Source organism: Amphiprion ocellaris, chromosome 15 (genome assembly GCF_022539595.1).
Source record: "Amphiprion ocellaris isolate individual 3 ecotype Okinawa chromosome 15, ASM2253959v1, whole genome shotgun sequence".
NCBI classification, from domain to species: domain Eukaryota; kingdom Metazoa; phylum Chordata; class Actinopteri; family Pomacentridae; genus Amphiprion; species Amphiprion ocellaris.
Window position 1 is genome coordinate 2,085,712 of NC_072780.1, and position 68,850 is coordinate 2,154,561.

Consider the following 68,850-nt stretch of genomic DNA (forward strand, 5'->3'; position numbering starts at 1 on the left):
TGCTTCTCCTGAAGATGTTGATAGCTTCATTTTCAAAGAAGAGACACTCAAAAAAGTTTCTGAAGCTTTTGGCTGCATCCTGTGAACTTCCTCAGCAGAATCATTTGAACTGTATTAAAGTGAGAGAGTGAATCCAGTGAAGAAGACCAGCGGATGTGGCTGAAAGCTCCATAAACAGAAAGAAACCATTTTTAATGTATCATTTTAAGTCTATTTTGGTGGTTTTGAGGTCATTTGAGTCTATTTTGGTGGTTTTGAGGTCATGTCAAATCTATTTAGGTGGTTTTGTGGTCAATTTGAGTCTATTTAGATGGTTCTGTAGTCATTCTGAGTCTCTTTTGGTGGTTCTGTGGTCAATTGTGTGTGTTTTTGTGATAGGTTTGCATGTTTTATGGTTGTTTTGTGTTGATTTTCAGTGTCACTGTATTTGTCTTGTGTGTTTTTACAGTTGGATCCTTAAACTGTTCTATTGTAACTCTGGACAGATTGTAGTTTAAAAGGTTTTTAAGCACAGTTTGGGATTCAGATGTTGTGAGTCGGTTTCGACCAAGGTGTGAGTTAGTGAAAAGCTAATGCTATTCCATCCAGTAAAAGCTAGCTGTTTACCATACCTGAAGATGTTGATAGCTTCATTTTCAAAGAAGAGACACTCAAAAAAGTTTCTGAAGGTTTCAGCTGCATCCTGTGAACTTCCTCAGCAGAATCTTTTGAACTGTATTAAAGTGAGAGAGTGAATCCAGTGAAGAAGACCAGCGGATGTGGCTGAAAGTTCCATAAACAGAAAGAAACCATTTTTAATGTATCATTTTGGTGATTTTTGGGATCATTTTCAATGTATTTTGAAACCAGTTTTAACTGAGAACTGGTAATTGTGGGTTTCAGTTGCAGCCAGAACTCAGCTGCTCCATGTCATGTTAACATCATTCACATTTATTTTTATTCTAACTCACTGATATGTTAATCAAGTTCATGTGTCTCCAAATTATTCAGGACAGATCCAACTAGAAGGTTCTTCAGGGGAAAGAAAGCGGCTCAAATTTAACTCCACCTGATTCAACACAAAAACAAACCAAACTACCGACCACATCGACACCATCAGAGTCTCATTATATTCTCAGTATTTACACCATAAATCCCAGTTAATATGGATGCAGCCACAGCATCAACACTGAAAACCAGCAGAAAATCAAAACAGTCTAATTTTTTCAGGTTTTGAAGACGATTTGTCAAAAAGTTCATAAAGCAAAATCCTGACCAATAAAAAGGCGTATTTATAGGAATAAGAAAAATTCATTTGACGTCTGATCGAAGCACATCTACTGCAGATGAGTTGATAAAAATACATTAAACACAATAAAACATTTTCACTTTAAACTCATTTTAATATAATTATTTTCTGTCTGATTATTTAATTATAATGTAATCATTTTACAGACTCAAACACAATAAATGTTTTCTTTGACATATTTTCTTACCAAAATGTCAACAAATCTGGAGCAATACATGGATTTATTTGACCTCATGGTTGAATGAGAAATTATATAATTCTGATCATTTTTTGATGTTTTTACTTGCTTTCTTTTCCTTCTTTATATGAAAAACAGCCTTTTTAAGTCATTGTTTCTGATGTAATGTCACGTATAAATGAGAACCCCAGATTCAGCTGAAGTCACAATAACACATGAAAAGAAACGACTTGATGAGTTGGTTTTTATTGAAATAATCAAAATTGCAAAAACAGAAAAACATGATCACTATAAGAAGAGAAAAACAAAGAGAGAGAGAGTTGATGACTGCAGCAGAGAGAAAAATGTTTTCATTTAGAAGCACTGAAATAATGTTGAAACACTGCAACAAGCTGCTAAATATTGTTGCTGAAACACGTCAAATAAAGAAGAAATCAGCAGAGTGGAACCAGTGAGACATTCCCAGTGGGTGAGGTCAGGACTGGGAACACTGGTCTCTCCTCAGTGTCTCTGAGAGTGGAGTCTGGGAGCCCTGGGTGGCCTCACAGCTCACAGAGACCACCTTCCTCCACTGGTCTGCAGGGATCCTCAGGGTGCTGCTCCAGCTGTAGAGGCCGGTCCTCCTGCAGCACCCCGGGGCGGCTGCCGCTGCCGCTGCCGCTGCCGCTGCCGCTGCCGCTGCCGCTGCCGCTGCCGCTGCCGCTGCCGCTGCCGCTGCCGCTGCCGCTGCCGCTGCCGCTGCCGCTGCCGCTGCCGCTGCCGCTGCCGTCCACCTTCCAGGACAGACTCCAGTCTGAGAGGAAGCCTTTGTTGGCCAGGCACATGAGCGTGGCCTTCCCCTGCTGCAGCTCCTCTCTGGAGGGGGGCAGCACCACCAGGGAGGGACAGACATCACCCACTACAGAGAGAGACAACACATTTTAGACCAACTGTTTGGGACTTTGGATCAAACTGCTCTTCAGTCTTTCACTTCCGTCTCTCAGCTCAGTAACCATGGCGACAGACAGGCATCACTGCTCAATATCAAATAACAAATTAAATCACTTCCAACTAAGTTAGCCATTACTAAAACACCTCTCAGGAAGTGCGTTAATTCCAGATCACAATGATCATTCTGCACTGCTGTGTTTATATATTTCTTTCCAGCTTGTAAATATCTGTGTATATTGTTTTATATTTATTTTTACTACTACTATTTTCCCTTGTTCCTCTTTCTATAGTTTCTGTTGGGTTTAAACCTGAAAATACACATGCACAGCACAGGAAGGAAAGGCAGTACTCACGAGCTCAGATCTTTTACTTGCCGCAAGGGGAGACAGAGACTGCACGCACCGCTGCTGCAGCCTTCCTTCTCCGAAGAGTCTGTATCTCCTCTGCGTCTTTTATTTAGTTTCAAACAGTCATGTAACATGGGGCGGCATCATACGTCAGCATAAGATATGTTTAACAGAGAAAGTGTCAGAGAAAGTGTCACTTGCATTATCTTATCATATGGAACACGTTAACCCTGTTCTCTACTGTGAGTACATACAGATTACAGTTAAAATGTACATGTACTTCTCAACAAGAAGTGCTTACATATGCATAGAGATACCTTTACCGTCATTCAATGATAACCACAATGAACCTAAGTATAATTCTTCTAACAATTTCTTTATTTTTTATTATACTCTTTCCTTATTCCTAGGCTGACACCAACAGCCGAAACCAAACCCCTTGTATGTTGTGTGGCCATTAAAGCGGATTCTGATTCTGATTCTACACTTTTATTTTGACTGCTAACCCTGAACTCTTATTTTGAAGGTCATCCCTGGAAGCGGTGTGTTTCAGCTTCTATTGTTTGAATGGGTCGGCGTGTTTTTGCGGTTTCTCTTCCTTAAAGTTCTCCTCTTGTTTAAAACCTGAACGGACCGACAGCAGAATCAGAAACGAGCAGCTCTTTGCGGCTAAACTGCGTCTTTTTCTGCGTGTTTTTCCTCCGTGCGGACGTTTTGAGGACGTTAGCTTAGCCTGCTAGCTTCACCGAGCAACGCTTCCGGATCCACCTGCGGGGAGAAGCTGCTGCTGCTCGGTGGAAAGAGGAAAGATGTCCAAAGTGCAGATGCTGAGGGTTTTAGTGAACCAGAGGCTGATGGCAGCTGCTGAGGAGATTCTGCTGCTGTTTGAGAGGACGATGGAGGAGTACGAGAGAGAAGGGCCGAGGAGAGCAGGTGGATTTACAGCTTTAATTATTATATTCACTGCACTTATAGCTTTTATTATGTTACACTCCCTGCATTTATAGAATTAATTATCTGATTATATTCACTGCATTTATAGCTTTTATTATGTTACTCTCACTCCATTTACAGCTTTAATTATTATATTCACTACATTTATAGCGTTTATTATGTTACACTCTGCATTTATAGCTTTAATTATTATATTCACTACGTGTATTGCTTTTATTATGTTACGCTCACTGCATTTATAGAATTACTTATCTGATTATATTCACTGCATTTATAGCTTTTATGTTGCTCTCACTGCATTTACAGCTTTAATTATTATATTCACTACATTTATAGCGTTTATTATGTTACACTCACTGCATTTATAGCTTTAATTATTATATTCACTACATTTATAGCTTTTATTATGTTACGCTCACTGCATTTATAGAATTAATTATCTGATTATATTCACTGCATTTATAGCTTTTATTATGTTGCTCTCATGGCATTTACAGCTTTATTATATTCACTACATTTATAGCTTTTGTTATGTTACTGTCACTGCATTTACAGCTTTAATTATAATATTCACTACATTTATAGCATTTATTATGTTACACTCACTGCATTTATAGCTTTAATTATTATACTCACTGCATGTATAGCTTTAATTATTATATTCACTGCATTAATAGCTTTAATTATCTGATTACACTCACTGCATTTATAGCTTTAATTATCAGATGAAACTCACTGCATTTATAGCTTTAATTATCTGATTAAACTCACTGCATTTGTAGCTTTAATTATTATATTACAGTGACTTAGATCTGGACCTGGTCTGATGTGGTCCAGATGTGGGAAAGAATAGTCAAATCTCAATTTTCAGCATATTATATCAAGCCTAGATAACAAAAAAAAAAAAACAAAAAAAAAAAATAATTGTGAAATGTCCATTTTTGCATTTTCAGAAACACAATAAAGGTTCCACAAGACATAAACTTCAAGGATTTAGATCTGGACCTGGTTTAATGTGGTCCAGATGTGGGAAAAACAGCCATATCTCAATTTTCAGAAACTTAATAAGGGTTCCATGAGACATAAACTGTTCTTCAGCCTCTGTAGAAGAATCTAGTCCAGATTGGACCAGTCTTTATGGGGTAGTTTTAGATCTAGACCTGGTCTAATGTGGTCTAATTTAATGTGGTAATGGCCCCAAAAATGTGTTTTTGTTTTGTGTTTTGCATTTTCACAAATAAAACTCAGGTTTCTTAAAGGTTTTATAGCTGGACTTAGTGTAATAGGATCCAGATGTAGGAAATAATAATGACATCTTGCTGGTTTGCATTTTCACAAAGAGAATAAATGTTTCACAGACCATAGACTGTGTTTTAAAGACTCTTTAGTCTTTCTGACATAATCTAGTCCAGATATGTGTTTATATATATGTTTAGTGTTTTTTTCCCAGTGTGGTCTAAAGTCTAGACATTTTACAGTTGTTTTTTTCACATCTAAATGGAGACCAAGTCTGTTTGTCCCTTTTCAGCACTTTCACAAATATAGTAAAAGTGTCACCACTTTGAAAGTGAATTTGAGACTCCATCAAGGTTCCACCTAGAATTATCTCCACAGCACTGTGTCAGTGCTGAAGAATGGTTGGACTGAACCTAATTATCATTCTATCAGCTGAAATAACTGCTCTGACTTGTCTGTATTTCTTTAAACCAATCATATTGGGCCCTGCTGAGCCCAGGATGCAGCGATGCACCAGGATTGGTGGACATTCACAATATAGTTCCTCTGACAAGTGCCAAATTGATGCCCAAATTTTGAAACAGGAGTCGCATATTTAATTTATAGATACAAATACAGACTGGGTTTTGCATTTATACAACAGAAAGGTAGAAATATGTCAAAAGATTCCATACAAACAGGTGGAAACTGACATATATTTCCACAGAAAAATGCAAAGTTGACATTGAAATGACGATGTAGAAATTGCAGATTAGACAAATCACTCATTTCTTCATAGACTGTGGTTCCGCAGCAGGCAGCAACTGTGGTAGATTTACTCCATGTTTGTGTTCCAGCGTGTCCTGGGAATGTCGAGAAGTTTGCAGTGATTCATGAGGCTCCTCCTGAACAGCAGAAGTGGAGTCCAGATCTGGAGCAGGAGGACCCAAAGCCGCCACAAATCAAGGAGGAGCAGGAGAAACTGTGCAGCAGTCAGGATGAAGAACAGCTTCATGTGCTGGAGGAGCTCAATCTCAAGTTCCAGTTCCCTGCTCTCCCTGTGAAGACTGAAGAAGTCGCTGAAGCAGAAGCTCAAAGCCAAACTGAGGAGATCAGAGATGGAGAACATTTAAAAGGAGAAGCAGATGGAAGATCAGAAGCAGCCAGGAGCTTCGATCCAGACAGAAATCAGATTTCCTCTGAGACTGAGAGCAGCAGCGACGGCTTGAAGCAGCGCAGGGAACTTCCATCTGGTTTCATTCCTCTGAAAAACCCGTTCAGATGCTCCGAGTGCGGTAAAAGGTTTGGCTGCGAGGACCACCTGCAGGTCCATGCGAAACGTCACGCTGCAGAAAAGACGTTCCCCTGCCCATTCTGCGGTAAAAAATTCACAAAACGGTCAAACATGACCACGCACCTGAGAATCCACACGGGGGAGAAGCCGTTCACCTGCTCCATCTGCAACACGAGCTTCAGTCTGCGCTGCACGCTGGTGAATCACCAGAGAGTCCACACCGGCGAGAGGCCCTTCAGCTGCTCCGTCTGCAGCAAGAGGTTCTCAAAGAAGACCAACCTGACCACACACATGGCACTGCACACCCAGGAGAAGCCCTTCAAGTGCAGTGTGTGCGACAGGAGATTCACGTGGTATTCACAGGTCCGAAACCACAAGTGTGTTGTTGACTGCAGCCGGTGAAGCTGGAGCTGAACTGAGCAGAGAGACGTGGAGGTCATGAACTCAGCAGATGATCCTGAAGCTGAAGGTTGTTGAACGGTGCAGTGAGGGAACGCTGGCTGCAACTTAAACTGGACTAAATCAAACTCTGAATGCTGACTGACTCTGAAAAACTCAACTAGGACTGTTTCAAGGTTTCATTTCAGTTGATATTGGTTGATGATTTTGTATTATTTTTATTAAAAAACAGAAAAGTTTCATTTGGGTGTAACTGCTTTATTAAGGTGCACGTTAAATAATGTAATGCGCACAAATACATACAGTTGCTCTCATAAATCAAAGTAAATCCGGATAAAGGAATGATCTCAGCTTTATACACATTAATTAAAGAAAATCAACCAGCTGTAACAGACCAGATTAACCCGCTGGCTGAAGTATACCCAGAGATAAACTGGCTTGGACCACTTTATACCTGATGACACATAAAGATTAAACATGTTAAACTCTTAAGTTATTTAATTAAGAGGTATGCATAGGAAGCAAATCATTGTGAAAGAACACAACTAGAATGGCCTTTAGCTCATTGAAACTTTAAAAAGTTCAAAGGAAAAACTGAATTACATACTAAGATAAAATTATGCTTTAAGCAAATCATTATCAGAGAAGATCAACATTGGCCGTTTAATTTCACCATATAGCAGATTTCAGCACCTCAGTATTGAGCTTAAATTAAGATTGGCTTGATTTGTGCTTCACAGATAAACCATTAAACCATCATCATAATATCTCAGTATTTTTGCCTAAAATGTCTGATGTAATTTCATTAATTTGTGCTTAATTTAAGACAAACTTTATTATTTGTCCGTTGAAGGGCAATTTGTTATGCAACAGCTCAGAAGCGTTCACAATAAACAAACAAAACAATAAATAACTAATTAAAAGAACACCTGGGGTCCGTTTCACGAAGCAGGTTCAACAAACTCTGAGTTTAACCCTGAACTCTGAGTTGATCTACTCTGAGATAGAAAACTCTGAGTTTTCGGTTTCACAACGGCTGATTTGAGTTTGTTTAATCAACTCTGAGTAGTTTCACCCGGAGTTAAGCGCGTGCACCACAACTCTGAAAAGCCAGTATCAATGGAGCGCCGATTCGACGAGTCACCATGGCAACGGGGAAGCGGAGGACTACACCGTTTGAATTGGAAATCTTAATGCGCTTATATAGCGAGTTTGAACACGTTTTTAGAAAGAAGTGCAACACCTGCAGCTGCAAAAGAGAGGAAGACGGTGTGGGAGAACATTGCTGCCTGGGTCAATGCGTAAGTTTAAATCACAATAATATTACAGGAAAACTGTTTGAATAGTAGCCTATTAAGTTATTTCATTTAGGTGCAATCCTGCAGGGGAGAAGCTTAAGATGAAATATAAAAACATTTTTAAAACAGGTAAAAAGTCGGCATAATCTCATGGAGCTACCTCATTTTGATCATGTTTTACATTGTAAAGTAGCCTAAATATTAAGTGGTTGTTTGACTGTACAGTGGTTTTATTCCACACACAGCCTAAATATCTGCATCCATATCATGTTCTGTTAAATAATTAAGTCTATTTAAACTAACACAGACTTCTACTCAGCCATCTATATATATATATATATATATATATATATATATATATATATATATATATATATATATATATATATATATATATATATATATATACATATACACACACACACAGAGCCTTGATGGCTCTGACAGGTTTATGTCCAGGGAAAACCACAAAGATGGTAAAAGTCATTTCAGGGCCAGACACACTTTTCTGACCGTCCTGCATACAGTTGTCTTAAGTGCTCTGCATCTCTGACATTATATAAAAAACTTCCATTTGCAAAGAACCGCAGTGCAACACACAATATCTGCTGGGATGTGAGAGCATGACTGTGGTTGGTAATGATGTAAATGTAAGGATGGATTAGGTTGTGGATGTAGATTATGGACTGTGACGTGAAACGGTACGGCTCTAAAAGATAACTGTCCAGAAATGCGAGAACATCTATGCGCGGTCTGATAACAATCTCCTGACGAATATTTAATTCTCTGCACAGTAATTCTGCTCCTTCATCCACTGGATCGTTAATAAAAGGACATGACATTTATAGACGGCAGAACTAGACTTCGCCAAAACTCGCCTGATGACTGAATGAATGAGGAAATCTAATAGCGTGTGACTGAAAGAAGGCGGAGACAGAGAGAAACTTGAGGTTTACTGAGATAAACCTGGTCCTGACCAGGTTAGAGTCAGAGAGTCTGTTACTATGGTAACTGACCGAGAGTTTAAGTTACCCCTCTTTGTGAAACAGGCTAGAGTTACCCCTCTGTCTCTGGTTTGAGTTACATCCCTTTGTGAAACGGAAAACTCTGAGTTTCCCTCATTTCAGAGTTAACAAACTCAGAGTTTTCACTAAACCTGCTTCGTGAAACGGACCCCTGGACAAAATTTGCCTGCTGGTATAAAACACTCAAAAAACAAAGTAAGAGACGACGCCAGCGTTCACAACTGCTGCTGGTCGCTGCATGAGCATCATAATAAAAGCCTTTTCATTGATGTAATCTCATGTTACATGGGATGTATTTTAGCCTGGAAGTTTATATCTGGTTATACTTTAGTTGTAGTTTTTTTGTTTTTTTTTATTAGCATTTATTTAACCAGTTTATTTGTATAAATTAACATTAAACTTGCTCACATTAACACACTAATAATGTTATGGTTCCTGCTCCTGTCCCTGTTCTTCTCCGTCCTTCCTTCTTCCTGTCTGTCATCCATCTCTCTATTCTCTCTCCCTCACTCGTCCCATGTCTTCTCTCTCTCCTTGTCTCTCTGCCTCCCTCTGTCTGTCTGTCTGCACCTGTTGGTCTGTCTTTCTGCCTGTCTCACTCTCTCACCTGCCTGCACTCCTGATTACAACTATGTGAATCACCTGCACTGATCAGCTCATTTTGCTCACCTATCTTCTATTACTCCTCCACTATATAAACCCAGCTCAGTCCCTCCCTCCCCACTGGACCGTAGACTTCTGCATCATCTTCCAACCACCACAGCTTCATGGACTTAACTCTACCCCTGTACTCCTGCCCGTTCCTGTTTGGTTCCCCACCTGGACTCACGTTCCCTTTTTTTGGATTTCCACCTGTTTTGTTCCGTCTCAGCCTGTGGTAACTCCGTCTCATGTTCTGCCACCCCGGATTCCCTGAGCCTGCTTTCCTGCCCCTTCTGTCTAGTTTTTCTCTGTTGTGAGTATTACAGTAGTAGTTTCTTTACAGACATGAATTAGTTCCTCAGATTTCCACCAGGTGGCAGCAGCATCTCACTGAACCACATGTCTACTTTCTCATCCCTGTGTCCCTATCAGGATTATATATGTAATATTAGGGAATGGGTTTATTCAAAGGAAGCTTTTGTTCATGCATCATTAATGGTTTATTAATGTGAAAGGATCCACCACCTTCAAAATAAAGTAAATTGATGCATCGTCCTGCACCATCACCAACATCTGGAGGTGTTTACTTGAGTATCTTAATTTTAAGCTACTTTAAATCTCTCTCTTGCTTCATTTCAATAAAGCAGCAATATTGTACTAAAAAAATCTCCATCTCATTTCTTTGACAGCTGGAGATTCTTTCCAGATAAAGATTTTACACATAAAGTATCAGTCTGATGCAGGAATGTATGAAGTCATTAATACAGCCTCACTATCACCTGCTTTAATATCAAAATGCTGCGAAATTAAATGATACGTGAATGTGTGTGTGTGTGTGTGTGTATGTATGTATGTATATGTATATATATATATATATATATATATATATATATATATATATATATATATATATATATATATATATATATATATATATATATATATATATACATTTATTATTTCACCGCTTTGCTGTATTATTCATTTCCTTTACTAACTGTAAGTGGATTTTTTAAGCTTCTTTACTTAACAGCCGCACACAATACGACCAAACGCTCACAAAATGACAAAGACCACAAAGATTTGCAAAAACACATTACAAATAAACACAAATTGACCACAACCAGAAGAGAAACAGCAAAAAAAGAAGCACAACTACACAAAATGGCCCAAAAATTACACAAAAAGAGACAAAAAAAAACATGCTAAAAATAAGCACAAACAGGTGCAAAAAACCCCCAAAACTAGATAAAAACAACACAAAGTGACACAAAATGAATAAAAAGACAAAGTGATGTGACTGCAGGCCTTGGAGTTTGGGGTGTTGCTGCTGTGGGGCCTTTTCCAGATGTCAGATGCAGATGTTTACAGTGTATTTAGGGTTTAATTGTGTCAATGGTGCTGAATAGAAAGAATCGATGAGCTGCAGGAATTCAAATGATTCATTCTGATTCAAAACCTCCAAAATAAAAGATTCGTCACATCATCATCTTAACAATGACGTGTGTGTGTAGTGGGAGTGTGTGTGTAGTGGGAGTGTGTGTGTGTGTGTGTAGTGGGAATGTGTGTGTGTGTGTGTGCGTGTAGTGGGAGAGTGTGTGTAGTGTGTGTGTGTGTGTGTAGTGGGAGTGTGTGTGTGTGTGTGTGTGTGTGTGTAGTGGGAGTGTGTGTGTAGTGTGTGTGTGTGTGTGTAGTGGGAGTGTGTGTGTAGTGTGTGTGTGTGTGTGTGTAGTGGGAGTGTGTGTGTAGTGGGAGTGTGTGTGTGTGTAGTGGGAGTGTGTGTGTGTGTAGTGGGAGTGTGTGTGTAGTAGGAGAGTGTGTGTGTGTGTGTGTGTGTGTGTAGTGGGAGTGTGTGTGTAGTGGGAGTGTGTGTGTAGTGTGTGTGTGTGTGTGTGTAGTGGGAGTGTGTGTGTAGTGGGAGTGTGTGTGTGTGTAGTGGGAGTGTGTGTGTAGTAGGAGAGTGTGTGTGTGTGTGTGTGTAGTGGGAGTGTGTGTGTAGTAGGAGAGTGTGTGTGTGTGTGTGTGTGTAGTGGGAGTGTGTGTGTAGTGGGAGTGTATGTGTAATGGGAGTGTGTGTGTGTGTGTGTGTGTGTGTGTGTGTGTGTGTGTGTGTGTGTGTGTGTGTGTGTGTGTTTTCACCTTGTCTGGGTGTGTCCCTCTAAAAGCAGCAGGTACTGCAGCAGCTCCTCTGTTTGTGCTGAGATACTTGAACCGTCCAGGATGCATCTGTTCGCCTTGAAGTCGTTTCTGCTTTTGCTCCTTTTCACCGGTAAGAAGAAGGAAACTTTCTGGACTCTGATTTATTTTCAAACTGAGCTCTGCTTTGGACTATTTCCAGATTTTTTCGTGCGTTTTTGCTGCGTTTCCATCGTGTTGCGCACGGAGAGTCCTGGTTTCCTGGGTGTAGTCTGTTTGAATTCATGTTTAAATAATGTCAAATGTCCTGTTTATTATCCTCCTTTATCTGTTTGTTTTTTAAACTCTTATGTTACTTTTTCCTCCTCTCCCTGCTCTCTAACGTTACGTTCTGTGACTTTGTCCCCCAGGACGCTGCGCACCGCAGGATATTCTGCCGGTCGGTCCAGTCAACGCAATTTTGGGTACAAATGTGACTCTGACAACGCTGGTTGATAAACCGAGCTACGCCTTCATAACCTGGAATTTCAGCGACGGGAAGGAGCAGGACCATATCGCCACTCTAGGTACAGCAGGGCTGAAGGTGAACGCACCTTATGAGGGAAGAGTGTCCATTAACGCCACCAGCGGCGCCCTGAGCCTGTCCTCCCTGAAGGTATCGGACAGCGGGGATTATAGCATCAGCATCATAGCGCCTGATGCCACGACGAATACTGCAGAAATCAAACTCCAAGTTCTGGGTGAGTCCTCTCTTCTTGGGGTTCTACCTGTGGTGCGACCTGCCAAGGTGCAGCAAAGAGATTTATTCAGTTTCCTGTTTCATGTTGGATTACATCTTCAGTGTCTCATAGTAGTTCAGATAATCGCTTCAGTTGTTTGTCGTGTGGCTGGAACGCCTCTGTGAACCGGTTCAGTTTTAAATTGCAACATTTACACCGTGTGTCACCTTTCCGTATGGATTAGGTTGTGTGTTTTAAGTTGTTACGCTGTGAATCAAAGCTACTTCTTGGACTGTGTTTCTGCCGAATTGATGACAAGCTTCTAAAAATCCAGAAAATGTGTTTTAATGTAAACGTTGGGCTTCACAGCAGCTCCACGACACGGCTGGAAGTAAAATTAGTACATTTTCTGATGCGCTTTGGTGCAGCTGGAAGGCGGCGACCACACCTGTACGGAGGGAGAGCAGATATCAGTGCGCTGCAGGACTCTGCGTCGCTTAGCAACCTAACAGTTCGAGGGCTATATTCCTCGGCGGAAGGAAGGAAATATTATTATTTGCTCTTTTTAGTTTGTTTGTCCACATTTTGTGCAGTTTTAGAACATTTGAGCTACTCTACTTCCATTTGACATGTTGTTGTAAAATCATTGCGCAGGAGAGCCTGAAAGTTGAGCAACTCCTGCAGGGTTTAATTTAAATAAAGTTTTTTTAAAAAGTCCAAAATGAAATGAAAACAGTAGAAGACTCTTCCACTGAACTGCTCCAGGGCGTGGCTCTGCATACTGTATTTTCCTGTTAGTGTGTAGTAGATCTGTGTGTCTGTGTGTGTGTGTGTGTGTGTGTGTGTGTGTGTGTGTGTGTGTGTGTGTCTGTCCATCAGTGGTCCTTTGCGCTAAAATCACGTCTAAAACCTTCCAGTGAAGTTTCTTGCTCTCCTCACTGTTCCGGTATTTTACGGCCCTCAGGCTGCAGTGATGTTGTTCTAAAGCTAAAATATCAGCGCTGGTAAATTAATCACAAAAACACCATTAGACTCATCTGCACTGTGAAAATGTTAACTGCTACTGCTTAGTGTTATTTTGCAGATTTTATCCAGTTTCTAACTTAAAGATAACTAACAAAATCATAGAAAAATAGAATAAATTTAAATGTTAACTATAAAAAAAGTACAAAAACAAACCAAAACTTGACATAATGTCCACATGGTATGTAGGAGCCCATGAGCTTGTTCCACCCAGAAGGAAGAACAGTTTTGACCGCTGAAGAAGCTGCTGAAAAAGCCGGTAACAATGAATAGTTTGTTTTAGATAAAAACTGTTGGACTACAATTGTTTGAAGTAATAAACCACAGATGATTGGAAGCACAAGCATTGGTCTGGGCTCTCTTCATCAGATGCGGTAAAGTTTGTTGGTGCGTCAGTCCTTTAAATCCTGGTGAAGCACCACAGGGCTTCAAGCATTGGCTTAGCCTCTACATGGTAGTTTGTTCTTTTACGATGTCTCGAGTGTGATTCTTCTAAATGCACATAAAAATACATTGTGGGAACATGTGAGACACATTTTTGAACATAGCTTAGCATTTAGCAGCTAAAGAGTCAGATATTTCCCTGAGGAGCTGGTGGAGACCAAACACAGAGTTAAAAGAGAGTGAAATTTGGATTTAGGTTGATCCTATGGGCACCAACATGATGATCACATTGCTCTGTGTTTTCTGGAGTAGGCTGATATGTTTGTTTTCTACATGTTCAGTCTTCTCACTGATATCTTTCATCTCCCATGTTGTCCTCTGTTCACAAAATAAGTCAAAGATGCATCCAGTGAGCATCGTCCTAGCTTCTAGGGGGGCATAGGAAAGTTTGGATTGTACTATGATTTGTTTCTTTTAATCATCAACATTGTTCAAAGTCTGCACAGGTTTTATTGATAGGGTAAAGATGGTAACTCTACATACAATACATATTTTACTACTTGCATTTTAAATTAGTTTCTATACTTTTCACCTCAGTCTGTAAACACAAAGTCACAGTCACTGATGGGTTTTTGGTTTTGCCAAAGGACACAAATCGGATGCAAATGCTTTAGTTTTGTCCAACATTTTAAATAGGCGTGTAGAATATAGTGATTTTGATCCTATAACACAATTGTAAGCTTAGCTTTGGAACATCAGGAAGTACAAACATTAACCCATTTTTTCTCTTTTTGCTTTCTCTTTCTGGCTGATAATTCGTGTCATTTTAGTGTTTTTCTTTTGTTTGTTTTTTACAAAAAATGGTAATTTGGCTTTCAAACCTGCTTGTGGGTTTTGGGGTTCAGAGGCTTAATCTGATTTTTTGTATGACTATTTGGAAAATGTGTAAAGTGTTGAACGTTGTGTGAAAATGGCATCACAATTCAACAGGTGGTTACAGGGACAAAATCAAAAACTCCAGATAGCTGAGAGGCTGCTAATGTTCGCTATTTCATCTTGAAAGCTTAGTGAACCCAGGATTTATTTAATGAAATTATCGCTGACTGACAGATGAATCGACTGATTGCTGCAGCGTTGTTCAGCTGTCTTTGATACTGTAAATGTCTCCAGGTTTATGTCAGCTATGTTATGTCAGATTGAATCTTTATTATCAAAGGCAGCGAGGCGTGCACACTGTTTTTGTGACTCCCATTCACACACGTTTTATGCTCCAGTAAAACCAACAAACCCAGCACTGTCTGCATGTGTGTTTGTCTTCTGCAGTCTCTTTTCTTCCCAACAACATCCATCCTTAATGTCCCTTCAGAGCAGTGTGGTTTAAACACAGCAGGAAAAACGGATCATAGCTATTCACCTCTATAGTCTGCACTGTGTGGAGACATTGGATGAAGTGTTGGAGGTCAGAACTGGTTGCCACTCCTTCACATTGTTCACACACACTTGCCGTTGCCCAATCACCAATAAACAGGTGGCGCATTTAGAGTCAGAGCTCCAGGATTACTGAGAACGAGTCCGTCAGGTCGAGCCACTGCAGCTTCTTTGACGTCTTCATTCACTGAATTCAGATGTTGATTTCAGAGCGCAGTTTTAATTGTGCAAAGTGGCCTAGGGCGAGCACAACATTAAATCCTCCACCCCCACGTTTAATCTCTCGCCTGCTCATTTGTAGTAGGATTTCATCAACAAAGCCAATGACTGCTTTCATTTCAATGGAAATATCCACCCGAACACGCCTCAGTGGAGATACTTACATTTGGATTTAGAAAGTTCAGTTGTGTTTGTAGCTCCGTTTCATTTCAAATGTAAGCAAAATGGTAAGAATTATCTCACACACACTTTACCAGATGGGAAAATACACAGTTTAACAGTTCTGGTCAGGATGTTGTTTTTTTCCCATTTGTATTGTAAATTCCTCAATAATGATTGATATTTGGAGCTTCCTGGATAATTTAAGCACTGCAAGTTTATGGTATCTCCACCACTGTGTGACTGCCGATTGATTTGCCAGTTTGCTTTGATATGCCGTCAACTATCGATTTAATCACCAACTGTGCTGATAATCGATTTATCAGTTTGAGTACCGTTTTATTTAAAAGAGGAAAAATGATCTGATTCTAGATTTAACAAATGAAACTGAAACAGTTGTTAGCTGCAGCCCCAGACATCACTTTTGATCACCTTCAGTTTTAATAAAGTACAACTTCCATGAGCCCAGCTAGAGAAGTTTTTATTGCTGCAGATGGGAACATTACCAAAGCTGGGAATCACTGCGTACGTTGCACAACTGACAACTTTAAGCAATAAACCGAGAGTTAGCCAAAATGTTTGCCTTTATACAGTGGTTTTCAATAAAAGTGTATGGAATATTACAAAACGGGAATCTTTTACTGTCCACTTCAGCCGGACACACCAAGCTTTCCAGTTGTATTCCTTTCCATATACTGTGTTTGAAGTTCATCCGAAATTAAGATTTTGCTTGTTGATGTTTTTGCAAATGTGGGCATTTTACAAAGGTAGTAGCTCATCTGCAAAATTAACAAAAAACTAATTTTTTTAACTGAAAATAGTTGACTGGAGATGGTTAATGGTGATAGCCATTAATACATTTTTTACCCTTTTCACCTGCAATGTTGTGCCTTAATCCCAAATCTTGCAAACGGGTTTAAATTACGTAAATGTCTTTTTATAGTAAATGCCAAAATTATACCATTTATTAGAGCCAGAAGCTGTAAAAACTGAAGAAATTGTCTGTTGTTTTTAGCTTTTTGATGATCCTTGAACTAGGACTGCTGGAAAAATATAACCAAATCTAAGCTAAATAAAAAGTGACATATCATCACTTTATTCTGCACGTGTCATTTAAAACAATCTCTGACCAGATTCTGTAAAACTCAGCAGCAGACTGATGAGTGTCACACCTCTGCGGGTGTAACTGCTGTGGAAATTGATATTATTTCGATTTTTTAAAAGATAAATGGAGTATGTTTTGATTTGACATTAAAAGCATACATTAACTGCAGGACTGCCACGGTTGCAGAAGGACATTTTATGTGTTTATTGACTTTGTGTCGGCATGTCTCTGGAGTCTAGTCTTTGGGAATTTATACTGTTCTTTTAATTCGACTCTTCCTCATGTGTTTCCCTCCAGAGCCGATTTCGGATGTGCTCATCAAGTCAGACATCTCTGAAGCATTCGAACACAACAGCACAGTGGTTCTTAACTGCTCTGCTAAAGGCTCCGTCCTCAAGTTCACCTGGACCAGCGGCTCCACGCCGATAGTGGCCGACGGCAAGCGACTGACGCTGAAAGACGTTAGTTTATAACCATTTTCCAGTATTAATTCTACATTGTTGTAGCCTCCTATTCTTCCATTCACTCTCTTGACTTTCAAGCTATTAGTCATTAATTCCTGTATTATTTACTTGCTAATTTATTACACTGAATTTTTAGCTTGACTTATTTCCAATGTCTAGAAAACAAAGATTTTATTTTGACGTGACAGATGTTGAAATATTCAAATAATTTGCGTCACAGATGTTATTTAACCCTCGGAACCTTAAAACCCACCTTCTTGTTTGAGTGTGTTGCTTTCTTTTTTCATAACATACTTTTATTAAGTAAGTTCAAGACATACAGTGCAATTGGAATGCAGTTGGCATTTTTATTATTTCCCCCCAAAAGCTTTCATAAAAGCAGTATAACTTGTCTCTATAAACAACTATCCCAGACCAACAAACAGACCTCTTAGTTTAAAGACAAGAATCAAGAGTGAACAACTCTCAAAGATAAAATACGCTAACTAAATAAATAAGTGTGACAATACATTAATAAATGTACATTTGAGAGTAACATCAAAATAATTTTATTAGTACAAAAAACATTAGCAGGAATGAATGTTGTTATATGTACAATGCACAAATACAAAGGGAAAGCAGAGTATGTGTTGCTTTCTCTTCTAAAAAAAATGACCATTTATCAGAGTCAAAAACTGTAAAAATGGAAAGAGTTGCCTGATTTTCAACTTTCTGATGGTCCTTGAACTCCCCATCTGTGATATGATGTCAGGACATTTACCAAATCTAAGCTCAAAATCATCAAAATCACTTTATTTTACATCATCATTTAAATTTGATCAATAATGTACCAGATTTTATGGAGCTATTTTTGACTCAGAGGGAAGAGACATATGGAAGCAAATTAAAAGTACTGAATATCCAGAGCATTTATTGTTTTCCAATATTGTTAACACCTGTGGGCACCTGGAAAAATGCTGTCCATGTTGATTCCAATTTATGTAATACAAGTAATCATAGCAATTCAACTCATTTTTGAATGTTTGTGATGATTTATTGTGATATTGCACAGAAGATGTTTCTGAAATTTCTCTACTTTCAGAAACAGTTGTGCTGTTTCCATTGATGTGTAGGACTAAATATTACAGTGAAAAAATGGGCCCACAGATCAGTCAGATTTCAGTTTGTATTCATCAATATTTCCTGGTTTGTTGTGTCACAGGAGGAAGCGTCCAGTATGCTGACCATCACTGGCATCCTCAGGACAGATCTGGTCGGTCCTATCTACTGCACAGCTGCTAACCCTCTGGAGATGGAGAAGAGCCCCGCCTTCAACCTCACCGTCTACTGTAAGTTCTGCACAGCGCTGACGAGCTAATTGATTAGCGTGAGCGGTGACAGACATCAGACGAAGGAGGACATCACCATCACGCTAAAATATTGCTTTATGCAGACAGAGTTTCACAATCTAGATGGTAAAATGTCATTAAAATATTAAGCCGATTCTTGCTCTGCTGAGGATGAACCCTTTGGATTATGTAGTGGACAGGTTACCAATAGCTCCACCAGTGTCTGCATGACATTTTTTGTTGCACAACGTTTTATTAGTTTTTTCGGTACAAGTTTTCTCATTTATTTCTACAATCAAAGTTTTCCATGTGGAGTTTTGACCACTTGGTAACTAGTAATAGCATATTATTTCATGTACTGATATCAACAAGCCAAACCCAGTAAATATCATTTTATACAGATGGATTTTCACAATCTCGATGGTAAAATGTCATTAAAATACTGAGCAGATTCTCGCTCCACACAGGATGAACCCTTTGGATGTTAGTGAAGTTTTTCACAATAGTTCCTCTTGTGTCACCTTTTGGATAAAATTTTTATTCCCACATTCGTCAAGATTAGAGACAACATACTCAACACAAGGATAAGATGTGGTGTACATTCCAGTAACGGCTGCTGTCTTCTGTTTTGTTGGTTTGTTATTTTTTCACCAAGAAACTTGGGTGTTTATTAAAGCAGTCTATCTACAGATGTTCAGTGCTGATAAACACCATCATAGCCTGTGATAAGTGAAAGATGCATCCAATGAGCATCGTCCTAGGCCCTAGGGAGGCATAGGGGCGTAGGAAAGTTTGGATTGTACTATGATTTGTTTCTTTTAATCATCAACTGGGTCATTAATGCTGGTTCAACGTTTTACGTAGCGGCTTGTAGTGAAGCCTCTAGGAGTCACACAGACTAAAGTTTTCTGAAAGAATTCCATGCAATTGAGGCTTTTTAAATGAGCAAAATCAACATTTCAGTGCTGGCTGGTGCATAAACTAACAGTAAATTTAACGGTGAGTGCACAACAGCACACCTGCATATTTGGCATTTCTGCACGGACATTTCTTGACATTTATCAGCCTTTTCAGTTAGTCTGCATTGTCTGAGAGGCTGCACCTGACTGAATGAACTCCACACCTGTCGGCCAACAAAGGAAGGTCACACCTGAGTCAGTCTCTGCCACATCCTCACACCCAAACAGGTCATGTGTCATAATAATCAGCATCCCACTAAGACAGGAGATTTTACAGTGTTCATGCAGCCGTTCCTGTTGAGACTTTCAGGCTGTCCAGGCGTAAACTGCAGTCTTGTGACTGCTGATTTCAGGTTGCGTTGTGTTTGCGAGGCGCTCCCTCACCACACTGTGTACACAGCGCTCTGCACTTCCACTCCTTCCCCATGACTAACCTGAAAGGCAGCGAGAAACCACACCGACCACTGTTCAACCCTGTTATTAATTAATCTAAAGTTTACCGCCGCAGCTCAGGAGGGTTTAATCTGCTGTTCAGTGTGTGCATCAAGTCAGAAAATCCCTTCTTTACAACATTTTGTGCCTTTAGAAAGATGTAAAAGTTACATATATGACATGACAACTCATTGTCTTCGAGTAAAATATTCAAATATATGTTCAGGGAATGACATATTTTAAAGCTCTTCAGTCCTTTGCTGTTTTCCTGATGTGTCTTTGAGTTTATTCTGAAACAGTAGCTCATCTTTCTAAAAATAAAGAGTCTTTTGTTGTTGTTTTTGCTTAATATGTTAAGTGAACCTGTTAACCACCATTATTGATTTATTATTACGGATCGTCTACAGACTAAAAATATTCAAACTGAAAATAATCTTATTTTCTTGCAGGAACATAAGTATGAGACTCCAAAATATGACAATACAACAGCTATAGAGATGTCTGAAGGCTGGTTCCTGCACATTTCAAACTCTTCAGACTCTCTGAATATTCTACAGGTCACACTGAACATCTGAGCAAAAACAGCCAGATATTCTGTCAACAAATGTTTTTAAAATTTACCAATAAACTCTCTTTGCTGATAGGTGAAAATAATCACCAACATGACACCTTATATCAGCCAAAAATGCAAAAACAGAAACTTTGTGACAGTCTTGAACTATTAACACGCAGTTCTGTGAGGAAAAAGGAGGCAAATTTAAGCCTAAAATCATAATATTTCATCAAAACCGCTTCATTCTACTTGTCTAAACTGCAGACTGTGTTTTTTTATAGAGCAGACATGAGAGAAGAATGGAAACATGCTGAAAATAGAAATAGTAAAGATTTAACATTTTTGTCTAGTGTTGATAACTCCTGTGGATAACAGAAAAAATTCTGTATGTGTAGATTCCATTTTTTGCAATAATCAGCGAAGGTACAGGACTTTATAATGCAGTGAAAATGAGAAAACACACCCAGAAACTGTTTAACATTCAGATTGTTAAAAACCTGCATTATTTACCTTCACTTTGAACAGAACTTTATTGTTCCTTTGAGATACGGGGGTCAGAGAATGTTAACTGCCAAACAAAAAGCAAATTTCTTACAATAATTAATGCATTAAAGTTCGTATCGTGGAGACATTTGCAAAAACAGGTGCATATAAATAAGAATTTAAAAGGCTAAAAAACTGTAAAAATGCAGTAAAAGTGCAGCAGAGGCTATTAAAAGTCAGTTCCAAAAACGGCAAAACCTGAATATTTCACACCTGCAGGCTGGACCAGTCTTGTTGAACGTTCTCCTCGTGCTCCACAGATGGACCAGATGAAGTCACCATCAGTCCTGCCAAGTTTCCAGAGTACATCAGGTCCAAGTCCGACTTCAACCTGACCTGCTCGGCCCAGTCCTACCCGGCCCCTCAGTTCTTCTGGTACCATAAGGAGGACCTGATGGAGGTGCCGGGCCCCATCCTCACTCTGTCGGACATCGAAGCTTACGGACTCGGGATGGAAAAGGACGAGTACACCTGCAGGGTCAAGAATATCAAGACCGGGCGCATGGTCTCCTCTGCTCCGGTTGCCTTCGCTGTGATAGGTGAGTAACACAGCTCAGTGTGGAGGCAGATGTGGAGTTTATGTACCTGAACCTACCCTTATAAAACAAAAAAAGAGAGGTATTCTTTAGAAGAACCAGAGTTAAGGCCATTCCCAAAAAACTTCCTGAAGCAGCCTGCTCTGTTTTCCATTTACAAACATTTATAAGTACAGAAACTTGTATTTCTGCAGGCTTCCGGGGGTTCTGCATGCTTCTCCAGTTAACTGAATGCTTGTGAAGACCTCAGCAAGGAAAATCTACCTCCATTTCTCCATCAGAAATAAAGCTTGTGTGACATTTTTTTAAAATCAGTCACAATAATTGATTTTTAATCCACAGCTGGTGTCTATTTATACAAAACAAACATAGAAAATAACATTTAAAACTGACAAAATGTGAGAATCCAGATGTTTAACCCTCTGAACTCCATGCAGTTTCCAGGCATTTATTGATCTTTTTGTTTTCCACTGTGATATGAAGTCCTGCACCTCTATGGAAACAGAACAACCATGACAAGAAGGAAAGAACTCAGATATGTCTTCTGTGCAGAATAACTCTATAAATTATATAAAATAGCAAAAAAAAGAGTTAAAGTTAGACCTTTTTTTTCATTATTTGTTTTACACAAACTGAAAAAAAATCTGAAATCAATGTGTACATTGGTGGAAAAAAAGTTTTCGGACTCCCCATGCGTTTGTGAAATATTGCATTAAGAATCGCTCTCAGGTCTGAAAGTGTAATTTCTTTTAGTCCGATCACAGCCATAATACTAAACAAATCCTTAAAAAGCCGTTAAAACCTCAAATTGATTGATTCCATAGAAACAAGAAGTTTTGAGTATTGGGTCATTTTGGTAGAATTTAGTTTTGCTAGTTTTTCTTGTAAACAATAAAGAAAATAAATATCATGTGTGTTTGTTTGTGTCTGTTTAATGCAGCCACACCTTTGGAAACCAAAAAAAAAATGTTTCCACAAATATTTCATGATAATATTTGAGATTGTGTAAAATTTTAAGGTTGTCTGAATCCTTTTTTCCACCACTGTATAGCATTGTTCCAAGTGTCCACAGGTGTTACCAATACGAGAGAAAACTAATAATGGTGGCTCCACATACTACACATATAAATATCTGTGGTGTGTAGTTAAATAACTACATATTATTGATATTTAACTATTTTTAATTAGTTTCCACAGTTGTCTTCTCTTTGCTTTGTGCAAACACAGCCTGCAGTTCAGCTGAAAGTCGGTAAAGTCTTCTAACCTGCGGGACCTGGTCTCCGAATTAGCTGTTAGCTATTGACCTATGAATATGGCATCAGTTATTGTAACAATGCTTCTTGTTCTGTCCCTATTAAATAAACGTATAACGTGACTGTTGGTCATAGTTGTGCTGCATAGAGCAGATTTTTCTTGCTTTTTATAGAATCTGGTTAGCGGACCTGCATGATTTTAGATTAGAGCTGCAAGTTACAGTGATTTGGATGAAATATCACGATGATTTCAAATTTACATTTGGTTAACTTCTCAGATAAAACAGGAAGTCACAGGTGGGTAGTTCAAGAACCATTTTTTGATGACTTTTTAAAAGTTAACGTGCCTTTCGACCCCATCAGTGTCTTTTGGAGTTCAGAGGGTTCATAGCCACACCTGGTAAATCCTAAACTTCTAATTTTCTAATTGCATAGTTTCAAATTGCAGCCTGAAATCGATTACCTGTCCAGCATTAGTGACTCGTCTATCAGTACACATCTTACTGTATAAGTGGTGTTGAACACTGCGTAATATGAGACGTTACATTTCAACAGCTCGGTTACACAAAACCAACACAGAAGCAAGTATTCAGACTAAAGCAGCAGTTCACCAACGACGTGCCTTGGAAGTACAAGACTGTTAAACGGACTCCCATTAGTCATAATAACGCCTCCAAACATTCAGTCTGTGGTGACCCACAGCACATTCATCCGTTTGTACCTGTGAGCTGCTGAAATGTTGCGTAACACTCAGAGACAACCTGTGCCGTCCCTAATTTACTGCCCAGGAATCTCTTTCTTCTTGTTCTTTTGGAGGACGTTGTGTTGGTCTCACATTCTGCCCTGAAGACTTCCTGTGTTTTCTTTCATTTTGGTTTATGAGAGAGGAAGTAGAGGAGGAGTGCATGAAGAAAGAAGTGACTTGAACATTTTATTTTGGTGACTCAAAGCAGGTTTGGCAGGTTTAAACAGCAGTTAAGCCTTAAGTATGAGATCAGTGATTTTACAGTAGGAAGGGAGGAACAGTTGGTTGGTTCTTGGTGTCGTGAATAGAAAATTGGAGTTATTTTTATTTCATGGTCTTGCTTTAGTACACCCTGCTGTGATAAGAACAACACCTCAGCAGGCTGATAACTGGCTGATTCCTCGGGAGTATTTCTGATCCAAATAGTTGGAGTTTGGATCAACTCTGAACTGTGTTATGCAACAATAAATAACTGGATTCATTCATTAATGTTTGTTAATGTTTGACTACTTTTCACTGCTTTCTCACCTGTTTTAGGGAGATTCTTTGGAAAAAACTGAACTGTGAATTTCCACCAGATGACTAAAGTAAAATAATTGAAGTGATTTTGTAGGGCAGTATTGAAGATGAAGAATATTTTCATAAAAAGCTGAATAATGACCTTTTTTATATTGAGAATCATTTGATCCGCTCTCATATGCTTCAACGTTAGCAAAGGCAGTTGAAATCTGCTCTGGATGTCATCCAGATCTCTTCATCCAGATCTCTTCATCCAGATCTCTTCATCCAGATCTCTTCATCCAGACCTCTGTGGTTCTGATTTAAACAGTTAATTAATCATGTCGTTTAACCCTCGTGTCGTCCTGTGGGTCAAAATTGACCCGTTTTAAAGTTTGAAAATGTGGAAAAAATATATTTTCACAGTGAAACTTCTGATGTCTGATGACTATAGATAGATAGATAGATACTTTCCTAATCCTGAGGGAAATTCAAGATAGACATAGATTCTCTTGTTAATTACTCCTAAAAAGTTTTGTTTCAAGCAACAAAACAATCTGTAGCATGATGTAACTGAAACTATTAAGTATGTGCATCAAAAGAAACTGCAAAAACCGAAGTAAAACATCTCTCTCTCTCCTCTGAATGTACACAGAGGCCGTCACGGGCGTTAATATCACCGGTCCGACTGAAGTACTCATCGCCGGCAACAGCACGGCCAACCTGACCTGCCAGGCGGCGGCGGGCTCCGTGAAGACCACGACCTGGCTGAAGGACGGCAAACCGCTGACTGCCAGCCCCCGCGTGGTCTACTACAACAACATGAGCTCCGTGTTCTTCAACATGCTGCAGAAAGAGGACAATGGGAAGTACATGTGTCTGCTCGGCAACCCCATCAACACCGCCGAGGCCGTCTACACCATGGTGGTCAACTGTGAGTGTTTGCTTTGCTAGGAGACCTGGACTCGCAGGGCTGCTTTACATTAACGGGATTTCTGGGCGTGTGTTTGGCAACCGTGGTGATTTCATTTTATTGCACTTTTATTACATTCAGGGGATCATAAAAATGTGTCTGTACCCATGCAAGAAAAGCACTGCCTGGAGAATGCTTAAAGATGCATTGTTCTTTCCATTTGCAGTTGGTCCTGAGCCGGCGTCGGTGAGAGGTGAAGATGCCGTAGAGGTGACCGAAACCGTGACGCTCACCTGCTCCGCCAAGTCTGTCCCTCCCTCCACCTACATCTGGAAGTTTAACAGCTCGGAAACTAAAATCAAAACAGCGGAGTACGTCATCGAGAAGGCCATGTACAAAGACACGGGAACATACACCTGCATGGCGTACAACAACGTCACCGGGAAGACCAGCACAGCCAGCCACTTCCTGTCTGTCAAAGGTAAGCTCCACGTCTGCAGCACCAAACCTGGATTTAATTTAAAAGGACGCACTGTCAATGTGCATTAGCAGCCCATTTAAACCTCTGAATTCCAGGCAGTTTCTGGGTATTTTTCGCCACTTTGGGCTCATATTTTGGGCTCAGTTATAATACCAACAACCATAAAAAATGTAAAATTAAAAGTGAAATTCCTTGTAGGCTCTACATACTATAGATTCTGTAATATTTGCATTTGTCCAACCTCTACACACTTTTTTTTTACTTCTCTTTGTACCAGCTCTAGAAATGTGTTTCACCGTGCTGAATGTATCGTCCAACAACATGCTGGTTTAATTTATTTTTATTGATTAACTATGTTTTAGTTTGCTCTCAAGATTATTTTAATTAAAAATAAATTCTCCTCTTTGCTCTGTGTAAAACACAGCCTGCAGTTCAGCTGAAAAGTCACAGAATTTTTATCATGTGACCGTCGGTTGTGTGGTTTTTTTTGCAGAATCTGTTGCAAACACTTCATATTTGTTTTTGTTTTTTTAATGAGACCTGTATAATGAAGTGATTTCGCTGGTATGTGATGATTTTAGGCTTTGATTTGAGTAATTTTCCTGACGAACTGGCTTCTCTTTTTTGTTTTCGTTTGATGCCTTTAGGGATAACCATCCGTCGTAGCCAGAGGGTTAAAGTTTTCCATTTGTCCTGAGTTATGCAGAGTTTATTTCTGTGCACTTTTTAAATATTTATTTTTTTATCTTGTTTAAAATCAAACAACAGAGAGCTTTGCTAACATGACAGGAATACTTTGGTATCGTTCATCATCTCTCAGCTTGAAGGAAATCTGGCCTGTCATGACTCAGCAGCTGGCATTTTTCTTTTTATTGGCATGCTAGCTCAGTATCGTCTGTAGAGCTGCAACAAACATGTTGATTGTAATGTTGATGTGTACATTATCAGAAGTACTGATCGCTTCCATAGAAGTTACTCACCCTACAGTCATTCCCTGCGTGGTTTTGGTTCGGTGAATCATACTAGTATTTGGTGCACAGTGGAAATATTTGTTTGCAGTAACGTACGATCCGTTTGTATGTGTTGAGAAATGTTTCCTAGAATGTTCTGATCTCCTAAAGATGAACAAAATCCTGTTTCTCCAGAGGAGGGAGCGTTGGATGAAGGTCTCTCAGACGGAGCCATCGCTGGAATCGTCATCGGCGTCCTCGTTGCTCTCGCAGCCGCCATCGGCTTAATCTTCTACTGCCGACAGAAAGTACCGTAAGTACTCTTGTTTTCTGATATCTGAAGATGTGGCTGAAGATGACGAGATAGTCAGGGTTGTCTGTTTTTTCCAAGAGCTCCACGTCAGGTCTCTGGGCGGTAATCTTTCTGCTTAATTATTTAGCCGACCAGACGTTTCCTGGCTTAATGCGCTGACGTTGGCTGATAAGGTCAGGCTCTGTGTATCTACGTTTTAGTGTGGATGCAGAATTTGTTTCACTCCATCCCAGAGTAGTTTGATGGAGTTCAAGTCAAACCAAACTTGGAAATCCATTAATCCGTGGAAGTGGCTTGGGGCACGGAGGAATCGATTGTCATGTTGGAACAGACAAAAGACTTGTTGTTGTTAAAATTATCTGTAGGAGTTATCATCATTGGATCCAAGAAACCAGCCCCAACCAGGATAAAGACTTTAGGCCAGTGTTGTTTGTGGTCTTTGGGTGTGTTTGTGTCTGTCATACTGACCCTTTGTCTCAGAAACATGCTAGAAACTGATTTCCTTTAAAGAGAGAAATACTGGGATTGGGTTTGGTGCACTTTATAGCTGGTAATTATTCTAAATCTGGCGATATAGTAACTGTAAAGATAGACATTCAGTTGTGTGAAATAAAGGAACTAATAGTTTCCACATGGCCTGGGTTACTGCACTGAATGCAACGTTTGGAGTGGTGTTGAGTGAACGGCAGCCCAGGTTGGATAGACAGTATTTATGAAAAGTATTCACCCAACCTGGAAGTTTTCTTCTTTTCTTGCTTTTCAACATTGATTCATGTTCAATTTACAAAAAATCCTTTTCCTGTCAAAGTTAACACTGATTTTTACCGAGGTATACCCATTCATCACAAATATAAGATAAATGGTTGCATAAATATTCAACCTGTTGAGGTCAGTGTTTCGTAGATGCAGCTGTGTAGCTTCGGCTGGATGCTTCAGGTTATCGTCTTGAAAACAAATCATCTCCCATGTTCACAGTTCTCTTGGTAAAGAACATCGGGTTGTTGTTTTTCACCGTCTTCAGCAGTAATTTTTGTTATGTTTGCGTTACATTTGGACTGCTATGATTGGTGGAACTCACGGGAGGCGGGACAAGATTGTGGAAAGTTGCGGTGATTGGACAGAATTGCAAGGTCACGCAGAACTCATGGAGATTGGTTGCATTCGTGTGAATTGGTGCGATCGCAACATCGTGAACTCCTGGAGGGACTGAATAATGGTGGGATGGTGTGTTTGTGATGATGTGCAGGTTTTGGTGTCCATCTAGCATAATGATGGACAAGTTTATTGTTGGTGTCATCGGACCAAAGAACCTTCTTCTAGTTGACTCCAGAGTCTGGTAAAGAACTCAGCAACAACATCTCACAGTTGTTTTATCCACAGTCTCTCCCATCTCAGCTGCTGAGCTCGTTGCTCCTTCAGAGGAGTCATAGGAGTCTTGGTGGCCTCCCTCACTAATCTCTTTCTTGCACAGTCATTCAACTTTTGAGGAGGTTGAGATAAACCTTAATGTGTGTTATATGAGCTAGAGTTTGCATACAAGTAGTTATTTCTCTTGTTGTGGTGGTTGGGTTATTTTGTGCTGCTGTGCTTCACAACAAAAAGCTTTACCAGTACTCTGTTGTTAAAATTCCTTTCTGTACGGTTTAGAAATGCGTGTTATCGACCTTCTCTGTGTATCTTTAACATATCTGTCATTTCCTTTGTGTCTGTATATTTTTCAGTCACGTCCGACACTTCATGACCTTCTAAGAAATTCTCTTCATTCCTTTCACGCCTTGACATCTTGCAACATGTCAGACTCATGTAAACACACATACATTCAGGGCCGCCACACATCTGTCACAGCTGACAGAATTTACACCACGTGTCTGCTCGGAAATTCCTGTCACCGTGTCAAAGTTGTTTCTCAACAGAATCCAGCTTTTGTAATAAGAAGCCCTTAAAATAATGCTTCAGGAATGAGCCTGTTTTGTGAAAGACAGGCTTCACTTAGGTTCAGATTGACCCTGCAAAACCCAAATATAGAAAAAAAAATAGCAAAAATAACATATATATATATATATATATATATATATATATATATATATATAATATGTTATATTATTATTATATTTGTATATAAATACTACTACTACTACTACTACTACTACTACTACTACTACTACTACTACTACTACTACTACTACTACTACTACTACTACTACTAATAATAATAATAATAATAATAAATTAAAAGATATTCTATATATAATCTGTAAATCCCAAATATAGAAAAAAATAGCAAAAATAACACACACACATATATATAATAAAAAAATCATAACTACAAAAACTAATATATATATATATATATAAATTAATTAATAATTAAAAATGGCAAAAATATTGTATATTATATTAAAGATTTTAAATTTATGTTGCATATTATATATATATACACACACACACACACACACACACACACACGTGTGTGTGTATATTATAATCTGTAAAACTGAAATTTTGAAAAAATGGCAAAAATAATATTTATTTAGATATAAATAATTAAAAATAATAATAAAAAAATTAAAACCAATGTATTTTTGTAACAGTGTGTTTTACAGGGTTAACAAGAAAAAAGGAAAATCTGTTTAAATTGATCACAGGAAACACCCAAACCCTCTGAAGTCATTTCCAGTAGAAATAATCAGCCGGAAGGGCTTGGTGTCGCTCAGGGAAATCACCAGATGTGCTCATAAAGACCTTTAAAGGAAGTTGCAGCAGATCACAGCAGTTCACACCTGAACAGTGATGCAATCCTCGCTGCATCCTGTCGCATTTCAACAGACTGAGGAGTGAAACAAACACCTACCAGATGAGTCAGTGACAGCCTCTGACCAGCCAACATGTTCACATTCCTCGCTCTGGATATCTGAAACCGGGAGTTTCAAAAAAGCTGCAGGAGGTTTAGATCCAAAGATGTTTGAAGCTGCTGATGAAGAAAAGTGGAATAATTTCTGTCTCCTTTTACATCTTTACATGGATTTACAAAGAGGACAGAAACTCGCGGTAGAGGCTCGAGATAAAATGTAATTTTCAGAAATGATTAGTTTCATAGTTTCATTATAAATTTAAAATGATTTTTCACACTCAGGTCGATTGTTTCAGCATCTGGGAGACTTCTTTAGGGATAAAATTTATTGAAAATAGATAGTTTTGATATTTTTTCTCCTCAGTCTGAATAAAATTCATGTAAATTTTTTAGGCTCTTGAAAATTCACCCATCATAAATCAGTTTCTTTATGTGTTTTGCTCCTGTGACACTTTTCCTCACTGTGGTTTCATTTTTCACTGCAGTATAAAGTCCTGCTCCTCTATGGAGATAAAACAACCATGACTAGAAGTAGAGAGAACTCAGAAATGTCTTCTGCTCAGTATAACACAGTTATAATGTCTTAATTCATTTTTAAAAAGCTGAATTTCCTTAAATATTTATTCAGTAAAAATAGAAACAAACTGGTAGCAGCATGTACAGCCTTTTTCCACAGGTGTTACCAGATGTTAATTTTCTATTTTTATTGACCTTTGGCATTAAAAACGTGTTATAAACTGTTCAGGCGGTTCAACAAACAGCTCTCTGCCTCTCTGGAAGACTTTAAAAGTGGAGGAAACCCTGTTTGTCTGTGTGGTGATGTTCAGTCCTTCAGGTCTTCTGATGTCGGGTTTTGTTCCTCGTCTTTTACCTTCATCTCCGTCTGAAGGTGTCGGCGGTGATGACAGGAGGCCTTTGTTCCTGGTGGGCCTCCATGTTGGTGGTGCTGAGAGGATCATGGAGGACTTTAGATTTCTGTTTGGGGTTTCCATGACAACTGAAAGGCTGTGTTAATAAATGTTAGCTGAGATCGTTTCAGTTGGGATCTGCAACTTGATTTCACACAACCGGAAATGCGTCTGACTGTAAAGCTTCAGAATTAAACTGATCTTTCAAAAAGTTGTCAACTGAAATAATCACCAACTATTGTGATAATCAAGAAATCGCTTAAAGAAAAATGTCCTCCTCAGTGACAGTAATCTGAATATCTCCGGGTTGTGGACAAAGCAGGACATGTTCTGGGCTTTAGGAAACACTGATTGACATTTTTCTCCATTTTATGGAGCAAACAACTAATCGACTGATCCAGAAGATAATCAGTCGTGATTTTGAGCTCTAGGTAGCTGTAAGTCCTAGCGTCCCTGTCAGAGTCCTGCAGGAATGGCGGCTCTGTATTTCCAGTGATCTGATTGGTCAGATCTCCCCTGCGCTGGAGCAGGTTAGCCCTGCGGTGTGGTTGCCATGGCGATCTACCTGTTGAGCCAGTTTTGTGATCCAATTCTAAAGAGAGCAGCTTTAACCCACTGATGTCACAAACAGCAGATTACCTGCTTGTGTTGGTTTTTATCATCAAACGACGACACATCCGAGCTTTTAGTGCAGCTGGAAATCTAAAAAGTCAGAACCTCCAGACAGTCAGATGTTCCTGTGTGAGGCAGACAGAGGTATGAGAACCGTCCAGGCACTAGAATATCTGCAGACATGCTGCTGCTCTTCATGCTGCAGAGTTTAATTATAGCGCTTTCTGCATTTAACCACGACAGTAGCAGAACCGTTTAGCTAAGTTTGCCATGGATAATCGCTCACATAGCGGTGCTAAGTCAGCATTATTGAAAAATAATGTAAAATATGGAGATTCTACACATAAAAACACATCAGCAGGGATTTGAGGTTTCACTTGGTGATGCTGATGAGTGTTTCATAAGTATCATATTTAATACTTCTAGCCTGTGTTTTTGTTTTTCCTCTGAAAGAGTGAGCGCTACGGATGTGTGTGTCAGACTGTAAATAAACGGTAACCCTGTAACATGTTGGAAAAAAGACGATCCAGAAGCCTTCCAGCTACAGCTTCTCATTTAAAAAAAACACAGAAAATGACCTCACTGCACAACAACGTCCTCTAGTTAAAACCGGTTCTCCTCAGGTTAAAATAACACACACGCACGCACGCACGCACGCACGCACGCACGCACGCACGCACGCACGCACACACACACACACACACACCTGTTGCACTCAGGTGAAAACACAAAAGTGCACTAAAGTGAGAGATGCACTTTTAATTGATGCATTTGTGTTAAATTTATGTCGTCATTTGCAGAAGAAGGCAGCATTTCTTAAGTAAACTTTCTGTATATTAATACATTAAGGCACACATGACTTTCTTCTGCATCGTGGGAGAGCGACACGGACATACAGACAGAAACCAAAACAAAGATCCCGTCGTCTGATAGTGAAACCAGAACCGTCTGGGTCTGAATGAGGTGCAGCTGCAGGTGCAGACAGATAATCTGCAGAAAAGCAGCGTCTGAACTCGTACAACACAGAAGAACCACCTGCAGAAACCAGGTCTGAGAAAACCTGCAGCGTTCACGTCATCAGAGGATTTAAACGATAAAATCAGTAACTATCAGCAGCCGTATTCCTCTCAGGTTCAGCAGTTAAACACCAGAGTCTCTGCTAAACCTGCAGCAAACATGAGGCTGATGCTTCATAGACTGAAATCTCTCAACTCCAAGCAGCTCCTGAGTGTTTTTCTTTTTTTGCTCCTGTGACGTTTTTAACTGAAATATAAACTCCTGTTTCTATATGGAAACAGAATAACCATGACTAGAAGCAGAGAGAACTCAACACTGGCTTCTGTTTTCATTTACTTTTACAAAAACTGAAAAACAAAACTAAAAAAACTAAACACAGCCTGCAGTTCAGCTGAAACCTCTCTGAATTTTCCTCATATTTCTGTTGGTCACAGCTGAGTCACAAATAGCTTGAATTTTGCACAAAGGATCGCTAAATTTTTGTTTTTTTACCACATCAGGATAAACAAAATTATTTATTTTTAGCTAAATTTTAAATAAGACATGAAGAATAAAGTGATTTGTGACGATATGTCAGATGTGTAGTTCATGGACGATCAGGAAGTTGAAACCTGAAGATTATTTCTGTTTTTACAGTTTTTTCCTCTGATAAATGCTGTAATTTTGGGGGGTTTAGAAGGTTAAATCACCAAACTTAACGTATTTTTTTTTTTTTTTTTTGCATTTAACTGCAGCCGCAGCAGTTCTGTTTAGTTCATCGTGTTATTAAATGAGCATTTTTGTAAAATGAAAGCATGGGAATAAGCATGGGAGAAAAACGTGGCTGTATGTACTGCACTGCTGTTATATATGACTCTATAATTTAACCTCTATGAACTTGTTTTTCACACCAACCTGCACCAGATCTATAAAGATGTTTCACTGTAGTGAATGGATCTTCTGACAACCCGCTCCTCTGTTTGCTGTTTTTAAGCCATTTTTTTGAGTCATCTTGGACAAATTTTGCGTAATTTTGGGCAAGTTTTTTCCATTTTGTAAAGATTTTGAGGTGGTTTGAGCTATTTTGCACAATCTTTGATTCATTTTGGACAATTTTTTAACTATATTGGACAAACTAAGCAGAAACACGTCCAGGGTACCAATGATTGTTTCTAGGACTCATAGACATCAAACTGCTGCAGTTTTACTGTTCAGATTAGGATACGTCCCATAATACTGATGCTCAAAGTTGGTTATAAAAAAATGGACAAAAGCTTCTTTAGTGTTTACATTGTGACACCTTTAGTGGATGTAAAACTGATCTGAGGCTCAGAAATGATGGAAAAAGTAAATTAAAAAGACAAAACTTTTTGTTCTCCAAGGGCCTGAAAATGTTCACAAAATGAAGGTAAAATTTTACGTTTTCATTCAATAAACTAAAGTTACTGGAGATAATAAATCATCTGATTCTGAGAGAATTAAGGGGAACTTTTGTACGTTTTGTTGGTTTTGTCTGGAATGACCTGCTAATAATTACAGCTGTGTTTTAAACCGGAAGCAGAGAGAAAATGTTGAAAATGTGAAACATGTTTGAGAGAAACGTGTAGATTTACTGTATAGAACCAAACAGATTCTCAGTCACAACACAGGGTTGAACATCTTTTCTTTTTCTTCAGTTCAGCTCAAACACACTCTTCATCCGTGGTCTAGTCGTCGGGTTTAAATCCATCTGTGCTTTCGGTATTTTCTAAACACCGTCTGACTGCATTCCTTCACCTTAGCTGTCAATCACAGCCATTCTGGCTCCGCCTCCAGCTCGGCGCTGGGTGGCGTTGGGGTATCTGGAGGTTTATTCATGGGGCAGAAACCACATCTAGCTGCCCTCTGTGTGATGGTTTCAATCCAGAACTGAACTGAGAAGTTTTAAACAGTTTTTATTGCAGTTCGGAGGTAAACTACTCGTCCTCTGGCTTCACTTTCACATCTTATTCTTCAGTTTCTGGGCGTTTTTTTCTTTGTCGTGTTGCGTTCACTGACAGCCGATACTGTGTGTAGTTCAGGGTCCTACTGGTTTCAGTCATGAATATGTTTCTTTAATTCCACTTGGCCAGTTTTTATTAAATATCTGCATCACAATGCTGCAGGAAAACACAGTAAATAAACCTCCAGTTTGCATTTATTAATTAAATTAGCCGGAAATCAAAACTTGAAATTAGTTTTTACGGTTATTCATGTTTTTAAGTTTGTTCTGACCTATGAAATGCATTTTTTTCATGATAAAATAATATAAATAGACTAAATAAGTAGACAACTGACAGAAAATTAATCTGAAAGTCTCTTTATAAGTGATAATTTCTCAGTTCTTTGCAAAACTAACACACAGTTGTTGGTTCCAGCTTGTTTGAAAGGATGGTGAAGTGAATATTTTGGGTTTTGGACTGTTGGTCGGATACAACAATATGTTTTAATATGTTAAATCTTGGAGATTGCAGGAATTTGTCCCTATTTTTTGGACATTTTGTAAATGAAACATTCATTTAACTAAAATAAATCTTCAGTGGATTAAACAGATAAATAAGCTGGATGTTTCCAAACTTTTTGAGATGTATTTGGACTTGATAATGATAGTGACCTCCTTAGATTTAAAATATAAAAAGTCAAATTTAATGTTCTGAATAAGAAGCTAACTGTTGATCTTTTTTTGGTCTATGAAATGTCAGAAAATCATAGAAAAATGTCCAAGATGACGCCTTCAAATGTCTCATTCTGTCCACAACCCAAAGATCTTCAGTCTTCTGTCGAAAAGGAGGAAAGAAACCAGAAAATATTCACATTTTAGAAGCTTCAGTCAGAGAATTTTCCTAAAAAAAATTACTCAAACTGGTGAATTAAACCAAAAAAATGTTGGTGATCAGTCGATTAATCATCCCAGCTCTGTTTACCGTGACGTGAAATCAGAGGTTTGTGGTGAAACCAGTCGACTCTGGTTCTCAGCTGGATGGGAATCAGTCGACGGCTTCAGCGGATCCTCTGGTCGGATTCTTCTCCTCAGCGACTACAAATCTACAGTTAACACAAACTCTGAATCCGATCTGACACATCTGAGGAGAAAGCTTCACCCTGTAATTAGCTTTCTGTGTTCAATCAGCAGTTATTTTCTCATTTGATGAATTGCTTAATCTTGAGCTAATTACAGGGAGCCGCTGACTCCACGCTGAGATACATTAAGTCTTTAATTGGTGACATTAACCGCAGTTTTCTAGTTAAAATACATATTTCTCTTTTCCCTTTCTGTGCTTGGATCCACTTTTTTCCAGCAGCAGCAAAGCGTTTAATGGAAAACCAGTCAGAGCTTCCTCTATCTGCTCCTCTGCAGAAAAACAAGCTGCCAGCTGGGAAAACCCGTTCACGTCACACCCCTCCGTCGTAATTACTAGTTGGATATTGAGCTTTACATCTTCCACCCGGCGTTCCTGGCTCCAGAAAGGCATCAAACATGAAACCAAATGACTTTTATCCACGACCACGCTGACGGTTCTGCTTATTACCAGTTAAAAATCTTAAGCTGCAGCTCGTTTTTCAGCCGATCCGATGCAGAAATTGAAATATTTTGCATGTTTTTGAGGGTTTAGCATGTGAGAACTGCTCCTGAATCCTCATATCATTTTTATTCGCTAAAATAAAATTTTAAAAAGTCCTGAACCTCTACAGAAACAATACACCACGCTGTAAAAATGTTTGTAGATTTTAGGGTGAAAAACTGTCAAACCATGATGGTAAAAATCTGTAAACTCTAAAACAGTTGGATGCTATTTATTTAACACTAAATCACAGTAAATAAGTTAATCAGTAGAAAAGTGCATTTTTTAAAGTTTTTTTCTCTTGATAAAACACATTTCCCGACTCCTGCACAGTTTTAAATGGAAAAATGCCCTAATATGTAGAACAATACTGTAATTTTTGTATTTAATTCTTGAAAAGAATCCATTTTTTTCACAGTTAAATGTACATATTGTTGTACTGATAATGGAAACATTTACAATATGGCAATTTCTGTATTTATTACATGTAAAAAATACAGGTTGTGGCGGTCAAATAAATGCACTTTTGTGTTAACGGACATAAGCTTTAATATTTATGACAGCTTTAAGCGCCATTTTTGCTAAAAATTCACATATTTAATGTTAAATACAGTAACTGTTGTGCTGATGATGGAAAAATTCTGTAATATTTATAATAACTTACACAAACTTTATTTTAGGTGGTATTTTCATGTAAATTTTCAAGTTTTTAAAGGTTAAAAGTTTTTTTTTTTTACAGTAAAATATAAAATGAAGCATGTTTTTAGCCCTAAAATCAACAATATCAACACATTTAAATGTTGTAAATGTTTTACCGTGATTTTACCGGCGCGTTCTGGCGACCACAGCTGCCAATATTGAACAGTAAAAACAGCACTTTTTTTTTTTTTTTTGCAGTTCATGGCTAAACGTAGGGAAAACCTGAATATCTTCTCTGCAGGGTGACAGTTATGAAGCCATAAATCCAAAAAATGAAAGTAGAATTTCTTTCATGATTTATTTGAGTGTTTTACGACGAAAAAACAACTCAAACCAATGTGCGCAACATTTTTTCTGCGTGCCCAAAGGTGGAACTAATACTGGAAAAGAAAAGTTGGCTCCACATGCTGTAGATATTTAACTACGTACGTTTTTACAGCCTCGACACAAACTCTGCGAATCAACACGATGTTTCACTGTGCTGGATGTATCTCTAACAACTCCCTCCTCTGTTCACCGTTTTGGAGCCAAGCTGTGTTGATTTTATTCATCCAGTTGGTTTTATTTTCCACATTCTATGGATCTTTTACAATTTTCATTCATAATCTCTTCCCATACGTGTCTCCTCTCTGTGCCTGCAGTTCAACCGAAAACTCTCATCGCAGCTGATTCCAACAAGTTGTGCTAAAAGCCTCAGATTTTTTTTTATTTGTTTGTTTCTCTCAGTGGAGAGGCTGTATTTTTGGCGAGTTTTCAAATGAGAAATGTAGAATGCAGTGATTTTGATGAAATATTTCAATTTAAAGTCCAGATTTGGTTCATTTTATGGATGGATCTGCAAAGACGAGTAGTTCAAGGACCATCGGGAAAGTGGAAATTTCAGAATTTGATTCTGTTTTTACAATCTTTGGATCTGTTAAATGGTGTAATTTTGTTATTTTTTCCCCAAAGAAAAAAGATTTTTTGGTTCAGAGGGTTTTTAAACATTTTGTCAGGTAGAAGTAAAAATAATGTTTTTTGCTGCAGTTTTCAGGTCTTACTTTGACCTGGTCATGGAGACATGACGATTGGTCTCCGGTGTCTCTGAGCTCTGGAGCCCAGCGTTGCTCAGTTTGGTGACTGACTGAATTTGATCCCATTCTTTCTGGTTTTAAATGAATTAAATGAGACAAACTTACAGGAACAGCTGCAGATTTCCAGATGAGTCCACACAAAGTTGATTTTTTATTTTTTCAGTTTTTAGAGTTTCATGCACAGATAAAGCATGTAATTTGGGAATTTTTTTTTAAAAGATAAAATGCTTTTTAAACTGTCTGGTGGGTTAAATGAGTCAGAAACAGCTAATTTCTAATTAGAAAAAATATATTTGGGTGATTCTGGCTGCTTGTTTCACACCTGAGTTGGGTTTAACGTTACTCTTGTGTTTGCTGTAAACCGTGTGGTTGCTGGTGTGGCACTTGGTTGACCTTTAAAGTGAATTTACACACAAACACAGAGATTCCCTGCAGCAACCTGACAACACAAAGACGCACAAAGTGTTAAAACAACAAACCAATGATTTTTGAAGTTCCTTTTTTCTAAAGAAGCTCCTCGTCTTCAGCGGAGTGTCGGAGAATCGGTTGTTGTTTTCCTTCCAGCAGGGCGAGGCCGGCGTTCCAGGGAATGGCAGGAATGTCGCTGTCATGTCTGCACTTGTCTTCTTCTGCTCACGTTTGTGTCGCTGCTCGTCTTTGTCTCCCTGCAGTTCCTCAGTCATCTCCTCCATCTCATCTTACTTCCGTTTCTGTTTGGGGTGAAGCCACAGCGGCCGCTTCCGTCTCCTGGTTTACCTCAAATCATCCGTCGCTCGTTTTCACTTCGCTTCCAGCCGTCATGCTGCAGAGCTGAAGCTTCTTTGGCTTCTTTTCTGAAGGAAAACCTGCATTCAGGACCAGAATAGTGAAGTGATTTAGAGGCCGAAAGAGGAGCAAAGAAACGTTTTAAAAGGTGCAAGATCACAAATAAAGCAGTGATAAGTAAAAAATAGAGGACATTAAAGGGAGACTGTAGTTCTTACAACTTAAAAGTAGATTTTTTTGTTTCTAGCATTTTACAACTCCATATAATCACCGTTCATGCAGATGTTTGAATTTAAGTGCATTTAAGATTTGTGCAAATATGTGATAAGAATCAGAACTCCAACCATTAATTTATATCCTAATTAGTCTCTGCATTAATGCATGAATTAGTGCTTTAAACAATCGTTAGTAGAGTTGTGGATCTGTGATTCGTCACTTCAGGTGTTTTAAAACCAAAAATATGAATAATTCTCTGCTTCCACTTTCTCAAAATTTGACGATTTTCTGCTTTTTCTTTGTTTTATCTTCCTGAAAAATGAATATATTTGCTGGCTTTTGGCCGTTGATTGCATAAAAGAAGACTTTTGAAGAAGCACGGTTGATTTGAGTTAAATTAAATTTATGAATTTTAGATATTTATCTTATAGAAATGATAATTTAGTGGCTGATTTGAGTTCAGGGGCTCAAATATATTGATTTAAAGCAAAACTTTAACCTCTTCAGCAGGAAGATAAAGATAAAGATAAAGTTCTTTATTTCTCCCCAGGAAATGACAGACGTTAATTACTGGTAGCAATATTTGAGATTCAACAACATCAACGTATTTCCAATTTCAAACCACAAATCACATGTTCAGAAGTTGGATAATAAAATGCTCAAATATGAGAATTCTGTTGCAGGAACCAAACATTGAACCAAAAGCGCTAAAATGAAAACTCTGCGTCTTCTCTCTGCACCATGTGAACACTTTTATTTCCTGAATATGTTTATGAACAGCTGCAGGATGGTTTCCTGACATATTTCCTCACTTTTGACCTCCTGCTATATTGCTGCTGAACTTTTGCATGTTTGAACCCTGATGTTTCGTCTACTGGCTCCTTTTATCAGCGACCTGTGAAAAAATGTTTCCTAGTTTCTGTGATAAGATTCAATGGTTGAACAAAAAGCTATTTTCAAAGACGCTGGTCTGATGTTTGCTCGGAGAAATCCCTCCCTGACTCCCTGAAAGCTTCTCAGAGGTCAAACGAAGGTTTGAAGGAGAGTAAATGGAATCACAGTGAGGAGGAGGTCAGACGTTCTGCAGCAGTTTCATCCTTCATGGAGGTGAAGCTGCAGAGATCAGACTGTAACCTGATGGAAAAGTGGCCTCTGTTTGCTGGAGAATGAACTTTATAGTTGTTGCTTGGATAATTTAGAGGTTTTAATCTTTCAAAAATCATCAAAATACAAAAGTAGTGAGAAATGTTGGACTTTATTAACGTTTTGACAGTTTCATCAGAAAACATCTCATTCAAAAATTTACCAAAAATAAATAATTGGTCTTAATCATATTCTGCAAAAAACAGTAAATTATGCTCTTCTAGATGCAACCAGAAAGACATTAGTGACACAGCTGCAACCAGGAGTCATGGAACAATAATTCCCTGAGATTTAGGCTGAACTGCAGGCTGTGTCGACTCTGAGCAGATAGGAGAAGTTTGCTGATAGGTATGAAAGGTTTATTATCTTTAAAAAATCACAAAAATGACACCATTTATCAGTATTTAGTGCAAGTATGGAAGGAATGATTGGATTTTTAACTCTCTGATGGTCCGTGGATGCATCATGTGGGATGTGAAGTTCCCCCAGGACAGAAAGAAGGATTGGATTTTCATCTTACCAACAGTCTTTGAACATATCTTGTGTGATGTGGAGAGAAAATGAACCAAACCTAAAATCAATTACATATTTATTCCATATGTCTCATTTAAAATATTTTACAAAAATAAACTGTTTGCTCAAACCAGATTCTGTAAAAAACTAAAAATTCTGCACGTCTAGATGCATCCAGAAAGGCGTTAATGACTCACCTATGTTGAGGAAAAATTACGGTACTCACTTTCTCACGACTGAGGTGGTTCTAGTTCAGGAGATCCTAAATGCCAGTGTTTCTGCCAACTGCAGTCACCCTAAATCAAGTGTAGGTACCAAGTCACCCCAAATTACTCTACAGGATGTCACCCTTGACCCATGTTTTTCCTAAAGGGAGGATGCAAACCTGTTTATGGTCTCTCTGTCCCTAATAGGACCCTGAGACAGACAGACGCTTGCTAAAGATAACATAGGGGTGGAAGACAACTGTTTGTAAGGAAAGCAAGGTTATATTGTGGTATTCTTTGCCAGATGCAGCCTGAGTTAACAGTCCTGTCTCCGTATTTGGAGTGTAACATAAACACAGCATGCCTTCTAAACAGTATAAGTAGCCAAGGCCAGAGAGACTCCTCAGAACTGATGCTGCCAGTGCTCACATCACTGTGTAACTCGCTGGATCATTCCTCCTGAATTCAGTAAACCTTATTCTCAACATCAGCCATCTGAGTCTCCAGAGTGTCTCTAAGTTTGCCTCCTGATTCTTCTTTCGACATCGCAGAATTCCCTAACAAATTGCAACCAGCAGCTATGGAGCAAAAAATCAGGGACTTTATGGTTGAACTACAGGCTGTGTTTCCACGGAAAAATGTAAATAATTAAATATCTATAGTATGTGGAGACCTTATTATTTTGGGGGCACATGGACAAACAAATTTTGTACATGTAAAATTACTCAGTTTGTCAAATAAATAATCAAAGAAGTTCAACTTAATTTTTTTCTGATTTAAGGCGTTATAACTGTCATAATACACAGAGGTCGTGGTGTTTCCATGGAGATGCAGAACTTTATATTAGAGTGTTTGTCTTCCAGTCATGCAGCTTTTAGCTCCGTTTTCATGGTCAAGGTGTTGCCTTCAGGTTCACCTCCTCCTCCTGTGGTTTTCCTCCGTAGATGAGCGGGAGGATGTGGGTGTGAGGCGGTTTTAACGCTGCCACTGTGCCAACATGTTAGTTGAGGTTATGTAATCCTCAATGTGTGTCAAGGAAGTGATGGTGACCTGAACTCCTGTTTATTCCCATTAAATCCTGTTTACTGCCGCTGCTTGAAGCGTCTGAAACCTTAAACTCTTAAACGGTATCTGATTGAATGCAGGTCATCTCTGCTCTGTGATAATTGTGCTGTTGAAGCAGCGCTAGGAGGACGTCAGCGCTAATCACTGTTTTCTGTTTCCTCAGGGTCGAGTCGCCGTACTAAAGAAGTCCTGCTCTGCTGGTAAGCCCCTCTGATGACTCCTAGTAATGTCTTACACTCAAACTATTGGGTAACAGCCGCTGCCAGAGTAGGAAATTACACATTTTTGCAACATGACAATGTGCACTAATACAAGAAAAGCACTCAGAGAGCTCAGTCCTCCTCCAAGGCTGCTCATTCCCCCATATGGCACTGTCAAAAATACACAAGATGACAAAAATGAGACACGCAACAAACACAAGACAGAAATCTTTAACCAATCTATGGATCAAGATTATAAATCACATCACTGCCAAAATCTAATCACTTGGTCCTTCTGTCATTTCTGACCTTCCCTGGAAATTTAATCCAAATCCGGTGGTCTGTTTTTGAGCAATGTTGCTGACAGACAAATGGACAAATGTATGCCGATCGTCACATAACTCTGCCGTGTTCCTTGGCAGAGTAATCACATTTCCCTCATGGTGTAATCCAGGTAGATAGAATCACAGTTTCAGGTAAATCTGCTATTAAAACTTCACTGCTGGGAAACTAGTTTCCAGTCTCATTGCACTAACTGGGTGGAGACTAGAGGCTTCTCTGTGCACAGATGTGTTCAGGGAACATCTGTAAATTGTAGCATCAGAAAATAACCTGCTTTACACTCCTCAACACACATGCACATTGTTGCATCAGTTTTCCTTCCTGTCTGATTTCCATTGGCTTTAGGTGGTAAATGTGTTTTTCTGAGAAGTGCTGATGTCGAGTGACTTTTTTTTTTGTCATATTTCAGATGCACCTTTTCTTCTTTTAAGGATAGTAACTTTTAAAATCACAGAAAAAACCCTCATAATTTACATGACGGAGCCACTAAGTGGGAGATATCCAAATCACAATTGACTTGATTTGGATGTGATAATTAGGTGACCATTACTAGTGTGCAAGTAAATTTGGGCAAACAGTGCATATTATTGTTTAAACAGACAAACTCTTAACAACTAAATGATGAAAATTGTGTAGTTTCCTGATGGGTCAACTAAAACTGAACATTTTTCCAGTATGTCCCATGACTGAGATGCTGTGTTTTTATCTGTTTTTGTTGAAGAGTAGCTACGAAGGTTTGGCTCCACTCGGTCGAGCAAACACAGCCCCGGGTGTGAGTGTGTGTGTTCTGAGTGTGTGTGTTCTGAGTGTGTGTTCTGAGTGTGTGTTCTGAGTGTGTGTTCTGAGTGTGTGTGTTCTGAGTGTGTGCTCTGAGTGTGTGTTCTGAGTGTGTGTGTTCTGAGTGTGTGCTCTGAGTGTGTGTTCTGAGTGTGTGTTCTGAGTGTGTGTGTTCTGAGTGTGTGTTCTGAGTGTGTGTTCTGAGTGTGTGTGTTCTGAGTGTGTGTTCTGAGTGTGTGTTCTGAGTGTGTGTGTTCTGAGTGTGTGTGTTCTGAGTGTGTGTCCTGAGTGTGTGTTCTGAGTGTGTGCTCTGAGTGTGTGTGCTCTGAGTGTGTGTTCTGAGTGTGTGTGTTCTGAGTGTGTGCTCTGAGTGTGTGTGTTCTGAGTGTGTGCTCTGAGTGTGTGTGTTCTGAGTGTGTGCTCTGAGTGTGTGTGTTCTGAGTGTGTGCTCTGAGTGTGTGCTCTGAGTGTGTGTGTTCTGAGATTGTGTGTTCTGAGTGTGTGTTCTGAGTGTGTGTTCTGAGTGTGTGTGTTCTGAGTGTGTGTTCTGAGTGTGTGTTCTGAGTGTGTGTGTTCTGAGTGTGTGTTCTGAGTGTGTGTTCTGAGTGTGTGTGTTCTGAGTGTGTGTGTTCTGAGTGTGTGTCCTGAGTGTGTGTGCTCTGAGTGTGTGTGTTCTGAGTGTGTGTGTTCTGAGTGTGTGTTCTGAGTGTGTGTGTTCTGAGTGTGTGTGTTCTGAGTGTGTGTCCTGAGTGTGTGTTCTGAGTGTGTGCTCTGAGTGTGTGTGCTCTGAGTGTGTGTTCTGAGTGTGTGTGTTCTGAGTGTGTGCTCTGAGTGTGTGTGTTCTGAGTGTGTGCTCTGAGTGTGTGTGTTCTGAGTGTGTGCTCTGAGTGTGTGTGTTCTGAGTGTGTGCTCTGAGTGTGTGCTCTGAGTGTGTGTGTTCTGAGATTGTGTGTTCTGAGTGTGTGCTCTGAGTGTGTGTGCTCTGAGTGTGTGTTCTGAGTGTGTGTGTTCTGAGTGTGTGCTCTGAGTGTGTGTGTTCTGAGTGTGTGCTCTGAGTGTGTGTGCTCTGAGTGTGTGTGTTCTGAGTGTGTGTTCTGAGTGTGTGTTCTGAGTGTGTGCTCTGAGTGTGTGCTCTGAGTGTGTGTGTTCTGAGTGTGTGCTCTGAGTGTGTGTTCTGAGTGTGTGTGTTCTGAGTGTGTGCTCTGAGTGTGTGTTCTGAGTGTGTGTTCTGAGTGTGTGTGTTCTGAGTGTGTGTTCTGAGTGTGTGTTCTGAGTGTGTGTGTTCTGAGTGTGTGTTCTGAGTGTGTGTTCTGAGTGTGTGTGTTCTGAGTGTGTGTGTTCTGAGTGTGTGCTCTGAGTGTGTGTTCTGAGTGTGTGTGTTCTGAGTGTGTGTGTTCTGAGTGTGTGTCCTGAGTGTGTGTTCTGAGTGTGTGCTCTGAGTGTGTGTGCTCTGAGTGTGTGTTCTGAGTGTGTGTGTTCTGAGTGTGTGCTCTGAGTGTGTGTGTTCTGAGTGTGTGCTCTGAGTGTGTGTGTTCTGAGTGTGTGCTCTGAGTGTGTGCTCTGAGTGTGTGTGTTCTGAGTGTGTGTGTTCTGAGTGTGTGCTCTGAGTGTGTGTGTTCTGAGTGTGTGTGTTCTGAGTGTGTGTCCTGAGTGTGTGTTCTGAGTGTGTGCTCTGAGTGTGTGTGCTCTGAGTGTGTGTTCTGAGTGTGTGTGCTCTGAGTGTGTGTGCTCTGAGTGTGTGTTCTGAGTGTGTGTGCTCTGAGTGTGTGTGTTCTGAGTGTGTGCTCTGAGTGTGTGTTCTGAGTGTGTGTGTTCTGAGTGTGTGTGTTCTGAGTGTGTGTCCTGAGTGTGTGTTCTGAGTGTGTGCTCTGAGTGTGTGTGCTCTGAGTGTGTGTTCTGAGTGTGTGTGCTCTGAGTGTGTGCTCTGAGTGTGTGTGTTCTGAGTGTGTGTGCTCTGAGTGTGTGTGTTCTGAGTGTGTGCTCTGAGTGTGTGTGTTCTGAGTGTGTGCTCTGAGTGTGTGCTCTGAGTGTGTGTGTTCTGAGATTGTGTGTTCTGAGTGTGTGCTCTGAGTGTGTGTGTTCTGAGTGTGTGCTCTGAGTGTGTGCTCTGAGTGTGTGTGTTCTGAGATTGTGTGTTCTGAGTGTGTGCTCTGAGTGTGTGTGTTCTGAGTGTGTGCTCTGAGTGTGTGTGTTCTGAGTGTGTGCTCTGAGTGTGTGTGCTCTGAGTGTGTGCTCTGAGTGTGTGTGTTCTGAGTGTGTGTGTTCTGAGTGTGTGTTCTGAGTGTGTGTGCTCTGAGTGTGTGTGCTCTGAGTGTGTGTGTTCTGAGTGTGTGTTCTGAGTGTGTGTGTTCTGAGTGTGTGTGAGGCTCTGAGATGAGATGATGTCTTTAAAGAGCAGTCTGAGCCCTGCAGCCTCTCAGCTGTTTACTGAGAGTTTTTCCTCTTTGATCTGTGAGACGACGGACGAAGCTTCAGTCAAACGAGCTGCAGACATGATGAAGGACTCAGATCTTCCTGCTGGAGATGTTTGTGGATGAAACGACTCAATACTCAGACTGAAACACCAGGAGTATTTACACGTTAAAACAATGTAGAGCAAATCCATGGATTGAGTTGAGATGAATGTTTGACAGATTGTTGGTCACAAAGCGCAGCATCCTTTGTAACATCAAAATGTTGAATAATTTACCAGCAGCGAGTTTTCTGTTGCATATCTCTGAGTTCAGACCAGAAGGAGGTGATGATGTGCAGCAGACTGATGTTCTCACAGGTTTACATATCAGGTTTTCTCACAGTCCAGGCATCTGGATCTGGTATTCTTGAGAGTTTGTCATGGAACGATTAGATGATGTTTTTGGAATACAGGAGGTTCTCCACTTCCATCAGAGTTCCGTTCCTACGGAGTCGATTTTCTCCGTAAGTCGGAACTCCATTGAAAATGTAACCAAATCCGTTCCGTGCATCATGATATCGATCAGTTCTTCATAAAGTCATGAATACCAACGACTTTCATGCATGTATGAATCATTTTACTAGAAGATAACAGAATATTGTAACGGACTGATATTGTTGTTGATGTTGAGGTTTCAGTGTTTATTGTTCAGTTCCACATTTACCTGATGTCAGTGAACGTGCCATGTTCAGTTAGCTCACCTCCATTTTGTGTCTCGTTTTTGTTGTTTTGCGTCTCATTTTTATCGTTTTGTGTCTTGTTTTTGTCATTTTGTTTCTTGTTTTTGTTGTTTTGTGCGTCATGTTGGACGATGGGCAGTTCATGTTAAAGCAGAGAGCATTGTGGGAGTTTAGCAGCAACGGGCACCATGACAAAGACTAACGAGGAGGTTCATGACTTGAAATGTTCCACCTTTAAACCGTAGGAGCTTCAGGAGAAACCAGCTGGAGAACTTGGAGTTGGAGAACTTGGAGCACTTGGAGAAGTGTTGCACGTTGGTTCCAGTGTTTCCTTCATTTTTTATGCAGAACGTTGATTCAAGTTTTTGCAAAACGTTGAATCAACGAAACTTTAAATTTTCTCATAATTCATAACTCTGTAACTTCGGAGACATTTCTGAGTTCTCTCTCCTTGTGTTCGTGGTTGTTCTGTTTCCATAGAGGTGGACTTTATACTGTGGTGAAAAATTAGTAAAAATGTGACAGAAGTATCTAAAAATTAGCTCAGAACCTGCTTGGATTTCAGTTCAGGTTGCAGTAAAAATGCATTTTTTCCGTCATAATGATGCTCTGCTAACATCTTCTTTTCTCTTTTTTCTCTCTCTTCAGGCCTGAACATCATTTAGTTTCCCTTGATTTCCTTGTGCAGGCTGGAGGAGGAGGAGGATCCGGCTGGTTTCCTGTGAAGCCTTCGTCCGACCAGCCATCCCATCATCCGCCTCTCTCCTCCATTCCACCCAGACCCTGGATCCAGGTTTGGACTGTGAGCTGTTATTGTTGATCTGATTTATTAGTTTTTGGAGCTTTTTTATCCCGAATGGATCATCTCCTCCTCCTCTTCCTCCTCCACCTGCCGTCAACAAGCGTCCTCCTTCAGCTTTTGTCTCGCTTCCTTTTGGGGGAAGCTCCTCGTCTCGTGGTCCGAAGCTGACGGACTGACGGCTGATGAGTGACTCTCTTTATCCTGCTGGAAACCTGAGGACACACGAGGCCACACATGTAGACGTTCAGGTTCACAAAAATGCTGTGGTTTGTTTCATGTCGCTGTCTGTCCCAGGCGGGTGGAGCGTCGACCTTTGGAGCTTCATTGGATCCAGAATATCTCAGTTTGTTGGTTTCTAACACGTTTTCACTCGAGGTTTTTCTGTGTTTCCTATTTGTTCACTGAGGTTATTTCAAAACTTTACTGCCGTTTTTCTAATATTTCTGTTTTCACAGATCTTTGCAAAAATAAGATCGCAATTAAATTTTTTTTATTAACTGGCATTTACTGTGTAGAACACACCCCCTTTTAGAGCAACATAATACCCCCAAATAATAAAAATAATTTTTATTTATATAGCACAAAAAATACTTTATTAAAAGATATAAAAACATGAACAATAATAAACTAATAATAAATATTAGCACAAGTTATTTATAAACTGAATTTGTAGATATTTACATGATGAATAATCTTTTAAAAAAGATTTTATGTATATATATGTATATATATATATATATATATATATATATATATATATATATATATATATATATATATATATATATATATATATATATATATATATATATATATATATATATATAAAGGTGAGTTTTGAGGGATTTCTTTGAACTTAATACCCAAAAGAATGAAAGTAAAAGGTGTTAAAACTGGTATAAAATGACAAAATTTAAAAAAAAAATAATTAGGATCTTGTTGAATATATTAAAAACTCATGCAAACATTCGTGCAAATATAAGATAGACTGAGTGTATCTCTTATCTCATGGACACAAAAAAAGCCAAACCTATATGAACATATTATGATATGAAACGTATTCCAGAGTGTTTGTTTTTGGTTTAGCTCAGAGTTTGGTTCATTTGATCCATCAGATAAATGCTAATGGAGGCTCAGTTACCTGAAGTTTAATGAAGCAGGATCAGCAAAACCAAAACTCTTGAGCGAGTTTCTGACTAGAGAGGAACTGATTTAGGTGCAGAGATGTCTGAGCTTGTTAAATTTAGAGCGATGTATACAGAAGGGACCCGAGTTCATGTTTAGATGTATGAATATCCACTTTATTAGCTCCACCCTGCTAAAGCTAACGTGTTCTAACGCAACCATCTGGCAATAAATGGTCCGTCATGAAAGTTCCAGTCAGAGCCATCAGCTGGTTTTTAGAGGATTAATTATACACTGATTGCATCGATCGTTTGTGGTTCTGTTGAACACACTGACGGGTGTTTCTGTTATTTCATCCATCAACTTCATATCAATGAGGCAAGCTTAAATACCAGAAACACCAGTCAGTGTAACTAAATTCTCTATAAAACAGCTGAAACCTTCATACAGGAGGATTTATTGGAGGACTGTTGTGTTAAACATGCAGGTTTTTGCTGGTTGGAGTGAATAAATGTTGTGTTTTTGTTATTTTAGGAGTCAGATTATTGGGTTGATTTTCATCTAGTGGTGACCAGGTGTAAATCAGAAGCTCTTTAGAGGAATGAGTTGGTAAATTACAAGTAAATTCAAAAAGACTAAGACTCCTGAAGATCTCGTTTAAAACAGCAGACCTAAACATGAAGCCAGTGTGTTAATTAATGTTGTTTTTGGTGTTTTAAAGTGGGGTTTTTTTGCTGTTTCTGAATGAGTTTACAACCCGCAATAGAAAAATAAAGCCAGAAATCAGCTTTTGCTATGTGGATGAACCTTTGAAAACACACCGAAGAACCCATTGGTTCTAGTAGATGATCCAGAACCAATGATTCTGGTGGAGGAACCTTTGAAAACTCAGCTCGCTGGGTTTTCAAAGGTTCCTCCACCAGAAAGCTCTCACCGCTTTATTTTCCATTGAAAGGTTCAGCTCTGGAATCATCTCTAATCGTATAATTGCAAGTGTTTGCTTTGAAACCCAGCAAGGAGGTTGGATATTTCCAGTTCACATAATCCGGAGGAGAGCCAGTAAATAAGAGCGTGTTCGAGGTGTTGATTGATTGAGTCGGCTGGTCATGCAGCGATACAGGAGATTAATCCAGTGAAAGTCATCCATCAACAAAATACAGACACAATGAGGATGTAAACACGAATGTTTCATCGGATGTTCACTTTCTAACCTTTAATACATAAAAGCTGCAGTCCATGACTTAAACACCACTACACCAAGTAACACTCAGTTTCTCAGCCCTGGTGTCCTTCTATAATCTTTGCTGGCTTCCTTCCAGCTGTTTTCGCTTCGTCTTTATCCTCCCCGCCTTTATTTCCCATCATGCTTGGCGCTGTTTGTTTAAATCCTCAGTAGAGATGTGTGAGAGCTGACAGAGGAGGGAAAAGTTGAAGGCGGCAAGATGCAGCACGCAGGAACGAGCTGGAGAGGTGAAGGTGGAAAAGCAAAGAAGGAGAAAAAGGGCGGGAAGGTGGTGACATTCTTTGAGTTTTGGAGGGAAAGCTTGCTTCGGGGCGGAGCTGCTCGGATGTTTTAGTTTTTGTTTTTTGTTTTTGTTTTTTTAATTTTAGCCACAATTGGATTGGATTAAATTAAAGCTTCTTCAGTTCATCAGAGCACCTAACTTTCATCTGGGAAAAAAAAGCAAGCAAACGGCTTTTTGTCTTATTTGAAGTTGAGCTTTTTCAGCCGGATCACGCTTTTTGTTTCTCGAGTATTTCATCGTCCGATCTCACATGATTCCTTCCTGTGCTTCGTGTGATTCCTGTGTGATCTCAGACTTCATCATGTACTGATCTCCAGTGGGAAAAGTATTTATTTTATTTTTAAAAAAGGAAAGAACACCTGAGTAACTGGAGCTGAAGATCATAGCTGGTCTGCAAGTCACACATTCAAAAGCTCAGTGACTTTTTTTTTTGCTGTTTTGTGCGTTTTCTTCCACAAAACGCCCCCAAAAAAGTCTTTCAAACATGTTAAAGTCTCCGGTTTGGGATAACACACAGCACAGAATGTATTAAAACCAACATGTAGGTATGATGTGTTCGAGAACAACGCGAGCAGCCTGTAAATAGTACCGTTCTATGCTGTAAACAATTTGTGACATTTTGTTTGTTTGTTTGGATTATATAAGGGGTTTTATTTCTCGTTATGATTATTGTTTTCACAGATGTTTTGTTTTATGTTTACAGAAACTGTCTCGCCTTAATTCAATTCCTGTACAAAACCAAAAAAAAAAAAAAAAAAAAAAAAAAAAAGATGAATGTCCCCTCGCTGAAATCATTCTCACAGCAAAGTAAAAGCCATATAAGTTGTGGAAGTATTTTCCTAAAAGTCCTGTTTGTTGTGTTTTTATTTAAGTTCTTACCCTCAGGCCTCTGTTTGAATGGTTCAAACTCAGGAAACGACCAATCAGAGGCTGCGTTTGTTCAAACCGTCCAATCAGAGACGTGGCTTTGGCAGGTGTGTCTGGATGTGATCTACAGCTTAAAGCTTTAGGAGGAGGGTTCAGTCTGTCCTCACCTGCCACACCTGAGAGAACACACACACACACACACACACACACACACACACACACACACACACACACACACACACACACACACACACACACACACACACACACACACACACACACACAGTCCTCCTGTTTCTCTTTGAGCTCAGGGTTTGAACTACAGGAGTTTTTTATTCCTCAGAGCCCCAAAGCCTGCTGTCAGGTTTCATGTTTTCTTTTTTCCTTTTTTTTTTCTTAAAAACTAAATTGATGCAATTTAGAAACAAGAAACTGTAAAAATTTGAAAATAAAATTAAAATCATTGGCGTTTCAACTTTCCAATAGTCAATAAAATAAAAAAAATCCATGAGTGACCAGTGGTTGCCAAAAATTCTAGAACGTTTTCAGGTGAACTGCAGGCTGTGTGGAGAAAAAGCAGAATTTATAAAACTGCAAATATTCCTAGACAAGTTCTCTGAATTCCAAAATCCACATTCAGGTTTTATTTTTTTAATTACAACCAAAATCACACCATTTACCAACTCAAATCTGTAACAACAGAAAAGATCTGTACAAGTTTATCTTTCCGACGGTCCTTGAACGTATCATCAGATTCACTGGGAAAAATCTGCTTAAAATTGCAATATTTCATCAAGAATGTCTTTATTCTACATGTTGCATTTTAAAAATTATTGAAAAACAAACCATTTGCACCAGATTGTGTAAAAATAAATAAAATAGAATAAAATTCTACATGGCTCAGCTCTACTGAGAATCAGTTCCTGACCTAGTTGTGACAAAAACACTGAGAGAGTCTGTAAAGGTTGTAAAAATGTAAATACACCTAAAACCCACAGTCAGCAGGTTTTCTTTTTTGGAAAAAAAACAGCCAAATAATACAATTTTATCAGCCAAAAATTGCAAAAAATCTCTGCATTTTCAATTTTCCAATGGTCCTTGAACATATCATCTGTAACATGCAGCTTCATCAGGAAAAAATCTGCTTCAAATCACAGTATTTCTTCAGAATCTCTTTATTCCGTGTATCTCTTTTTTTTTTAAATCTCCAAAAATAAACCATTTTAAACCATTGTATAGTATGTATTGCATGTTTAACTTGGCAGTCACACGAGAAAAACATTCAGACTTCTCGGCTGAACTGCAGGCAGTGTTCACACAAAATAGAGAGGAAAAAACTAAACTATACTGGATCAACAGTAATAAATGCATCATGGCTAAAAACCAGAGGAGCAGGCTGTTGGGGTTTGCATTCAGCGGTGAAACATCTTTCTAATGTGCAGCCTAGCTGGAAAAAACAGGTTTGTGGAGGTTGTAAAAATGTAAATATTCCCAGTCAGGTGACCTATATAGCATGTGAACACCTGTGGGTACCTGTACAGACTGACTCTATGTAGATTTGTTTTAAACCTGTTTAGTCTTAATGTCAGGGCAGAAATGGAGCAACATGCTAAGCGTTTAAATATAAATGTGTATTATATGGATTGGAAACATTTTGTGTCCATGCAATGTGCTGATAGAATGGAAACTAGTGGCAGAAGAGTTCAGAGTCCTTTCAGTCACATGACTCGTGATTGCACCAATCAAACGGCAGGTAGCAGCTTTAAAGCTCCTCACATGATCCAGATGAGCTTCACTGATCAATGAATCTCCACGTTTATGAGCAGAGGTGGAGGGAGGCATTCAGACGTCACATCCAGACTCAGTCAGTGGTAAATGTCAGGGAAACAGTGAATTTACATACATGGAAATTGTGGCTCCTGAGGGTTGAACTGTGCGTTAAAAACAGCTCTCTGGTGGCGGTCAGGGGAAAGTTACAGCAAAGGATGATGAGAAAAGTTCAGATTCAGAGTCTGGATCTCAAATATTACCGTTTGATACGTTACAGGGCCAGGGTTTCTGCAGGGCATTAAAAAGCATTAATAGTCATTAACTTGATTTTATGAAACCTAAGGCCTTAAATGGCAGTAAAAATCATTCAATTTGATTCTCAGTGGCATTGAAAATTCTTTCTGCAGTTTTCAAGAAAAATATTTGCTAATAATAATATATTAATATGTAATTATAGACTGCGATTGGTCAGATATGTGCATCTGTGTAAACATGCCAAAGCATTGTGATAATTGTTCCAGCTGGTCGGGTACAGTAAAAATAGCTAGAAAATGTGGAATTCAGAGAAGAACTGCAGTCTGTTGGTGGTCAGGGGTGGTTTCTGGATTCAGAAATAGTGAAATGAGGGGACAGTTTTCATATAAAAATCATCTTTTCCAAAAAAAACAAACCTGTGTAATTTGTTGAGTTCACGGTTGTGACATTAAAATTTTTACAGACTTGCATTAAAATGACATTAAAAAGCATTAAATTTGACTGGCTGATTTCTGCAGAAACCCTGAGGGCTTCAGAGGCGGTAAAACGCTGTAACAACGTGCACAAAATGACTAAAATTAGACAAAATGACATGAAATAGACACCAAACTATCACAGAATGACACATGATTACCTAAAATAGATGCAAAATCAACACAAAATGTTTGTTATTTTACCTTTATTTAACCAAGAAAAGTCACATGATCGGTGTCTGTAACCACATGGGCTCAATGTGAATAAATCCTAACATGAACATCTGGACGTGTCTGAATCCAAATCCTGTGAATCTGCTTTAAATTCATTCTTCTTCTTTATTATTCAGACAGTTGAATCAACTGATTCCAAGCAAAGAGAAGCAGCGACCTTAAACTGTCTTTATCTCAGTTCAATTCATCACAAAAGCTTCTTGTTTGTTTTTTATGATGGATATAAATGTGTAGATATGAATCAGCTGTAGTCATTCAGTCCATCAAACATAAAGTAGAATAATTCCCTTTTTTTGATCACAGTGATCTGATGTGTTCCAGATGTACCTGATAAAGTGTTTAAATAATTAGATTTTTAAAAACTTTTCTCTTGACTTTAATTTACACTCTTTCACATGTTTTTGTATTCGTCACCTTCCAAAAATAATGGCCGAAGTCATATTTTGACAAAAGTTATTTTTTGCCTAAAACATCTGCTCATGATGCTGGCCACCTCTGGAGATCAGACTGTGGATGAATGAATGAATGAATGTGGAACCTGGACAAGGATGAGTTTGACTCTCCTGGATTAAAGCTTCAGTTGTGCATAGCAGAAAGACAACTTGTTTAGTTCAAGAAAACATTGAAATACGGTGCTGCTGCCACAGTTTAAGCTCAGTTTTCCTGTATTTTGCCAAACTATCACTGCAACATGTCAGATGTCTATAAACTGTGAAACTTTTCTCAGATGATGAAAGACAAGAGTTGAGAAGTTTTGGAAGAATCACAGATCTAATGAGGACACAGTCATGTTGAAATGTTGGCTTGCATCAGTTAAACTCATCTTCTTCTTCTTCCACAGAACTACGGTGACAAAATAAAAGTTGCCGATATTGTGTGTAAACCTCTGCTACAGGACGCTGTGATCGGATCAGCTGTATGTTTGAGGTTTGGCTTCGTTTCCTGTTAAAATGACTTTATTCTGAGTCACTGAGTGATGAGTGTGGTTTCTGTACACACACACACACACACACACACACACACACACACACACACACACACACACACACACACCCTCTCACACACACACACACACACACACACACACACACACACACACACACACACAAAGCAGCGTCTGTTTATACCACCACAAGGGCAAATACTGGCTGATGACACACAAACACGTTCTCCTTCTGTCGCTGCTAATCTGCTCTGAAACTGAACCAAACCTAAATCAGTTTCTGTCTAAAATTTGCTCTGACTGTGTGCAGTAAATACATTAAAATTTCTGTCTGGTTTCTATAAAATACATTTAAAAAAAAAAAACAGCAGTCGAGAACCATCAAAAAGAACCATTCAGGGTTGTCAGCATCTAGAGGCGTTATTGCAAAGATAAACTTCATATATGCACCAAAGGAAAGACACAGCTGTCCTCATCAATGCGGTCTAATGGATAAACAGTAAGTAATGGACGCCAACAGGCCCTGAAGATACTGTGCTGGAAAACAAAGGCTGAAGTCAACCGCAGGGGGCGCTATAATAGACAAAAATGCAACCTTGGAACTGTAAAATTATATGCATCATTTCCACATTTTCATCTCCTGATAAAAGCCACACCCACTTCTGCCTGTATTTCTGTCTGAAAATGACAAATTTGGAACATATGTGCTTTTCTGAACTAGCTACCCATGTTTTTGTGTTTATTTAACGTTCAGTAGAGCCCTCTAGTGGTCATACTGTGTGATTATCACCCTTCTGCTAAAGTATTTTCAATAATACTGCATCTACTTAAAGGGAATATTTTGCACAATAACAAGGTTTCACATATTTTGTGATACATTTCCCTTTTTCTGATGTAATAAGAATAAAATGATAGATTAAAAAGCCTGTTTGTGCTGTTTGCATCAGATTTTAATCCTCTGAACCCCAGAAATCTACCAGTAAGTTTGAAATACCCCAAATAAATCCATTTATTAGAGGTAGAAACTGAGAAAACAGGATGATTTTCTACTTACCGACAGTCCTTTTGGGTTCAGGAGGCGGACACCCTCTCTATTTTTAAGACCAGGCTTAAAACCTTCCTTTTTGACAAATCTTATAGTTAGGACTGACTGGGGGACCCTGAGGGGGTCAGCTGGAGTCTTCCTCTTGGACGTCCCTTAGTTCTGCCCCTAGTTCTGCTGCTACAGGCCTAGGCTGCTGGAGGACCTCTCTGGATGCACTGAGCCCTTCTCTATCTACCATTATATTTAATATATATACCATTATTGCATTACACTCACTCTGTTTCTCCCTGTGTCCTTTCTCTGAGTGTCCCTGATCCCAGAGCTGGATGCTTCAGATCTGTGGTGGTTCTCCCACCAACTGGCCTAATCTCCATCTGTGGGATGCTGCTGCTGCTGACCTTCCTCCAGCCCACTGCTTCCAGCTGCCCATTTCCATCAATCTACTCTGCATCACCCTCAATATACTTGATTTGCTCATCTACATATTTTTGAATTTACCACCAGCTATATATGTAGTACATTTAATGCCAGAGCTGTACACCATAGCAGTAAACTATAATCAGTTTCCATGTGAGTTGTACTTTGCATGTATCATCTGTCTTATCATGCATGTATTATACTGTGTGTTTCATGGTCCTTGTGTCCCTCCCTACCTCTCTATCTCAATCCCTCTACCTCTACCTCTATCCCTCTACCTCTATCCCTCTACCTCTAACCCTCTACCTCTATCCTCCCACCTCTACCTCTTCCTCTCTATCTCTATCCCTCTACCTCTATCCCTCTACCTCTACCTCTATCCCTCTACCTCTAACCCTCTACCTCTATCCTCCCACCTCTACCTCTTCCTCTCTATCTCTATCCCTCTACCTCTATCCCTCTAACTCTACCTCTATCCCTCTACCTCTACCTCTACCCCTCTACCTCTACCCCTCTACCTCTACCTCTATCCCTCTACCTCTACCTCTAACCCTCTACCTCAATCCCTCTATCTCGACATCTATCCCTCTACCTCTATCTCTAACCCTCTACCTCTAACCTTCTACCTCTACCTCTATCCCTCTACCTCTACCTCTACCTCTAACCCTCTACCTCTATCCCTCTACCTCTACCCCTCTACCTCTATCCCTCTATCTCTACCTCTATCCCTCTACCTCTATCCCTCTACCTTTACCTCTATCCCTCTACCTCCACCTCTAACCCTCTACTTCCACCTCTACCCCTCTACCTCCACCTCTAACCCTCTACCTCCACCTCTACCTCTACCCTTCTACCTCTACCTCTAACCCTCTACCTCTACCCCTCTACCTCTACCTCCACCTCTAACCCTCTACCTCCACCTCTACCTCTACCCCTCCACCTCTACCTCTACCCCTCTACCTCCACCTCTACCCCTCTGCCTCTACTTCTACCCCTCTACCTCCACTTCTACCCAACTACCTCCACCTCTACCCATCCACCTCTATCCTTCTACCTCTATTCCTCCACCTCTAACCCTCTACCTCTCTACCTCTTCCCCTCTATCTCTGTCCCTCCACCTCTACCCCTCTACCTCCATCCCTCTATCTCTACCTCTCTACCTCTTCTGTCCTTCTCAACCCGTCCGGCCAGCAGCAGATGGGTCCCTCCACATAAAGAGCCGGGTTCTGCTCGAGGTTTTTTTCCCTGTTAAAAGGGTGTTTTCCTGCCACTGTCTCCTTAGGGCTGCTCTGGGGGTTCAGGCATATGGGTTCTGTAAAGCGTCTTGAGACAATTTGACTGTAATTGGTGCTATATAAATAGAAAAGAATTGAATTGAATTGAATCCTTGAGTGGATCATCCACTGGAAAACTCAACCAAAGCTGAGCTTTAAATTGGGATATTTCATGAAAATCTCTTTGTTCTAAGTGTCTCCTTTAAAAATTTGACTAAACTGAACCGATTTAAAACTAAAAATGCGGCGCTCCTTGGCATTACCATGGAACCAGCAGCTACCAACAGTTATGCACAAACATTCAGGCATATTTTGGCTGAACTGCAGGCAGTGTTTGCATAAAGTAGACAGGAGACAAGTATGGAAACAAATAATGTAAGAAAATATCTATAGTTTATAAAGTCGCCGTTTTATTCATTTTTGTCTTTTCTGTAGTTGTGTGTCCTCAACCTTCGTCATGCATGTTTGAACTCCAGATTTTTTTCTTCAAAGTAAGTAAAAGTCTCAGAATCCGACCTAAACATTAAAAGTGCACGTCGTCGACTTTAAATATTCAGAAGTCATTTAAGTTCAAAACCTTCTGGCATCAATCTGAAGAGACGGAGGGATGTCCCCTCTCTACTACCGAGCACACACTCCGTTTGTGTTTGTGTGTGTTGAAGCAGCCGACAGGACTGAACACGCCTGCAGCATTTACTCAGGAATGTGTTACAAAGATCCATGCAGGCGGTGAGAGGGGGAGGATGGACAGGAACACCACCTCTTCATCTTACCTTTCATTTCTCTATAACTGCTCTGTGAGGTCACTGCTTTAATAGGAATCATCATTTATACCGCTGCCGTTTTTCTTTATCATCATTGGGTGAATCTGAAGCAAACTTTTGAAACATTGCAAAAAAAGTGAGTTACTTCCTGTTGCTTTAGGGTGCATAAACTAGGCTGTCTAGTGTCATCAGAAGGGGGCGCTACAGGCTACGTGGCTGCAATAAAGAGAGTAGAAGAAGCTGAGTCACCTGCCAACCAGTGGAAAAACCTCAAAGAAGAAGAAACAAAGCCAAAGAGAAGCCTCCAGGAAGTGTTTTGAATCAGGAAAGTTGAAACTATTCTGTCCTCTCAGCTGGTCTCAGTCATGTTTCATGTTCTCTGGAGACAAAGACGTTTAAAGAAGAGAAAAAAGCTGATCAGTCATGTAAGTTAATGTTGGAAATAATTTGAAAAAGGTGTTTCCATCTCACTTGAGAAAAGGTGACCATCGTCATTAAACGTTTTTCCGTTACCATTTATTAAAGTGATAAACAGCTAATTAGTGTCAGAGACAATCAGGCTTTGTTTTTAATTGAAGAAGTTTGTGCAGAAAACCAGTTAGACAGTCAGACTTTTCTGTTCCTCCTGAACCAAAATTTACCCAATATATAAAAAAAACTAAACAATTCTAAAAAAAAATAAGCAGACTTGAACTGAAAGCAGCAGTGGTTGTAAAGGGCTCTGTGCATTTGTAAACTTGGTTTGGATAAAGTTATTATGACTCAGTGCTGCAGTAGTAACAAGAAAAGCAGTCAGAGAGGACAGTCCTCCTCCAAGGCTGCTTAGTCATTCTTTCATTTCCGATGGATAAAATCTTGAAGTCATGGCAGAAATCACGGCAACATGGAATGTGTCCATTTAATATAGATGTACCCACAAACTAATGACTTTACACTGAACACAGGCATGTGTTCTGCATGTGTACGTTATGTACGGATACTGAATCAGGTGCCCTAAATACATAGCGGGTGGCGGGAATTAATGGGACGCAGAAACACCCCCACAATTTAATCAGCTGTTCCTTGTATCATTTCTGACGGATAAGTCCTGATAAGTCCTCAGCGGTGGATTTGTAGTAGGATGACAATCATGTGATCGTCAGCAGGCAGCTGATGTAGTGTTCACTTGTTGTCATGGTTACAGTGATGCTGTGCCGCTATCTGGCAATGATACAGAAATCTTTAACAAATCCGTGGATCCAGACTATAAGCTGCATCACTGCCAAAATCTAATCAGGTGGTCCTTGTGTCATTTCTGACCTTCCCTGAAAATTTCATCCAGTTAGACATAAACCTAGACACACACACACACACACACACACACACACACACACACACACACACACACACACACACACACACACACACACACACACACACACACACACACACACACACTTTACTTTTCATATTAAATGTAACTCATTCTTCCAGCCTCAGGATGGAGTTTTTTGTAGGGATTTAATTTCAAATCTCCACCAAAGATGCATTGTTTACATTTAATTACATTTCTTTACTTATTTAAAAAGAACAGTGCTCACTGATGAACAGAAAAATGACTACAAACAAGCTAGCTGTTAGCCCTACAAGCTAATTTTCATCCATTGTCCCTGCAGTTTTTTAAATACTCAGTTAGGATAAACTTCCTCATCACAAATCAGACATGCAGTTACTACAGAGCATAGACTGATTTCTAAACCAGCACAGCTTAGCTCTAATCTGCTGTTAGTAGCTACAGAACATGACCCAGCTATCACCTGAACTTATACCCGCTCTACTTGGCAGAACTGGTTTCAGGTATGATGCAATGTTGCTGTAAAACTTCAAAGCTTCAGTATGTTGATGTTCTTCATGACTCTTCTAACCATCTTTACTCATTCATGTGGTTGTCAGGCCACATATTGGTTGAATCCGTTGCTATAGTGACTCCAGAAATGTGGACCAGCCTCATCCTTCACATCAGGACCTCTGGTCATTTTTTAAAATCTGTCTGAAAACCTACTTTTATTTCTTGGCTTTCAAACCATCATGCGTTTAGATCGTTGCTTTTGTCTGTGCCATGTTACTGTTTTACTGTTTTAGTGTTTTATTTCCTGGAGTCCTTTAGGTTTTATGGTATCTCGGTCTAAGGTTGTCGTTTCTGGAACACATCCTCTATCTATAGAGCTGCTCTGCTGAGCACTCCTCTGTCTTCCAGCAGTACTTGGAGTTATTCTTTAACCAGGATGTCCTTTACCTCAAATAACACAAGTCTTTAGGACAGTCTTCTTTGAATGACATAATATTGTTGAAATAAGGTACAAACTGTCTTAAAATGATGCTGGAAAACCCCAAGACTTTTCTAATTCTTTACTATTAGAGTCAGAGGTCCATAAATGTCAGATTCCACACTGGGAAGTATTTATATTTATAGTTTGATTTGATTGATCAGCTGTTCTGGAGTTTCCATCTCAGCTTGGAAACTCATTTCCTACTTTTTTCTGTTCTTATTGAGGTTGTTGTGTTCATTTCTCTGAGCGTTTGTTGTCTCACGTTGTACCAGGTTTTTAAAAAAGTACAAATAAAACATAAATAAAAGGCAAGGTGTCTATTTTGTTTTTTAGCAGCACGTTTTAAAGGTCCCATGAGGCAAAATTCCGTTTTTTGTCTAATATGTATGTCTTGGCGTTGTAAAATAAAAGCTGTGACAATATATAGAGAGGTTTTTTTATGTTGTTTTGTGGAACCAAAACTCAGCTGTTTACATCAGTTTGCTTCTTTCCTGGACTCTGTGTTCACATTTATTTCATATTAATACAGCCAAATGTCCAATGAAGCTCTTTCTCATTTGCATATTTTTTCAGTTTCTGTTGCCAAACAACAGAAAAGCATGACACAGTGATTAGAACTGGTTATTCCATTTAAGTGAAGAATTGGAAGTGATGGAAAGTCTCACATACTTTTTCATATCTACGCTGGCTGCTGTACAATCAGCTGTTTTACTTTGGGCTGCCAATCACAGACACATAGAGTCTTCTTCCTGAAAGGGGCGTGGCCAACAGTGAAACAGTCCATTTAGAACAGGATCTACACAGTCATGGTGAAATGAAAAATCTTTGTGGCACTTAGAGCTAAAAAAATTAGAAGAAACATTTTGGAAACGTGGTCAGAAACGGCTCAATCTGGAACCTTTAATGTTTAATTTTGAACCAGCGTTTTAGTATCTTTACCGCCCTCTTGTGGTGAAGAAGTTTATTACCTCAGACAGTTTGAATGAAGCTGGTTGATGAGGTTTTTTATTTTCTGTAGAAGCAGAGAGCCTCCTTTAGCTGTTAGCTGTGGACTGTTGGTGTAAAAATGGGTCACGTCAGCATTGAGGCTAATATAAACCCATGTACTCTCAGTGTAAACTAATAAGTGTGATGCCTTTACAGCAGCAGATGTGTGTGTGTTGATGAGCAGCCTGTGGGCCTGCACAGGCAGGTTCTACTGTACCTGGTGATTACAGGGTAGCATAATAATGGCGTTGCAGAGTGGAAAGGCAGGCTGCTAAGTCACAGTGAAACCACAATACCTCCTTTCTTTCTTTCACGGTTACATTGTGGGAGAACTTATTTCCTTTGCTTTTGAAGCTTTCTTAAACCAAAGAACCACGCTGAGCAGTTCACTGTCACTGCAAACAGCTGTGATTTTGTTTCTTTGGCTTTGCAGTCAGCAGAAACTTAAGGCTGGCTGGAGCTTTATATTTAATGGACAGAGCAGTGAGAATGATATTGATCTCCTCGTCTTATTTCCTGGAAGAATAAACACATCTCTAAGAAAGCTTGAACTGTTCCTTTAAGTGGTTATAACTTAATGGTGACTAGCTAATGCTCTGGGAGTGTTTCTTTGTTTGTCTGTATGTATCAGAGTGACTGTAGCTTTATATTTACTTGACAGACTGATGAGAGTGGCTTTGATATGAAATGTATATTTATGTGTACATGTGTGGGCTGATCTAACTGGAAAATGTTTCATAAAGATGTCATGTCTGTCTGTGAACTGGATCTCTAGAGGAAGTGGGTCAAGAAACAACATGAGCCTCAGAATCCATATATATGAATGTACTAGTCCAGAAGGATGTGTGTATGTATGTATGTATGTATATACACTATGTTGCCAAAAGTATTGGCTCACCCATCCAAATAATCAGAATCAGGTGTTCCAATCACTTCCATGGCCACAGGTGTATAAAATCCAGCACCTAGGCTGCAGACTGCTTTTACAAACATTTGTGAAAGAATGTGTCGCTCTCAGGAGCTCAGTGAATTCCAGCGTGGAACTGTGATAGGATGCCACCTGTGCAACAAATCCAGTCGTAACATTTCCTGGCTCCTAAATATTCCACAGTCAACTGTCAGCTGTATTATAAGAAAGTGGAAGTGTGTGGGAACGACAGCAACTCTGCCACCAAGTGGTAGGACACGTAAACTGACGGATGCTGAGGCGCATAGTGCCAAGAGGTGGCCAACTTTCTGCAGAGTCAATCCCTACAGACCTTCAAACTTCATGTGGCCTTCAGATTAGCTCCAGAACAGTGCTTCAGCAGAGAGCTTCATGGAATGGGTTTCCATGGCTGAGCAGCTACATCCAAGCCATACATCACCAAGTGCAATGCAAAGCGTGGGATGCAGTGGTGTAAAGCAGCCACCACTGGACTCTAGAGCAGTGGAGACACCTTCTCTGGAGTGACCAATCGAGCTTCTCCATCTGGCAATCTGATGGACCAGTCTGGGTTTGGTGGTTGTCAGGAGAACCATACTTGTGGGACTGCATTGTGCCAAGTGTAAAGTTTGGTGGAGGGGGGATTATGGTATGGGCTTGTTTTTCAGGAGCTGGGCTTGGCCCCTTAGTTCCAGTGAAAGGAACTCTGAATGCTTCAGCATACCAAGACATTTTGGACAATTCCATGCTCCCAACTTTGTGGGAACAGTTTGGAGCTGGTCCTTCCTCTTCCAACATGACTGTGCACCAGTGCACAAAGCAAGGTCCATAAAGACATGGAAGACAGAGTCTGGTGTGGATGAACTTGACTGGCCTGCACAGAGTCCTGACCTCAACCCCATAGAACACCTTTGGGATGAATTAGAGCGGAGACTGAGAGCCAGACCTTCTGGTCCAACATCAGTGTGTGACCTCACAAATGTGCTTCTGGAAGAATGGTCAAAAATTCCCATAAACACACTCCTAAACCTTGTGGACAGCCTTCCCAGAAGAGTTGAAGCTGTTCTAGCTGCAAAGGGTGGACCGACGTCACATTGAACTGTATGGATTAGGAATGGGATGTCACTTACCTTCATATATGTATATATATATATATATATATATATATATATATATATATATATATATATATATATATATATATATATATATATATATATATATATATATCAGTAAAATTTCTAATATTTTCTTTAAGAAGATTCACCAAAAAATGAACCAAAATAGGTAGATTTTTTTGTGAATGTTCTTAAGAAACATTTTTCACATTTTTTTCCACCAAAAAATGTTCACAGATTTCCCAAAAATGTTGAAAATGTGGACATCAGAAGTTTCACTGTCAAAACATATATTTTTCTCCACATTTTCAAACTTTAAAACGGGTCAGTTTTGACCCGCAGGAAAACATGAGGGTTAATGTCTTCATCATGCATGAATTTTCCAAAGGTTTCAAAGGTCAGCCTTGACAACTTGGGAATCTCCAAACCTGTGCAGGTTCCAACAAAACACTTCTGCAAATAAAAAGTTTAGAAATCAAAACTTCCCGGAATGTATTTGATCTGCGGGGTGTTAAAACCTCAGAAGGAAAGATGTGTCCTGACATGACGTCCTGCAGCTGATGGGAACGGAGGCAGAAACGTTCCAACTTCAGTGAAATGTGGATGAGAAGGATCCAGATCAAGGAACAGAGCTGATAGCTGGATGGGAAGGAGAAGGAATGCTGCGGCCGGGTTCGGTCTAACTACTGGAAATATTTCTAGAATGAGTCATCCTTTCATTCAAATGTCAGTGTTTGTGTCAGAGGGGAAAGGTGTGCTGAAGGGATTTCATTCTTTTTATTCCTGCACAGTGTTCAGAATAAACATGAGTAGATTTAATGCAGACCAAAAAAACCACTTCAGTTTCTCCATTAAATACAGACACACTTGTTATTTCACAATAACTGAAAGCTCAGGATAAGAAGTTCAGTAAGTCAACACATCCCACATTAATATCTATTTCCTCATCCGTCCTGTGGCCACACGCTCTCCATCAGGATTCAGCTCTGAGTGGTGAGGAGGTGGAGATCATTTTACCAGCAGTTAACGACTAGAAGCTGAATAAATGAAGCTGCACACACAAAGAACATGTTCATATACACACATGTACATATATACACATACACATAAATACTGTCTGACACAGATCGAGGTGTCCTAAACAAATAAAACAAAGTCTTCCAGTAAACAATGTAAGGCTGCAAGTTTTCAACTGTCTGTTTTTATTTAACGGGTTTATTTTAGATTCTATGATGTGTTTTACTTCCTGTGAGGTCCTCAGGCATGGCAATTTTCCGCCGTTCCGCGGAAATCCGCCGTTTTAATTTTCAAATTGATCATTTCTGTGAATCGTCCAAATCCGTCAAGAAAAATTTAGGGGGGGTGAGGTACGTTTTTATTACTCTTTCTCCTGGTTTTTGAGAAGCGCTCGGCGTTTCTCCCGCAGCGTAACAGACAAAGAGAACCAGTCTAGCTCCTGCTGCATTGTAAAAGGCCTTGCGATTGGTCGAAATTGGTTAGCTGCCAACGATTGGACCAATCAAATTGCTCGATGCATTCTTGTTACAATTCATGGCGGCATGTTCGTGTTGGAATTTTGAGCTATTGGGATCGTCTTCGGTGGAATCATGAGGCGACATTAGAAGTAGGGTTGCCACGCGTCCCTTAAAATACGGAATCATCCTTTATTTGACAATTAATTGTCGCGTCCTGTATTTAATCAATACGTGACGCAAATTGTTCCGTATTTTCATAAACGCCTCATACACGTCTGTCACACAGCCATCAAAACTGCATAAGGAACAAAATAAAACACAGGAAATAATAAGGGCAGCCAATTTAAACTTCGTAGGACCCACGTAGCGAGGACCCGATGCCAGGTCCAGCAGATCACGCTGCACCCGCGTGTTTAAAAATGTTTACACCCGAAACTCATACGTTTGCAAATGTACAGACGTGAGTGGGAAGAGAGAAACCCCTGGCAATGAGAACAAGGCAAACTGTGTTCTGTGTTGCTCATGGATTAACTGAAGTAAGGCAGCATCAGGAGACCAACATGTAAGAACCATGAGAACAGAGAGAACCCAACCAGTAGGTCACAGTTTATCATCATCTAATCATCTCCTGAAGTCCATATGGTGAGAGACATCAGTATCTGGTTGTTCATTTATCAGAGCATGCTTAGAATCATGCTGATGTGGTCATAGACTCTACAGTATTTTAGTGACTCAATAAATGCCTAAGTTGTTTAGTATTTTTTTAATGCCTTTTAGTTTTTAATAAACATTTATATAATAGCCTATATGTGATCAATAAATGGCCTTTGCCTATCTAAAGAAAAACTCACTCAGAACTCTGATATGCTAACAGCACTAAATAAATCAGTAAATACATGCATACACACATAAATAAGCTAATACATTAACTGTGTTAAGATAAGATTTAGATGGGAAAAAATGTCTGTAGAGAATTTCTTTGACCAGTTCTCTGCATTCAGTTGTTTTTGCAGAATCCAGTATTGCTCACTGGTTGCTCATTACATTTTATTTCATTAGTGTGATTTCCCTGTTTAAAATGATGCCACTTCTGTTCAGGCAGAACCTGTGATCATAAAACAATACAAAACTCTTAGTTTCGTGTTAATAAAGCACTTAAAGCTTTAAGTATGGCTAAATGCTTTTTTCAAAATTAAATATATCACTCCTTAGGTGGTAGTGGCCCCGAGTTCAGTAAAGTTGGAAAGATATTCACAGATTCGGACTCCCAGCATCAATAACTCATTAGATATAGGTTGTCAAAACATAAACAATGCCTCTTTCCCATCGTTGTGAGGCAGACAATGTGCTACAAGCCCAGTTTAATCAACAGTAGCTGTCTTTCAAGCTGCAGAAATAATATTGATGTCTATGTGTAGCCGGCTGTGTGACGTCTGTCTGCAAAACCACTGCAACAGCAAAGAGAGACACAAATATTCAATAACTTCAGTCTTGTTCTCTGTAGGTACACAATATGCTACAAGCCCAGTTTTATCAAGTAGCACATTGTGTACCTTATAATGATGGAAAAGAGGCATCGTTTATGTTTTCACAACATATATCTTATGAGTTATTGATGTTGGAAGTCCGAATCTGTGAATATCTTTCCAACTTTACTGAACTGTGGCCCCAAGGAGCCGTGGTGGGCGTCCTTTATTTTCATTTCTGAAAGGTGGCAACCCTAATTAGAAGTGACTTTGTGACCAGTGTAGAACTCCAGTGTAAATAGTGTTAAAAGACCTATAGAACTGTAAAAATTGTAGGACTAAATGCAGTGAGACATTGAAGAAAAAGTAAGTTAACGTTTCATTAAATTAACTTATTCATTACAATCTAGTCTTCTGTAATTCTGTGCATGTTTTTCATTCTAAATCACCTCTATTTTACTGAAAACCTCTCTCGGCTGCGCCCCCCTGGACCCCCCCTGAAGATTGTATACCGAACATTTTCAGCTGAAATCAAAATTTGCTGTTGCCATGCCTGGGTCCTGAGAGAACAAACAAAAATGTGGAAAAAATGTCATAGTTTAGTATGTCGTTCAAAATATGACAATAATGTCATAGTTTAGTATGTCGTCCAAAATATGACAAAAATTTCAGTTTAGTATGTTACACACCCGTCTAGGGGGAAGGTGCGTAGCATAATGTTTGTTGAAAAAAAGGTGGAATATTTTCCCAGTCCCCCCCAAAAATGAACAGGTTCTTAGAAAAATTACAAAAAGATTTATTTACAATATTTTACAAATAAAAGAGGCCACCGCATGGGCTATTCAATCAAGCAACAAAATAACTGGATACAAACTAAAGAGGCATTTTAGCAAACGAAAGATCCTATCCAACAAAACCACAACTAGTACAAAAAGAAATTTAGGTCTAACAAACAAAAACCACACTATTTTAAACTAACAAAAAAACACAGGTATCAAGCCAAAGGTTGGAGTCTGGGAAAAACAAAGGGTGCTGCTGTCAGAGAGGCTCTTCATCATCACTGCCGGCCGCCAAGATTTAAAATGGTGAACAGCCAATCAGCGCTGGGTCCGCCTTGCCACCAATCACAGCTCCTGCACACAAAGATCTGCAGACAAACACAGAACTCCCACTACAAACCAACAGGACGAAACAGACCACTTACACAGAAAACAAGGACGAGACAAAAATCTACAGACAAAGACAGAACACCCACTCCCAGACAACAAAACAGTTCAAAACTACAAACACAATATTACCAATATTCGGCCACAGCCATAACGCCCCATACCTAAACAAACCAAACATTTCCCCCATAATGTTTGTTCTCTCAGGGAGGGAGATGAACACGGGACAGAGCATCAGCTAACACATTTTCATTTCCTTTCTTATGGTGGATTTCAATAATAAATTCTTGCACCAGTAGTTTAGAATGTCATCCAAAACGTCACAAAAATGTCATAGTTTCGTATGTCGTCCAAAATATGACAAAAACATCATAATTTAGTATGTCGTCCAAATGTGACAAGAACGTCATAGTTTATAAAGTATGTGGTTGAAAATGTGACAAAGATGTCATAGTTTAGTATGTCGTCCAAAATGTGAAAAAAATGTCGTAGTTTAGGATGTCATCCAAAATATGACAAAAATGACATTTTTTTGCGCCAAAATTCATTGTGATTTTTTTTTCAAATAAAACCTTTCTGGAGTGTTTTTCATGGCCTCCTTTACATTATTTCATCATATTGCACGTTTTTACAACATGTTTGAAAAATCGCATTTTTTTTCGACATAGTATAGTAAGGCGTTTTTTTGCGCCAAAATTCATGATGATTTTTTTTTCAAAGAAAACCTTTCTGGAGTGTTTTTCACGGCCTCCTTTACATTATTTCATCATATGGCACGTTTTTACAACATGTTTGAAAAATCGCATTTTTTTTCGACATAGTATAGTAAGGCGTTTTTTTGCGCCAAAATTCATGATGATTTTTTTTTCAAAGAAAACCTTTCTGGAGTGTTTTTCACGGCCTCCTTTACATTATTTCATCATATGGCACGTTTTTACAACATGTTTGAAAAATCGCATTTTTTTTCGACATAGTATAGTAAGGCGTTTTTTTGCGCCAAAATTCATGATGATTTTTTTTTTCAAAGAAAACCTTTCTGGAGTGTTTTTCACGGCCTCCTTTACATTATTTCATCATATGGCACGTTTTTACAACATGTTTGAAAAATCGCATTTTTTTTCGACATAGTATAGTAAGGCGTTTTTTTTGCGCCAAAATTCATGATGATTTTTTTTTTCAAAGAAAACCTTTCTGGAGTGTTTTTCACGACCTCCTTTACATGATTTCATCATATGGCACATTTTTACAACATGTTTGAAAAATCGCATTTTTTTTCGACATAGTATAGTAAGGCGTTTTTTTTGCGCCAAAATTCATGATGATTTTTTTTTTCAAAGAAAACCTTTCTGGAGTGTTTTTCACGGCCTCCTTTACATTATTTCATCATATGGCACGTTTTTACAACATGTTTGAAAAATCGCATTTTTTTTCGACATAGTATAGTAAGGCGTTTTTTTGCGCCAAAATTCATGATGATTTTTTTTTTCAAAGAAAACCTTTCTGGAGTGTTTTTCACGGCCTCCTTTACATTATTTCATCATATGGCACGTTTTTACAACATGTTTGAAAAATCGCATTTTTTTTCGACATAGTATAGTAAGGCGTTTTTTTTGCGCCAAAATTCATGATGATTTTTTTTTCAAAGAAAACCTTTCTGGAGTGTTTTTCACGGCCTCCTTTACATTATTTCATCATATGGCACGTTTTTACAACATGTTTGAAAAATCGCATTTTTTTTCGACATAGTATAGTAAGGCGTTTTTTTGCGCCAAAATTCATGATGATTTTTTTTTCAAAGAAAACCTTTCTGGAGTGTTTTTCACGGCCTCCTTTACATTATTTCATCATATGGCACGTTTTTACAACATGTTTGAAAAATCGCATTTTTTTTCGACATAGTATAGTAAGGCGTTTTTTTTGCGCCAAAATTCATGATGATTTTTTTTTCAAAGAAAACCTTTCTGGAGTGTTTTTCACGGCCTCCTTTACATTATTTCATCATATGGCACGTTTTTACAACATGTTTGAAAAATCGCATTTTTTTTCGACATAGTATAGTAAGGCGTTTTTTTGCGCCAAAATTCATGATGATTTTTTTTTCAAAGAAAACCTTTCTGGA

The 68,850-nt window shown here is 39.2% G+C and overlaps 3 protein-coding genes across 4 annotated transcripts; 2 read left to right on the forward strand and 1 right to left on the reverse strand.

The window, feature by feature from the left end:
* Window positions 1-1,702: 1,702 nt before the first annotated feature.
* LOC118469749 (serglycin-like) lies at window positions 1,703-12,122 on the reverse strand. 2 transcript variants are annotated; one of them, XR_008604183.1, is made up of 2 exons: window positions 2,750-3,264; window positions 1,703-2,364 (listed from the first exon to the last, which is right to left on the reverse strand). XR_008604183.1 is itself a non-coding variant. In XM_055018018.1 (2 exons), the coding sequence occupies exon 2, from the start codon at window positions 2,288-2,290 to the stop codon at window positions 2,009-2,011; it is 282 nt and encodes a 93-aa protein (XP_054873993.1). In that variant the 5' UTR covers window positions 2,291-2,364; window positions 11,710-12,122; the 3' UTR covers window positions 1,703-2,008. The 2 variants fall into 2 exon arrangements, 1 of the variants encoding a protein (XP_054873993.1); XM_055018018.1 differs by lacking the exon at window positions 2,750-3,264 and adding an exon at window positions 11,710-12,122.
* On the forward strand, window positions 3,293-6,847 carry LOC111563417 (gastrula zinc finger protein XlCGF8.2DB-like). The gene is made up of 2 exons (XM_023262484.3): window positions 3,293-3,676; window positions 5,770-6,847. Exons 1-2 carry the CDS (start codon window positions 3,553-3,555, stop codon window positions 6,606-6,608), a joined length of 963 nt encoding a protein of 320 aa, XP_023118252.1. The 5' UTR covers window positions 3,293-3,552; the 3' UTR covers window positions 6,609-6,847.
* Window positions 11,680-47,095, forward strand: si:ch211-264f5.6 (carcinoembryonic antigen-related cell adhesion molecule 5). Its single transcript, XM_023262482.3, has 10 exons — window positions 11,680-11,839; window positions 12,117-12,446; window positions 17,041-17,204; window positions 18,409-18,535; window positions 21,283-21,561; window positions 24,710-24,988; window positions 25,194-25,448; window positions 26,594-26,711; window positions 41,503-41,539; window positions 46,439-47,095. The coding sequence occupies exons 1-9, from the start codon at window positions 11,791-11,793 to the stop codon at window positions 41,519-41,521; spliced, it is 1,620 nt and encodes a 539-aa protein (XP_023118250.1). The 5' UTR covers window positions 11,680-11,790; the 3' UTR covers window positions 41,522-41,539; window positions 46,439-47,095.
* The last annotated feature ends 21,755 nt before the right edge of the window (window positions 47,096-68,850 follow it).

Coding starts and splice junctions, on each gene's coding strand:
- LOC118469749 (XM_055018018.1), bottom strand. CDS start 2,290: ATGTGCCTGGCCAACAAAGGCTTCCTCTCAGACTGGAGTCTGTCCTGG.
- LOC111563417 (XM_023262484.3), top strand. CDS start 3,553: ATGTCCAAAGTGCAGATGCTGAGGGTTTTAGTGAACCAGAGGCTGATG. Junction 3,677..5,769: donor AGAAGGGCCGAGGAGAGCAG/GTGGATTTACAG, acceptor TTTGTGTTCCAG/CGTGTCCTGGGAATGTCGAG.
- si:ch211-264f5.6 (XM_023262482.3), top strand. CDS start 11,791: ATGCATCTGTTCGCCTTGAAGTCGTTTCTGCTTTTGCTCCTTTTCACC. Junction 12,447..17,040: donor AATCAAACTCCAAGTTCTGG/GTGAGTCCTCTC, acceptor GTTTCCCTCCAG/AGCCGATTTCGGATGTGCTC. Junction 25,449..26,593: donor CCACTTCCTGTCTGTCAAAG/GTAAGCTCCACG, acceptor CTGTTTCTCCAG/AGGAGGGAGCGTTGGATGAA.